Source organism: Athene noctua, chromosome 1, assembly GCF_965140245.1.
Source record: "Athene noctua chromosome 1, bAthNoc1.hap1.1, whole genome shotgun sequence".
Lineage (NCBI taxonomy): Eukaryota > Metazoa > Chordata > Aves > Strigiformes > Strigidae > Athene > Athene noctua.
In genome coordinates, this window is record NC_134037.1 from 195,957,567 (window position 1) to 196,017,134 (window position 59,568).

General features: G+C 38.8%; 1 protein-coding gene across 2 annotated transcripts; it reads left to right on the forward strand.

Annotated features, from left to right (window-relative positions):
• The first annotated feature begins 4,256 nt into the window (after nt 1-4,256).
• On the forward strand, nt 4,257-38,208 carry MRPS9 (mitochondrial ribosomal protein S9). 2 transcript variants are annotated; one of them, XM_074930449.1, is made up of 11 exons: nt 4,257-4,358; nt 11,020-11,199; nt 19,404-19,466; nt 19,564-19,594; nt 21,843-21,922; nt 28,170-28,252; nt 30,800-30,875; nt 33,529-33,697; nt 35,463-35,571; nt 36,435-36,604; nt 38,004-38,208. In XM_074930449.1, exons 1-11 carry the CDS (start codon nt 4,281-4,283, stop codon nt 38,093-38,095), a joined length of 1,131 nt encoding a protein of 376 aa, XP_074786550.1. In that variant the 5' UTR covers nt 4,257-4,280; the 3' UTR covers nt 38,096-38,208. The 2 variants fall into 2 exon arrangements, with proteins under 2 accessions (XP_074786550.1, XP_074786558.1); XM_074930457.1 differs by lacking the exons at nt 19,564-19,594; nt 21,843-21,922.
• Nucleotides 38,209-59,568: the final 21,360 nt, after the last annotated feature.

Sequence of the window (59,568 nt, forward strand, 5' to 3'; positions counted from 1 at the left end):
TTTTATATTTGATAAATACTGTTGGAATTATGATTCTTGAAATCTCTCTCACAGCAGACTTGATTGACAGCCCCCTAAGTGCTGTGCCTTTCATAGCGTAACATAATTGACAACCCTTAGGTATTAGCGTATGTAGTCGACGAAGTGGAGTGTGCTTGCTCCATATCTGAAGAAAAGTAGGTGCAATGAAATAGGTGTTATTATTAGTTTTTTAAAATAAAATTTATGTGTTTTCATTTAAGAAAGCATGACTTCGGGATATATCAGCCTCAAGCCTTTCAATAGTGATGAAAAAGATCAATGCAAAACAATTTCTATGTCAAAAACCACACACATACCATAAAATATCTAGAAATTACTTAACTGGAACAGAGTTAAAATACTGCTGAATTCTCTGCATTTTTAACATGCATTTTGTTTTTTCAAACACATGCTGATCAGCTTCTGAAACACAAAGTTTTCTGTCAAGCCACCCTTCTCTAGCACTCTCCCTAGCCAAAAACTCAAGTTTTTTGTTGAACACTGGACCTGGGTGTTCCTAAACTTCCCTGGGTCTAAACAGAATCTGTAAAGTGCCCCTAGTCAGGCTCTGAGCAATGTTCTCAACATGTGGATGCTCTGTGTAGAATCCTCAGACTCTGCCACCTAACCACCCAGTCTCTAGATAAGCACTGGTGATTGCTGTCCCTTTTGGCACAGGTGCTCCAGATCTTCAGCCAAAATACTTAAAGTCTAAGGAAGAAAAGCACAGGAGAAAGAGAACAGAAAATAGTTTATAGTAAGAATAACTTTAGTTCAGAGTTCAAAACCAAATCTTTTATTTTTGTTTGGGGAAAACCCTAAAAACGTAGGCATCTCTTCAGAAGTGGTTTTCGATTATGGCGTCCCGAGAAGTTTTAACTCTCTTACAACTCTTTGCTTTGCCTTCTGATTCATAGAGTCCCACCTTCTCTTCTGCAGGTTAGCTTGTTCTGTTCCATGGCAGCAGATCCTGCTACATCCTCCATAAAGTTCTGCCCTCTTCTCCTGCATAAGTTTCTTGTATGTTTAAGTCTAAAATACCACCTTCAGGTCATCAGAGGTCAGGAGACTTTATCAAAAAAGCATCTCTGTATATTTGCCCTGTCTTTCTACTCTTCTGTAAGCATCTATGATTGGCCACTGGTAGAGTGAAGCCATCAGGCTCAACGGACCTTTGGTCTGACCCAGTACTGCCATCCTTACCAGCTGTTCATCTGCATCTATGAGGCAGTGAGCAGGAGACCAATACATCTGAATCACTGACCCCTGAAATACCTGTTCCTCAAGCAACCTGGTTTTCATGCTATCCACACCAGTAACCTAAACTCATGCTATCTCCAAATCCCATCTCTGATGACAAAAGGACATCCCAAATCTCACTTCTGGACCATCTGTATGTAGACTGGTAATATAAGCAATCAGCAAGTTTGAACTGGAGCTCAGCCTTAGGTTCGTGCTCAAGAATTTGCATGTACTACAGATGTGCCCCTCAGGCTATCCCCTGACCCATGCAGGCACAGCCTGGTTTCCTTATTTTGCATTCAGTGATTTTTCATTTCGGAAACCTCAAGCCCCACACAGAAGCACCTTTTTCTTAATGTCAGGCCATCCCTCAAAGACAGCACTCCAAAGCTTTTATCCTCATTACCTAAGTCTCAAAACAAAAGCAGGTAATGTGCTGCAGGCAACAGCCCCCAGTTCTGTGATTGCATAGAGCATGATTAGCAAGTTACACAACTGCATGGGTAATGAGGTTCACAATTTGAACAAGGCCCCAGAGCTGAACATGGCCCAGCTGAGCTTGAAAAGGACATTCCTGACACAGAAGAGACTAAAGATCCGCAGAGGGCTTAGTGAAGCATCAGGGTAGTTTGCATGGATTAGGTAAGCATCTACAGTCTGTCAACTAAATGCAGAGATAGAAAAGAGAAGCCCTTTGGAGTTAATCTTGGGATAAGTAGATTAAACACGGTTTTCTTGCATTTCCCTCCACCTCTGTCTTAATAAACTTTTGACAGAGGGGATGGGGATGCAGGGAGCTGAGCATGTAAAGAACTTCCGCTCATTTTTATCTTACCTTGGCTTGTGCTAAAAACTGATTTTGAACTGGCAAATTCTGACTCCTGCCATTTGAGCATTAGTGGCAATCCTTCCACTAGAAGGAATTTTTCTGGGATATGTTAGCCATGCCCACCATGGAAGTATATTTTCTTCAAAGCATCCCAAGTAATAACTACATGCACTCACATTGAGGTATAGAAACGGCTCACCAAGACATCTCTGTAGAAGTGTCTTCCAGGGACAAGCAAGCCCAGGTAAACTCCTTGGCAGGAGCAGGATGGCTGACAAACACACATGAAATTTGTGCAAAAATCTTCCACCTTGAACAGGCAATCATTAATTTCTAAGGGCTGACTACTCGAAGATCCAAGAGAGACACAACATGGTCCTTGTCATTAAATGCCAGGCTCCACATACACGCAGGTCTCCATTCAGCAATCTGTGAGAACAATTTTGTAACCTCAAACTGAAACCATGGATTGTATGAAATCTCATGTCATTGGAAAACGTGCTCCAGATGGCAAAAGCATTTAAGATTTTTTCACAGTGGGCATAGGAGTCAATACATGTAGGGAGTCAAGGGAGTTGGACTTACATCGACCAGTTTCCAAGTATAAGTGGACGATAGGTGGCCCGGCTCCTTGAGTTTAATTGACAATTAATTATACGTGGGGAATGAAAATGCTTCACTCCAGCAGCACTTTGTTTCTGTAGAGCTGACAGGGGTGAGAGGTAACAATTGCTCAGCACAGTGAGGAATGAGGAGCTCCTCCGCTGTTGAACAAAGCCAAGCCATGGGGTGACAGATGGCAAATGAGATTCACCATGGGCCTAGAAGAGGCCGTACCACCTCCAGCTTTCTCCACCCCTTCAGCTCTGCTGGCTGCTCCGGGTGGTGGGTCAGTGGGATTGTGACCCTAACCCAACCCCCTTTTTCTCCTTTGGAGAAACAGCTGGTAACCAAATGCCATCGCTACGCATCCCATGAATGAAAGTGCGGGTGCAGTTTTCTGTCCTTGGCTAGGTGTGGACAGCAGAGAGACGCTCCACAGCTCTCCTTCAGTGCAGCACTCACTGCATTTGCTTGCATGTATCCATGTCAATAAAACTACTGATGTTTTCATTTTCACAGTTGATAACTGCAAAAATAAATGCATGTTTCCAGGTGGCTTGTACTTGACCTCCCCCCATGGGTGACTTCCCTTGCCCACAGCCAGTTTTCTTAGACCCTCTTTTATATCCCAGGGAGAAAATCATACTTTCATCTGCATGGGGGGGAAGCAAGAGCCACCTGTGAAAAAGTGAAAAGAAACCTGGAAAAGCAGATTCATTTTCATAATTTCCTCTCAGATAATAACTGTTCCTAAAAAGAAGGTCCCAATAAGTCTAAAGTAGGGCTTTTTAAAATTAATTTTTTACTTAATTTCTACTTTTCCTGTGGTAGAAGACAGTACTGCTAAAATCCAGTCACCTCTAAGGGTATGTACTATATAACTTATGAAAACAATGAACACCCACAAGCACTCAAGGTTCAGCGTCCAGATATATGTCACCTTGAGAGGTGACAGTATTGTGACAGTATTGATACCAACCTCCCCAGCAAGAGACAATTGCCTCATCTTTAGCAAATGGCATTTTTTTTTTTTTTTCGCATGGAAAAAACCTCAGTACTAGGGTGAAATATGCTTTATTGCACCATACACGCTGCCATTGCCAACACTACCTGCTTAAACAGGAGTCTTGATTTTAGCCTTTTCCTTCAGAGGTGGGGTCGGCCGGAGCAGAGTCCCCCTCAGGTGACGGGCAGACACCCAGGGCCTACTGCTGACGTCATCGCCAGGAAGACCGCAATGCAAGTTATGAACCATCAACTTGAAGATCAGTCCGAACTTCAATAATGCTGATGTGTTTCACCTTTCAAACACACTCTGACAACCCACCCGCGGCCCGCTCACCCTCCCGAAACACGGCCCCACCGCCGCCACACGGCCGCGGCCCCACCAGGGCGCCGGCCTGCGGGGCCGGGCCGAGCCGGACCGGGCCGGGCCGTGCAAGGCGCCACGGGAGACAACGCGCAGGCGCGGCCCCGCCCCCCAGCTCCGTCCTCCAATCGGTGTCGCCGGAGCCCGTGGCGTAGCGCTGCCGCGCGGCGCCGTGCCCTCCCCTGGCGGCCGGGGCGGGGCGGGGCGCCGCGGGCAATGGCGGCGGCCGTGGGGCGCGTGCTGCGGCTGGGCGGCCGCTGGAGCGCGGCGGCGCCGGGCGGGCCGCGTGCCCAGGTGAGAGCCGCGCCCTTTCCCCGCCGCCCCGCCTGCTTCGGCTCGGCTTCGGGCTCAGCTTCCCCCGGGCTCTGCTGGGGAGCCGGGGGGAACTCCGTGCCGTGGCAGGAGGCGAGCAGGAAGGTGGCGGCGGGGCGGGGAAGCGGGCGGTGGCGGAGCGGGGTGTCCCCGGCGGGGCGAGCCCGCGGTCGTTCCGTAGGCCCCGGTTGGGCCGGGGTGTGGTGCTGCCCCCGCCCCTGGGAGGCCCGGCCGGCGGGGCTGCGGCCTACCGGGCGCCGGCGGTGCGCGGGGCTGGCGCCGGGAGGAGGCAGCGTTGGGGCGGGGAGGGCGAGGGCCGGCGCCGCGTTCAGGTCAGCCCTTCCGTGAGCTGAATTTCTTTTTCTTAAGAAAAAGCGTAGTTAAGACCTGATTTCTTACGTATATCGCTAGAATTAGCAGAGCCACGTATGGACTAAAGCCAATACAAGAGTGAAGTACTTTCGCAGTTCTTTAGGTTGATCATCATGAATTGTGTCTGGTCATATCAAGGTCAGTAGATAATGAAGTCTCCCGATTCCTGCGGTGGTGAGGGAAATGCGCTCCGCAACTGTGGTAACTTCAGATTAAACAGAAGTACCCGCTTGTTTTGAGATATACCGGTGTCAGCTGATTGCCGTTTAATTAAAAAGCTTAGCTACTGTCAGTATTGAGGACAGCCACTGTGTTTGTGCAGTGGTATTTGATACACCTGTATATATAATCAGTGACCAGCAAGCGGATGAAAAGGCATGCTGGTAACACCTTCAAGTTACAAAGTAATTTAGGATAATAAGGGTTGAAGAAGAACTGTTGTGTGGCTGAACTAAACCAAACCATGGCATAACAGAAGATGGATGCAGTAAGGCAGTGAAAGGTAATACTGGAAGGAGCAATTTCAAATGTTTATATTGGTTACTTCTAGGCTAACTTTAACCATTAGGAATACAGACTGATGCCTGTGCAGGTAGTTCCTTGCCCAGCAGTCAGACCTACATGCACTTAAGTTGTACAAGGAATGAGAAAGAGAACAAGGCTGAAAATGCTCTTAACACTTGATTTCATCTCAGTTGGAATAGTTTGTGTTGCTTTTGTTATCCTATATGAAAGGTGTAGTTATGATTGTAATTTAGCTTTACTGGTCAGGCATCTGCTTGAGATTGAGCTGAAAATAAGTTGTATTGTAAATGAGGAAACGACCTCAAAGGAGGAGTCACTGTAGAAGGTACAGCTGCGAGGGGCCTCGAGATCATTTATCTGCCCCTCTTGACCCCAGAGATGGGATCAGTACCTAAGCCTGTAGCTATATAGAAATCATGCTGTAACTCTCTGTGAACCAAAGGGTATGAAGGGAACTAATGGGAGACAGGACCCAGGAAACAAGAGACTCTTCTTTCCATTAGTAGTTAACCTGTGGAACTGTTGATGAGGATGTTCGGGATATTAAGAATGTATGTGAATACAAAAAGCAACTCGGAAGAAAATTTCAACTGAGGACTGTTAAGATATCAGCATGTCTTTGGATCGCTTTGATTCCCCTGGATCTGGGGAAGTGTCCTGGGAAAACTATCATGATCTGTTTGTCCTCTCCTTATGCCTCTGATACCAGCTGCTGTTGAGAACAGGGTAATGTGTTGATGTACCCTTGTTCTGACCTGGTATAACCATTTCTTATACCAAGTCCTTACTGTTAGGGAACTTTTTTATGATGCCTATCCTAAAAAGCCCTTGCTGGAGTTTAGTTTATTACTTACTGTCTTAGTGGGGGAAAACATTTAATTTCTTGGGGTTTTTTGTATTTGAAAGCGTCTTGCATTGAGAAAGGAAATGGGAAACTTTGTAATTGTAGTTCCTTTAGCTTTGACTGAACAATAGGTTTAGTTTTCTTCTAATAAGAAAACCACAGAGATTTAGCACAACTTATAAAGAAGAAAAGAAAAGATCTGGCATAGTTACTTTCAGTCACTTTTGATGTGGTTGAATAGCTGTTCTCAGCAGAAGAGTTCAGGGTACCGTACATGCTATTTAATTTGATTGGGTTGGGTACCTTCTCTAAATCACTGGATGGTATATGTGTTGATATCAGAAAGAGATGATAGCACTTTGGTTACAGTCTTTCAGAACTACATGCCTGGAATGGAGTAGCTTTTTCTGCAGTTGTTAACTGAGCTAGAGTTGAAGAGCCTGTTACTATTTGATTAACTTGTGCCTCAAAACAATGGGATCTGAATTCTGTTCCCTGGTACGCACATCTGACACTTGGTCTTCTATCTATACTTTTAGAGCTACCTTTTATTTCCATAGTATACAGTATAAGCATAATTTAATACGTAGATTTGATCAAATATGCACAGAAGATAGATTTCTTGGGGGGGGGGGGAGATGCAATTTTACAGTAACCTGTCAAGAGACTTTGTTCTGAGAAAAAGTTTCTTCTGATGAAATACTTTGTGAAATCGGGTGTAAGAAGGAATATGAAATAAATCACTTATGCATGTTTGCTGACACCTTGTGATACTTTCTGATGTGTTTTACAAAATCTTAAAACATAAACCTGATAGTGGTTCACCTAATTAGCTTGTAGGTTGACTGAAATCTGAGGTTATGTAAATATGTTTAAGTAAATCAGTTAAAACACATTTTTGTGAAACAGCTCACTAGAAAGCCCAAACTCACCTATTGAGCAAAAATTAAATCTTTAGAAACTCGGGATGGGTCCAAGCATTTACATTCTGTATGATTGCTACATAATACATTTTTTTTCTTGTGCGATAAGTGACCAGAAGACCGCTGTTGATATCTTGTATATCTGTTGGGTTCAGTAGCACTAGCTGTGCCAGTGATCGGAGCAGTGGACATAGGGCAGCTTTAGTGCTGCATGCTAATATGGTTGTACATCTGGCTCTGCATCTCCTAGTGCTAGAAACTCTACCCCAAAGAAAACTTTTTAGTCCAAATTTGTCTGTGAACTGCATGGTCTTGCAAAAGGAGGTGGTTGAAGTCTGCCAGCTTAGGGCATGGAAGCAACATGAAAATGGTGCAGCTGTGTGCATGCCATGTCATTTGGTGTTGTCTTATATCTATCACTGTAGCTGTCATGCTGTAAAATGGATGTTTTCTTTTGAATTCAAGCCTTCTGTCTCCAATTCCCCTTTCCTCCCATTCAAAAAATACAGGAAATTTGATTTGTCCATTAGTGATACATGTTGGTTTTATATCCATATAACTCCAGTGAAGCAAAAGGATGAGTAAACAGACAGGTCCTAGTTATTTCTCTTGGAAAAAATAGGCTGGAGAAATTGAAGTTGTCTGAAAAAGGTGTTGAGTTTTTTTTTTTCTGAGACAAATTTTACGTAAGCTGTTTTTCTATAAATTTACTGTCTTCCTGGAAAATCAGGATTTGCCAAACTGTTTTAATGCTAGGTTGCTCGGGAAGGAGTTGGGAGGGGAGGGTTAATACCAAGTAGTTGCATCCAGAAGTAAAGGCTTTCCCTTCTCCCATGTCCTCGTGGAAGAGTGTGTTATTTCAGAAGTACTGTTGATAACCATTGCTATTTAAAAAATGGTGAGGCTGCTGTCTGTGGTAATGCTCTATGAAATGTGTATAGAATTGAATGCAAACCTGTGGTTTCATCTAGAAAGGAGAGGGGCATGCTTTCTTGTTTGACTGAAACGCCAGAAGCATTTAGCTGTGCTTTGCAGTTCTTGCCTGTACCACCCATGAAATAGTACTCATCCCAGAAGAGGTACCCAATACAATAGATATTAATTTGCATAAGAGGCTGTTTTCTAATTATGAACAGTTTGTGTGTCCAGGGACTTTTGATTAGTGACGAATTGAAACCAGGGAAGAATATGAATAGCTTGAGGGAAGGAGGACAAAAAATGAGAAAATTACAATAGAAATTGACAGGAATAAGATGAAAGCAATCCTTTTTAAAGTATTCTGTTTAAAGCGTAGCAGGAAGAAAGCAATTCTGGGCCAAGTAATAAGGAATCATATGTTCATTAACAGGAATTACAAATAATTAGTTACTATTAAGACAAGCAAGGCAGAAGATGAATTCTTTCCTGAGGAGTGACTAGGAAAGAATAATAGGAAATTTGCAGAGATACTTCTGCTTTCCTTACTGTTTTCTAAGGAAATCACCAGAGCCTTGCCTGTGGAAAATGTGTACATTTAAAATTTTGATTATTTTTCTTTTAATTCTGTATATGTCAATGTAACCTCACAGAAAACATGAATATATATATATAAAAAGGATCAGACCAGGACTGGCGTTGAGTATGATATGTACAATCTGTGGAGAAAACAAATCAACAACAGGTTCTTCAGCACCAAATTGTGCCTTGGAGCTGTTTAAAATCTTCTCTGACGGAAGTATTGGTTACTTTTCTGAGGTACATACCTTGAAAGGCATATCTTTATCTATGTCAAATTGTAAAAGTGTAGAGGGTCAGTTCTTTCCATCTTGTGTGACCTTGTTATTCAAAGATTACCTTCTATATCAAACCTTATTGAATTCACAGGACTTACCCTGCAGCACAGGCATGTGCTGTACGTAGGTTCAAGGCAGGGTATTGTAGTCTTTATTCCAAGTTGAAATTTTAACTGGGGTTGTATACTGAAGTCTGTGACAGTCACAGATGGGTAAATTGATCATGAATAGCTTTACATATATGCAGTGAATTGGAGGTGTTGGACCAGTCCATCCTGGTCTGCCAGACATCCAGAATATGTCTGGTCTGGGCTCTGTGAAAGTACAGGAGAAGCTGTGTTTCATTTCCTGTTCGTGTAGGACTTGGCCATTAATCAGAACACCCAAAGCTTCTAGTCACAGGAGAAGTTTGTGTAAGCTAACCTATGTTACTAACAGAAGGTGGAAGTTCAACCTACTTTTGTGTTTGTCTTGCAAATAGATCCACTTATTCTTGTTCTCATGAGATGTGTGTTTGTATCATTGTGGTTATAATTTGAGTTTGAAGATTAGAGTTGTATTTGCATTAGTTATGGGAAAATATAGCAAGAGTTTTGTGCTATTCATACTAGCTTAACTCAGGATGGTAAAATCCATTGAAATGATCGGCATGTCTAAATTCTGATCTGGAGAAGACAAATCTTGTCACTTGGAGGACATTTAATCATTTCAAATACTAGCTTTATTCTGTTCCTCGTAATAACAACTCTTAACTAGTTCACTTTGTGTGTGTTTGGGTTTTAATTTTGGCTAAAGGTAGACTGAGGCTACAGCTCCAGGAGCAGCAGAGGCAATTTAATAATTTGCTCAAAGAAATGAAGAGAGGACTCCCCCTCTACTGCCTTGCTTCCAGTTGTGTGGTTCAGCCACTGTCTTGTGTCAATTTTGACTCATCTTGGAGCCTTCTCTGAATCACTTGGTCTTAGCAGCTCAGCTGAGAACTGCTCACTGGCTAGGAAGAAGCAGAAATTTCTGGTCTGCCACATTTAGGGAGCTGACCTGGCTTGCAGAAGAATCCAAGTGCCCGAGCTGGTGTGGGGCAGGTAGAGGGAGTGAGGAAAGAATGCTAGCAGGGATGGACTGTGAGATGGGCTAGCTCTGCCTTGTGGAACTGCACTGTCTGCTTACAAAGCCAAGCCGAGGCACATTAAAGGGGCTGGAGATAAGTGTTTCTGGGTACTATCTGGTGAACAAAAATGTATATTTTTCTGATTCAAAGTGATTCTTTTTCTGTCTTTGCTTTTCTGTCCCACACACCCTTTTTTCTTGCGATTCCCTCCCTCCACCCACAGAAGACCACACAAATAATCAGTTTTCATTCAGTTTGTGGAATAATTAAGCTGCAGAGGACTTTAATACTAATGTTGGAGAGACAAAATAGTGCATAATATTGGCACTAGGCCAGAACTGGGACATTACTGCTCAGTCAGTGAAGCTCCTGTTCAGCTGGCAGAGAGCTTGATTGAAATTAGTTCTCTTGACTACTGATTGTCTTGATAGAAGAAAAAACAAGCTTGTATCCCACAAAGATCAAAAGATAACTGTTCCCTGAGTTTTGACTTCTAAGCTGGAACAGTGCTCAGTAGTATTTGCTGGTGAGAGCTACTCTACTAGCTTTCTAATTGTTCTACCTGAGATGGTGAAATAGTTTATGGTCCATGCTGGCACTGGGAACAAGGAAGGAACACTCCCATCACCTTTCCAGAACCTCTAGCAGTATCTGTGCAACCACATGCTTCTGAAAGCCACTAGAGAGCTGCCCTGCAGATTCTTTTCATACTTACGGGATGCGTTTAGGTGAAGGAAAAACCTGCTTATTTGCTGATAGATTTTAATTTTAAGACTGTGTCTGTTGATCAGTGCTGTGTTTTGCTTTTGCTGGATGTTCCTGACATGATACTATGTTTCTTCATCCGAAAAACCTTCTGAATGATTTGTAATCTGTGAAAATGATCAACTTTTAGAATGTGTTTATCTGTTTAAGGGCATTAAACGATTGGGAGAAAATGGTTTAATGAGTAATGCTGCCTTTTCTAACGTAATACAATAATGTGTTGAATCTTGTTATAGGTATGAATATCTTGTTTAGACTGTTAATTTTATTTAGAGTTCACTGTGCCAAAAATATAAAATAAATCTCTCACTTTTTTCTTTTCTGTTTTTGTTAGACGTTAAGGCTAATCTATACCACTACAGCAGTGCAGAGGAAAAATGTAGGAGCCTCAGGACCTGAAAAATACACGGAGGAATTTATTAAAAAACAGATTGAAGAGTTCAACCTAGGAAAGAGACATTTAGCCAACATGATGGGAGAAGATCCAGAAACTTTTACCCAAGAGGATATTGATGTAAGTACAGTTGCTCTGTTGGAGAAGTAATTTACTGTAGAGTTTCAGATATTGAAAGCACTTTACTTCAGCATGAGCCCCTCAGCTCTCTGTGAATTTTAATCAAACTGTCAGAATAAGAAAGAATGCTACTATACATTGCAAACATTGCAGCTGTGACTGTGAATAGAGATTCTACCCCTGCTACCATGTGAGGTCAGACATCACAGTATAGAGCTGTATACCATATCTTGCTAAAGCACAGTAGGTTCTTTTTAAAAGTACTAATGGATAATCCCCTTGATCAGAGGTTATAAGAGGCACTGTAAAGGTTTATGTAGTACTTTGAAGTGTTTGCCCACAATTTGACCTGCTGTGTGTATTTAGGTCAGGATTTCTTGTGTGATACTGTGGTTGTTGGTAATGCAAATTAAAATTTATAGGATGTTTTACAACTAACACTCAGTTTTAGTTTAGGGATTTTAATACAGATGTGAATTTAAGCTCATATCAATAGCTCCAAACATACTATTTTATTGCCATTCCCTCTGACAACTGACAGATGGGTGGTCTTCTCTTTCTTTGTGTCATTTAGGCTCATGTATAGATATGCTCCCTTTCACTCAGGAAAATGTTTTGTTGCATGGATTTTTTTTTTAATGTCCCACCTGGTCTTCACTTCTGTCATTTCTGTCTTTTTTTTATCACACATCAGAGGTAGGGGGAGAAATGTCATTTGGTGACATTTACTCTTAGGTGAAGCTGTGTGAAGTCTCATGGTTGAATCTTTCTCTGCGCAGTAACAACACTATTACTATATCCATGGCAGCACAGTATATCAGCAGGGCCCTCGGGGTAGACATAGTAATGTGATATGTGCCAAAAGAGGTGTGCATGGCTTAGTGTTTTCAGGGCAAGGAGACTGTTTGTTGCCCCTCTCAGTGGCAAAATTCTGTCAGCATAGCTGTGTCTACATAAGAGATCTTGACAGTGTGCTTATGCCAGGAAAGAGCTACATCTGTAGGTGGTGATACAGGCTGATTTCAAACACATTTGACAGGCTTCAAAACTAAGTTCTGAAAACTTCTCTGAAAATAGACACCAAAGTAGAGACGCACAGTTAATGGCCTGCTGGGAACGCTGAAATGAGACTTGAGTTTTATCAGGTCTCAGAAAAATCCATAAAGGAAGCTTGACTTTATAAAAAATCTCTAGGAAATCAAGCTTTATGAGTACAAAGCTATGCACTGATACTGTGACTACTTTAATTTAGAATCACAGATACCACTTTGCTCTATCTACAGACAAGTGCTAATGCAGGGACCCTTCCCATCTCAGTATAGAGTTGACAGGACCTCATCCACAGTAAAAGTATTCATTGAGGCATTTGGGTCAGCAGTAATAGCAGCCTTTTTCTTTACATTGACTTTTCTATTTCTGCACAGACTACAGAATTTCCCTTTCCTGTGTTTTTCAGATGTTCTTTCTTATGCTTAATGACCTCTGTCTTTTTGAGTTACTTCCTTGTGAAGTATTCATGCACAGACCTGCCACCAGAATACCTCCCGTGTTAGTACAGTACAGTGATGATGCTAATAGTTCAGTTTGCCTGAAAGGTTAATGGTAGGAGAATGCATTAATCTGCAGCCTGGCTTCCTTCCTTGATAGGGTCTTGGCGGAAGGCTTACAGACAGCAAGACTGCAAGCAATGGAAGATGACCATATCTAAGTAGTGGCTTCTTTCTGAATCCACAGCACTACGATCGTTTGCACTAAGTTAACTGAGTTCCATCATTAATAAAAGCAGATTCATTTTGGAAATTAGCTTTCACAAATGTAGTGCAGGTGACAAGTATGGGACTGCTTTGCAGACTGTTTCTGAAAAGAGGGGAAGTGCAGCCAAAAGAGTAGTGTTTTGTTTGGTGATAGCAAGTATCTGGTACATGTTTGACTTCTTCATATTCCATCAGGTGTTGGAAAATACTTAAGAGTGTGTAATAGTGTCTGCTATGCATAATTAAATTTCTGTTATAAAAATATAAAAGCTGCTTAAGCACCGGCAGGAGAATTATGAAGTTTTACATTTTGAGCAGTAATAATTCTTTCTTATGAATGCTTATATACCTCCATGTCTTTTACTATTAATCAGTCTGTCCAGTGTATCTCAAAAGTAGACATCATAGGATTCTGTTCTTCACCAGAGTTTTAGGTATAGTTTAATAAAAGCTAAACCTTGTGAAGTTTTAAACAGGAAAATAAGTTGACTTACTTGCTAATCCTTCTGGATGTTGTGGAATCAGAATTGCCTCTTACTGGTGCTTTTATTTAGGAATGAAAAGTTAAGCTGTGCATTACAACTGTATTTCTGGAGGAGAAAAAAATACAGCAAATTGATATATAACTCTGCAGAAGTCTACCAATTGCTTTTTAATTGGTATTATAGACCTCACTCTGAAGCTAGAAGGTTTTATTCTCCTATGTGTGAATATGTGCTATGAAGTTTTTCTAATTGATTTGCTTTGCCCATTCCATTTGATGTATCATTTTTCACAATATTTCATAATTTGTGCTCATTTCTAATGAACAGAGTCGTTAGGACAGGCATGTCTAAGTACAACTGACAGCTAACATTAGGTGCCAGATGCAGTTTATAAAGCTATGTAGAACTGCAGAGAACAGTTTAAATAAATTAGCACCTGTACATTAGTCTCACTTGCTGGTAATTTATAAGCGAATCAGTAGAGATGACATTTAGGTAAGTCATTGATCAAGTTAACAGCTGCATACCCGCTGCCCAGCTGGGATACCTAATTAATAGAGATTGCAGTCCTGACCTAGTGCTTTTCCCCGGTTGAGTCTGTAATCCTTTTATTTTGTGATTTAACTTTAACTTGTGGTTGTAGTAAACAGCCTACCTTCATTTTCTGCTGTCAGTTCTGTGATATTCTACTTTAAAGCCCAGAAATCTAAGTAAAATTAATACAAGAAAAGCATCTTAATCTTCATGACCTATTTATGTGCCAGTATTTTTATTATTCATTTTTATGCAGTCACTAAATGCTCTCCCAGATATGAGCTCACCACAAAGCAATACTCTTTCTCCTTAAGAGTTAGTAAAACTCAAAAGCCAGAGATCCGAGGTGATTTTCTCTTGCTGTCTGCCTGCCTTATGACCTAATAGATTGATGTCAAGCAGACGGAATGATTTGAATCTAAACTATGTTTATCTTCACTAGCATATATATTGTTGCACTAATACCAATAAGGTTGTTAACTATGAAAATGTTAAATGTAGAAAAACTTCATTCCTTAAAGGGTATAGTTGCTTTCAATGAATTAAGATTTAATGAAAAGTAGGCTGTATTTACTTGCTTTTAAAAGTGGCTCAGCACATCGGATTTCTAAATAACATTCAATTTTTAGCAATGCAAAATGTTAGAAATGAGTGAATATTGGCATATGTGAAATGTCAGAAATGTTACTCAGAACAAAATGCATTTCTGAACTTTGTTTGCAAGAAGAGAATGTTGTCCAGCATTGTCCTTACAAGAAATACAACAAATGGATTTTGTATTGTTTTTAAATAGTTGATGCTAGAATGTTTTTTCCAACTTTTTTTTTCTCCAGTGGAGCCAAACTCCTGTATTAGTTTTTTTTTCTGCATCAAAGTCCATCTGAACTGATGACTACTGTATTTTTTTATATTTTTAAAAAAATTTGTTTTGAAAATGATTAATCAGTATAACAAAAGTATATTAAAAGAAAAAGGGGGTTAGTGGTTTTTTTCTTCACGTGATGGGGTAAAAATGATGTGTCACTGTGAACTTGAAATTTCTTTCTGCCCAAGCTAGAATTCAGCTTTAGATAAACAGTGGCAAATGATTGGGGTGGTTTCAATAAATTTTAGTAGTTAGTTGTTAGAGGAGCATTTTGTTTTAGAAGATAAACTTACGTGTGTCACTTTTTTTTGGTGTTAACCTTTTCTGTCTTGTTAAATAGATTTTTATTTAACATTTTTCCATCCCATTTTTGTTTCGTTCCTGGTGCTACCCCAAATATTCTGGATTTTGGATGTTGAAAACTTTTAAAGAATGCTGCTAGTGTGGTTCGAAGGAAAAACAGCTGTTCCAGCAAACATTTCTGCTGAAGTACGGTGGCTAAATAATGTGATTCAAGAGGCAGGGTTTAGGAAGGGAAGTGGTTCTCGTGTGATCAAGTTGAGGAGTAGAAGAAGCTGAAACAGCTATTGCTCAGGCATTTCATTAAAGCATTATGGCATAAAGTGTCACTTCTCATCTCAGTGTTTTGATGGCTAAAGTTTCTTGTATATTTAAAAAGGAATGATCTGGATTCTTGAGCCCTGTGCCAAAAAATGTGCTCCTGCAAGGGAACCCCAGCATGGAGGTGTTTTTTTTGTTTTTTCTTCTTTCTTTGTTTTCTGCAAAATACCTTTCCTTAGATTATTTCCTTAGATAACTCTCTTCGGGTATGATTCAAGCAATGAAAATTATTGGAATGTTTTGTGTTTGAGCTGTAGATCTAAAAAAAAGTGTGGGAAGACACTTGGGCAGGATCAATTTGCTCTGCCAAACCTCTCCTCCTTATGGTGGCTTATTTAAGGACTGAACTGTCTCAGTGTCTGTCCCCTATCCCAATATGACTCAGTCTATTCTATTTGAAGTATTGAATTCTTAATTTGTCAAGACAAAAAAAAAGGTAACCCTTACAATAACCCAGCTGAACTTGTTTGAGTTAGGCTCTGATGTCTAAGAAAGTGAGTGATCAAAAAACTTCTTGGCTTGCAGATAGATAGGAAGGGAAGGAGGATCAGAAGTCAGCATGTGCAACATGCACAATGAAGAGGTCTGATGATGGTGTGGCAGGTATACTGAATTAGCACAGTATGCCTTGTGCAGTGCTGGACAGATTATCTAATGAATTGGTTTGCATGTTTGAAGGACTGCCAGATAGGATTTTTTTAATAGGGATGGAAGCTTGTTCTCATTATTCCAGCTGGCTTGAATTCAAATTTATAGCTGCAAGTGAAAGACATTGTAGTCCTGTAGGCAGTATATTGAATCATCTGATCCCTCAACAAGTGATACTAGAACAGGATTCCTTTTAGTTTGTTACAGGAATGCTGAGTTTACCAATGACTATTTTTTTTCCTGTGTGGATCAACAGTAGACTTTAAAAACAAACACCTTCAAATTCCAAAAGGAAATGTCTAAAATTTTTTTTTAGCAACTCATAGCAGAAGCAGGCTGTACCCATTCCACTTTTTTCCAGTAGTTTATGTAATTATTTTTGGAAATACCATTGTGTTACTAGGTACCAGGGTTTTTTAATCATGTTTCTGCTGAAAATAATTATGGATGTTTCTTTTTTGAAGAGTTGTGTTTTATTTCCAAAGACAATGGCAACAGTGTCATTTCACAAATAGAATTTTGAAATAGCAGCTGAGAACCTGTGGAAGCTAGAGTGGGATGAATGAAACTTGTATAGCTAAAATGATGGCCTGAAGAAAGTAGTTCTTGGTGATACTCAGAACATTTTATTTCTCATCTAGAGTTCAAGTCAAATTAAGCACTAGAAGAAGGATATGGACCATGATGGTTAAGATGAAAACCACTTCTGGAATGGAAAACTGCAGTTAAATCTAAAAAGTTTCTTGGGAACTTTACTCCTAGCATTTAAACCTTGTTTATAAAGTTTTAAGAGGGTTGTTCACTGCTTTTTGTATGTTCAGGAAAATGCAGAACATGCAGTTAATTCTGTACAGCATTTTGACTTGAAACTTGGAGATTCCTGAAAGGAAGCCTGTGTTCCAAATCTGAAGACATTGTCAAAAAATTTCAGGAAAATATTTCATGGTTATTTATGTGCTCCAGCTGCATTTTGGAGACACTGACTCTGATGTCATTGTAAGGTTGATCCACCATCTTAATTGCTAGTACATGAGTGTTGAATTACAGTTTTTCTGAAATACTACTTTTCTACAAAGCTGAAACATTTGCATAGACAAAATAAGTTTCTATAAATGAAGTTTCCAAGAGGCAGACTGACTTGCCATATAGTTGCTAAAAGTACAGTCTGAGGACACAGCTATTTAAAATTAAGAAGAAACTTCTGAATAAAGTTGAACTGAGTCTGTTGCATCCCAGGATAGTTCCTAATGGGATGTGAAGACAAATACCCCATCCTTGATTACATTTCCATAAAAAGGGAGGAGGCTGGAAGACTCTTATTTCTTTCCATTTTGGAGCAACAAAAAAGTGAATTTATAAAGTGAACTGTTATTCTTTGGCTAGTTGTTGCGTGGAGAGCTGAAAGTAGATATAAGGATTTCTTAATGGAGGGTTTGTTTATGTTTTAGCCTGAAAGACATGAGTATACACTCAAGTGATATAAACTAAACTGTCTAGAAGTAGAAGGTCTCAGATGGCAGCTGCTCTCTTAATTATAAATGTTAAATTGTTATATTTGGCATTTATTAAGTTGTCATAGTTACAGTAACTGTTTTGACTGAGATTCCAGAAATGCTTGTATAAAGGCTGTGTCTTAAGTACACACACAGTCAGTCTTGGTATCCTGTAATAAATTCTTTTAATATCTTATATAAGGTGTTTGTTTAACATCATTTGGCTCACAGCAGATTTCTATTGTCATCATAATTAATCCCCATTTGTTCATAAATAGGTGTTCACCTACTGTGTGTATGCATAAAATGCCCATTGACTAACAAATGGGAATACAGTAGTCACTAAGAGAAACAAAATTACCATTTCATAAAATCAAGTTAAGCCTTTTGTTTGCTTCAGAATTCTCAAAATTTCTGTTCAGAATGCCAGTAGGGGATTAATGGAAGTAATAGGTTAGGTCTTTTTACACTCTATGCATATTAAATCGGTTGAAACACTGACAAACCGCTCCATATCCGTAGAAAAAAATATCAGCAAATAATGGCCCTAAGGTAGCCTAACCAACAAAGAGTCATTCTTCCTAAGAGAAGATTTTAAACTCCGATTTTATTGTAATTCTACTTTTCCATACTGTCTAATGGAAATATAAATGAGACCACTGCTGGTGGGGTTTATTCAGTTAGTCCATGTTACTGTACAAGCACAAAATTTCCATCTTAAGCTCTACTACCCACTGCCTGAAGATGGCTACACTTGCCAGACCCCTACATCTGGGGCTAGGTTTTTCTGGTTTGTTTTTAAAAACAAATCGAAATACACAGCTCTAATAAATGTGTCTTTTTGTTTTATTAAATTATATTTTAGCTACATTGTAGAGGGAGAGTAAGATGCTGTTGAACAGAAATGTATGTCATTGAGTTTAACCTTGTAAGGTGCTTTGCCTTACATTTTGCCAGAATGATTTGAAATGTAGGTATACCTACTTTATTTGTTGGAGGCAAAGAATACTAACTTTATACATCCCGTGAATAGTGGTAGATACTGGTTAAGTAAAAGCAAATTATGTACCTTGTACTTAGTAAAAACAGTGGTAAAGGATGAATGTTTAATGAATGTTACATGCTTTTCTAAATTGCTTTAGTAAACCCTTAGGTATCTAAGGACAAGAAAGATGGCATTTAAGAGTCTTTCTTCTCTGAGCAATTAGTTCAAGTTCAGCAAAGATTGTAGTGATTCACAGTTGTTTCCAAATGCAGTGATCAATGAAATGCTTATTTAGGCTATGTAAAGTATCTTCTGCTGCCACAACAAACATTGCTTCTAGACTTGAGGAAGCTATGTCTGTAGAAACTGGGATTCTAAATGTGTAGAACTTTGTCCAGTTGCTTTAAATAAAATTGCCATGCTTGGTCTGTCAGTAGGCACTGTTAACAAGCGCTGATATTTTCAGAAAGTTAAACGTTGTGATTTCCTCTAGAAGCCACAGCACTTGAAATTTTAGGGAGAATCACTGTGTATAAAGATGGTCTTTGCACTTGAGTAGTTCTAGTAAATAATGATAAATGCATATGATAACAACTAAACTTTACAGAAGAAAGTTCACTCATTCTGGTCTAGTAAGAGTATAGCTTTCAGAATGAGGTTTTCTTTTTCCTGAGGATTCCTGTGGCACTCTTTCTTACTGATCTGGTTGCTACAGTACAAAAGTTACGCTCTTTTTCTCAACAGAAAGTACCCAAGAAATGTTTTGATGATGCTTTTGAGGAAAAAAATTACATATATGATCTCTCTTTTTGCTTGCAGAGAGCTATTGCATATCTCTTTCCTTCTGGCTTATTTGACCGACAAGCCAGGCCCATGATGAAGGTAGGATTTTTTGTTGTTGCATTTCTGAGTAACTGTAGCATGATATTTTAAGTAACTTTTTCGTTTTGTTGATACTTGTTTATTTATTTATTTACAGCATCCTACTGCAATTTTTCCAGAGCAGAGGAGTAAGTGTTCATAGATTTTTTTTTTTAAATTGTTTCTAAGTATTAGAATTTTTGCATATGTAGAATTCTTTATTTTCACAGATTTACTTTTTTCCCCCATGTTCCTAATAACCACTAAGACATAAGTGGAAAACCTGATCTTATATCCTAGTTTTTAGGATAAAAAATACTACTGAATTCTGGAATACTAATGGTCTTTTCAGTCATCTTGTTAACTGACTATAGATAAATGTTTTTAACTGTTTAAAAATAAACAATAGGTAGGATGACATGCAGAATTTTTGAAGTCATGGGAAAAACCTTCTGTTGAATTCAGTAGCTTTTTGGTCAGAGCTGTCATATCACAGCCATAAAGTAATCATTAATACTATTTTTAAACCAAAAGTTTTCCTGATAACTTCATTGCTCTAAAAGCTTAGAAATTACAGCTTTGAAATTGCCAGTTAAGAGAATAAGGAGAGTGGAAACTCTCCCAATCATGTCTCAGTTTTGACCAGAAAGTCCTAATTCTGTGTTTACATCCTGTCTTTGGTCTTGCTCCTGAGACACTATATGAAGTGGCAGTTGTCAAGTGATATGCCAGTATGTTGGTCAGCGAGAACTTCACTGAAGTTGCTGAAATAATTTTACATAGAATATTTAAAAGATATGACACAACCTGTTGTCCACTTCTGGCTCACACTTCGTATCAGCTAGTAGCATCGATGTGAAATTCCACATGCACTGAGCTCTTAGGTTCTGGATGGACACTTCTGATTATCAGTGAAATCATATAATTTTCTGGTCTCTTTTCCTGTTTTGGAATTAATTGATACTTGATGTTCTGGGGGATTCTTATGTCTTTTTGAAAGCTGTCTAAATTATCTGAAATTTTGGAATTTCATCTTTTAATTGGTATCACGTGTTATTTTCTAATGGCAGTTTTGTAAAGTAGAAAGTAGAAAGGATAAGAGTTAAAATTATGTAATTTTAAAATCCAAGTGGTGTGTTATGGCAGAACTAAGCTACTATTCTATATGCTTTCAGGACCAAAGAATTCTTTAAAATGCTAGCTGTGTCCTGAGGAGTGTAAGAACTAATTAGTATAAATGTGTATCTTTGTATTTACATCTAAAAATAACACTTTCAATAAGTATCTATTTTAAGGCAGCTTTGTCTTGTCTATGCATTATGCCTTTGATAACTTTGAAGTACAGAAATGTAAATTTATACTTCAGAATGTTCCCTGAACAGTAATTTCACCAAAATATGCTTTCACAGCTGCATAAATGGAAATTCACACATTCCAGTAGTAGTATGTGTGGGTAAAAGCCCCCGGTATATTCCTTCTGTTCTAGTAAGTTTTGCATCTTTACATTCAACTTCTGCTGTATTATGATGTCTTATAACATATCATGCTTATCAGACAGGTTCTTGGAGTCTTATCTTTGTAGCTTATAGATAGCTTTGAACATCACTGGATAAAATGGGTGGGAAATTTCTCTACAGTTCAATTTAAAAAGCTCTCAGGTTTTTATATTTGTCACTTTATTTGGAAAAGATCTTTGTCATGTTATATTTGTTTGGGTTTTTTCTGAATTTGAAATATATTTGTCCTTAAGTAACGTTATTTTAATAAATAAACTGGATGTGCTGAGTTGTATGGAACATGTGTTTTCCTGCTGAACTAATTATCTAAACTATAGCATAGGGTTTTGTATTTAAATATCCCAAACCTATTGACATGAACAAGTCCTAAAATTGCCCAGGCTCTGAATACATTTGTTACCTGCAAAAGACAATTTTCTTAATTTAGTTTAGCCATATTATACTAATACCAGATTTACTCTGGGTTTAAAGGACTGTTTTCCAGAACTGCTAATCTTTAATCATTCACGATAATTATGTAGATTTCAGTTGTCTCTTAATTTGTGCTTATTCTAAAATGGATACTTCTATCTGTAATACCAACTATACAGACTTTGAAATTTTATTTAAGATGTCCATGAGGGATTCTCTCATGTTAAACAATATTTAGAGATACTATATTAAATATTTGGTTATAATTGCAGATGAAAATTGTTTTTTAACAAGGTAGTCTAAATCATTAGATTTCCAGACAGGTTGAACACCTGTAAAATGTCTTTGTTGTTTGATATTTATAAAGGTAATCAGTATTAGGAAAGAGGTTTATAACTGCAATGAAATACCAGGGATTTTTTTTTAGTGAGTGTGTATTGCTTTCTTGTCTAATCTTGCTTTCCTTTAGAAATCCAGTGGGGAGAAGATGGCCGACCATTTCACTTTCTTTTTTATACTGGCAAGCAGTCATATTATTCATTAATGCATGTAAGTATGTTATAATCTGTAATAAGTAATGTTAGCTCCCAGTCAAGTACACGTAGTTCTAGAGATGTGTATCAGAAGCTCCTGAGTTTACTCATGTTTTCACAGTAGAACATAATATCACCACTGAAGCTAAGTGCGGTGTATATTTTGGTCAAAATATCCATTATTAGGGGCATTTTTATATTTAAGAGAACAGACTACATAATAGTTCTTGCTTTAATTTTTGGTGTATTTTACAATTTTGGCTATGGACGAGGCTTGATTAGTTTGAACACTTTCTTGTAGGCTGTATCTGGTTAGTAGTGGAGAATGCATATACAACAAAAACGGGTTCTCCTAAAAAATTCACTGTAGAATAAAAAAATAGGGCTTTTTTTTCCCTTGAAGGGCAAAGCTATAGGAAATGTTATTTGTGCTGACATTTAGTGTGAAGAAAATTTGCATTTAAACTACTTAATTGATTTTTCTAAGACTGTTCCATTCATGCAAACTTAAGGCTTTTTCTGATTAGTATGGTTCCAGGAGTAAAGGATCTGCATCTGTTTACCTTTATGAAAAAAGCTGTATCTAATAGACCATCACTAGACCCTGAGTCTTAACACGGATTGTGAATACACGTTTCGTATCTACGACCATCAATGGCACAAGCATTATCTGCCTCTTCAGAAGAGTTTATAGAAAGATGTGCATGTTTCTTATGGATACTCATAGAAGACAAAAGCATTAATAATGTATGCAGAAATATTTAATTGGACAATCGTGTCAGATTCTGTTTCCTCATTAGATAGTCTTAAAAAGTTAGTTCTATTGTTAGTCTGCTGTCAAAAAAAAAATTTACGCTATCAAATTCTGTGCACAGCTTTACTGAGTGTACTGTTTTTATTAGAATTATCTCATATTTATTTGTGTTCTGCGTACCCAAAGGACAAAGTCCCCACTTGTCAGGTACATTTATTTCTTTGGGAGAATAAAAAACAGCCCCCCCTCTTTTTTTTGTTGTTGACCTTGGGCAAATGAGCTTCTTGCCCTGGCAGAAATGAAATGAATGATAAATGTAGAGTGTGTCTTTGCTGAGTAATGGAGCTGCAGCATAGGCTTTCCACAGAGGTTTTCTCCTGCACAGCCTGAGGCAGCCCGAGGACCCCTGCTGTTCATTTAAATAGGTATGTCAAATCTGCCTCGAAACGCCGCTGGTTTGATCTGTGGTAATATTTGTGAAGGTTCCATATGGACTTGAGCCCCCTGCAGTGCTAAGAAATAATGTACAACGCTTCATGGTGCAGACGCAAATTTTCTCTGAAAAGGGATGCAATGCTGCGTTTTAGCTGTCGGAGAGGATGATGGAGCTGACGCGCTAGGCCTGTCAACTTGTTACACGGATGGGTTGCACGCAGCGAGGCTGTGGAAAATCTGTGCCTTTTAACTTTTCTACTTAATCACGGTTGTAGCATTGCCTTTAGACTGTATGCTACATTAATTCTCTTCCTGCCTTCTGCCTTTCATCCCAAGTTTCACGGAAAAAAGTAAAGCATGCAGGTCTTGTAGAGGAGCCTTATCAAACAGCTGTCATCTGACAAGCCATTTGCATTTGTTTTGGCTGAAACAGAGCAACCCAAGGGCAAGATGTTTTGTTGCATTCCATCATAATGAAGAAATTACAAATTTTACAAGGAGCACAAGTTTATTTTTAGCTCGTTCTAGCAGTTAGAAAGGGTATGCAAGCTTGCCTTGGAAATCTCTAAAAGAATAGTGTGCATCTTGTTTCTAACAGTGTGGCAACCACCTTCAAACAAATCGTTTTGACAAATACATTTTTCATTAGTATAGGATACTTGAGTGTTCTTCAACTGTTCATGAATATTTTCATTAAATAAGCTTCCGTAAACCTAAATCCATTATGTGAGGTTTCACAGGGTTTTTTTTATTCAGGCAAAAGAAAGCTGAAATCTGCATGAAATTCCCAACATTGTTTTAACCTCTTATTAGACTAATGTATATTTAAGAAAATTTATTTTTTAAGTCTCAAAGCTAATTAATTTGGCTAGGGAAAAAGAAAGGGTTGTATGTTAGTACAGTCTCGTGTAAGTAATCCATCCCATTTGAGGATGTCCTTTAAATTGCTACATTAAGTCTAATATATCGGATAAACATAAGTATTTAGCCTAAACTTGTATGCCGTTAATTACTACATAGATTTATGTGGAACTTGAATTTTATTAATTGCTAGTAATGTAACTGGTCACAGCAACATTTTAGTTAATGTTAATAGATAATATTATCCTTACTAAAAATAAACTGTGTATATTTGCATGTATTGCAACTGCCAATATATATGTTATTACTTGAATATTAAATGAACTTTTATAAATGATATTTGTTTTATACTCCATTGTTGTCTTTTGTTCTGCCTGTTGAATAAAGTTTAGCTGTAGGGAGAAGGACAGTTTATTTTTCTTCTGATACACAAAAGAACATCTATTGCATGAAACACTATTTCGCAAGTGTTTGATAGTGTATCTGATCAGAATTTAACTTAAAAGATTTTCAGAGTAATATATTTAGTAATGTGCAGCTGCTCTTCGTACCATTCCGTCTAGCAAAATAGTAATTTTAAAAAATTGTTCTTGTACTTTTTTAGAAATATCAGAGGTTATAGTTCAGAGGTAATGGTCTAACAATAAAGCATTTTAACTCTTACAAAAACAAACCCTAAAAATCCCCAAAGTATATGCTGAAGTCAAGACCACATAAGCAAAGAAAAATGCAAACTGTGATGTAAAATGTGGGCTCTGCAGCCTATTTTAACCAAAATATTAAAATATTTTTTTCCCATCAAAATCTCTCCTCCTAGGGTACCATTTGCTAATTCTTTCCCTAAATTTTTTATGCAGGGTAGAATAAGAATATTACTTTTTCATTTTAAAAGAGAATCTTTGTAGAGATCTGAAATTTGATCTCTCTATTAGAAATGGAAGCGTTTCAGTACATAACCAATCTTGTGAAATCAGCTATTTTGATTGTGTAATAGCTGAGTTTACAAGGCACACAGATGTGTACATTCATGAATTGGACTATTGAATCCTGAAGTGATTAGTAAAATCTTCACCTGCCAGCTTTGAAAAAGCAAGTGTGTCTTCAGAAGCTTTCTCTAGCTGTTGGGGAGTGAAGATTTGTCAGATAAATTATTGGGCATTACATGTGATTCCTGATTTTGCAAAGGCTCATCCACATACTTCACACGTGAGTGGTTCTTTTAGTCTGTTGACTTCAGCTCTATACAGAGATTAAATACGTGTATTTTTTTAATACTTCAGACCAAAATTTTATTTCATAAGAGATACAAGTCCACTGTCATTGCCAGTAATATGCAGGAAATTAGTGTTTCTTTTACGCTTGGAAGTATTCTAAAATATTACTTTTTAAGGTAATTTGACTTCATGTGTGGTGTAAAGGGTTCTTTGTATGAATGGACATAATTGCTGTCGTTTAACCAAAACAGTTCGAAGCGATCATTTTAATTCTTAGAAGTGCACATTCCTATAACTTAGGCTGTGGAGTGCCAGTGTTCTGTGGGAATACCTAGGGAGGTTCTGCAGGAAAATCTTGCTGTTCCAGATGTTGTAAAGCTTTCTCTGTTGTTGTAACAATGAGTTTCTGAGGCTTAAAAGCTAGTGGGTGAGAACCCATATCTCATTTTATTTGTCTGTGTTTACAAGTAGTTTCTGAATATGATGACAAAGTCCTTAAGTCTTTCTTTAACTTGTGTCATCTTACCTGAAAATACTTGAGTTGCTGTTAAGGAGCAATTCTGACTCCAGTCAGTCTGTCCTAAGTTAAAAACTGTGATTCCTTCCCCCTGCCCTTTTTAAAAAAGCTGTGATATAGTTGTATTTTTGTTGAGCTCCTGGTTCGTGTATTTTTTGCTGACCACTCCGATACATAAATGTATATGCCAGAGTCTAATGAAGATGATGGGTATTTCTGAGGCAGCAGAGTGGAGACTGCTTTTGCCAGGTAGGGAGGTGACGCACTCTGCCCTATGAAGGCAAGAGGTAAGCCAAGAGCCTAGCAGTGAAGTGAAAAGCCTCCTAATACATTTATAATACCTAGTAAAGTAACCCAGTATCTCTTCTGATCATCTAACACCAGAATACTTCCTTCACGCCTGGTTTGACTTTTTCCAAATGCAGAAACTCGTGGAGCTCACGAGCATCGTGAAGCATGTTCAAGCTGAGCTCACCCCAGATAGCTGAGGGTCAGCCACAGCCCTCCTTCCCCTTCCCTCCCTCTGTGGTCCAGAGCAGAAGCTTCCATACTGATTCTTTCTCATATGCAAGTACAGATGCCTAAAAATCGCTTGGTGTCAGGCACACCTCATGCCCTCTAACCCAAACCATGTTTGTGCTTTTAACGTATAGTCAATAATTTTTGCAGCCTAATAGTTCTGAATGGAGCTGTGAAGGTTAGTGTGATGTGACATGAATCTTGCCCAAAGCAGTGCTACTGTATCTTGTTATCTTAGAGATCTACAGATACATTTGTAAGGTTTGGAAATAGTCGAAAATATGATTTATTGTGCTTTTTTTATATAGTGTTTCCTGTGTTTGAAGAATTTTTTTAAGTTGGACAATTTTCCAAGTTCCTATCTGATACACTTATATCTATGAAAAATAAAGGATTTCTGAGAGGCATACTGCTATAATATATGACTTCTTATGCTGCCTCAAAGAAAAGTGGACCATTTTGTTTTTCAGGATTTTACAGTGTGGGGTTATTCCAAAAATACTTTGTTCCACTGTGCTGTTAAAAATGTCACCAGTGACCTGCATCAAAGACTTCAGTGAATTGTCCCTCTTTTAATGCTTTGAGTGCAGCTCAGGTAGCAATCTGTCTTTAGTTCATACACTTCAGGTACAAGTATTTTAATTCTATATGTGTAGGTGTATTTTTATATTAGTGGATAAATCAGCTTAACAGTAGGTGTTTAAGCAAGGGAGTTTCGTCTTTGGTTTTTCTTCTGAAATGTAAACTGTTGCAGAGATTTCACTGCATTGTGTTACAAATCCCAGTATTAAGAACTAGTGTTTCATTGGTTAATTTCTGACAATACAGAGCTGTCTCACATTTCTTGTTTTACTGTTTTTTGTAATTCAAGGAAAAAAAACCCAACCAACCATTGTTCCTTGTGCCCACTAATTTTTACATTGTAGTTTCTCTCTAGTATGTACTAAAACTCATTATATTAGTAAAGTATATGACAGTGATTATAAGCTTTCCATTTTCACTCATTAATGGGGGTAAATTATTTGGCATAGAAGTACTTTGCTGTAATACAATAATCCTGTTTTGTTTCAATATAATTTATAATTATTTCGGCAAATACCCCTATTTAATTTGTGATTTGAATCACTGTCATAATTCAGAGTATTAGATTTTATATGTGAGAACCAAATAGTCTCTGAAAGTTTCTGAACTAAAAAAACCCTGAAAATACTTTATTAAAAGCATGTTTCTTCTGTAATATTTTTAGTGTGACTTTTTGGAATATGTTTTCCTTTTGTTGTTCTGAAGTGGTAAATCACTGTCATGGCATTGTTTGAAAATAATATCATAGCTAAGAATTTTGAGAAAAAGTTTTTTAAAAATGCTGAAAATTTAGAGTAAATATATCTAATGTTTGAAAGAACAGCATTTCTGATTTTGGTAAACGTATAATCTTGTGTGTCCCTACAGACATGCCCAGATAAGAGGGAGGTCTGTCTGATACAGCCCACCAATGAAGCTGACACTCTAAATGCACAAAAATCTAACTAAATGAAATTATTAACAATCTTAAACCTTGTCAGTGTTTTAAGGAAGTCAAACTAAAATGTGGATGCACTGATGAAATTTGTGCAGTATGTTTTAGAGTTACATCCATTATACAAATATACTTGCCTTTCTGTGTATGGGTGAGAATTTTTTTTTACAAGCATATGTAAGAAGGCAACAAACACTGAAAAAAGGAGTAGAATTCAAAATTAATTACTTTGAACTGTATATGAAAATACTATATAGACTGTATAAATGTTTGTTGGTTTAGATTTAACTTGCTATAGTTTGGGGTTTTTTTAATTGTCAGAGCTCTGTTTTCTGACCTCTGCATTTTAAGTGTTTGGAGAGTAAAACCACATATGTGTTTTAAATAACAAAATTTAAATACTGAATGGAAAAATGCATTTAAATACTTTTCCCATATACATTTTAGGAAACATATGAAAAATTGCTGAATGCTCAGAAATATCAAGACCAACTGACAGCTCAAGACCTTCCTCCTCAGAAGGAAGAAAGGTAAGCTTCTAGTTAGAATTAGTATTGATAGTATTTTTCTTAAAAATACTTCAATGTGTTGTTTTGGCATTACTTGTAGTTCCTCAGCCTACCTGCCTTTTATTCCACAACATGTTTTCAGACCTTTTCCCTGTTCCTTATCTAATATTTATACGGTGATTTCAGGTTGAAAAGTCTTACCTGTAATATGTTTGCGTGGAGTGCTCGCTTCTTTCTGCTAAAATAGGGAACCCCCACCTGTTTCTCTTGATCTTTAATCTCTCCCTGCTCTTTTCAATATTCTCTCCTGTTATAAAAGTTCTAAGTGTGATTTTAAAATAAGTAGAGAATATCCAGGATTCTATGTTTCTGTATATGAAGTTTTCTAATTGTTTCTTTATTAAAGGTTTTGAAAAAGGAGGTAAACTCTATAAGGAAACAAGGCCTTTTAAAATACAAAATAAGTTGCTTATCTGTTGGAAAAATCCTAAGGCCTAAAGCTGAGCTCTTTGATAGTTCATTACAGTTATTTGTTTGAATATCACTGTTATTAGTGGTTGAATTTAGCTCTTTTTCCTCTTTAACTTCTCTGGTATGCACAGCAAACTTCAGCTAGTTAGCAGCCACTGGACAGGAAAGATACATGTCAACCAGAAGAAGCTATGGGAGATGCTAGAGTTAGTTTCTTAGTGCATACTGTCAGGATTGTCTTTGAGATGGATGTATGCTTTAGGAACTGTTGGCTTCTCTTAGGCTGTTTTCTTGATTTTCTATTTTGAGTTTTTTTGTAAGGATTTTATGAGATATTAAAATAATAAGCAGATCTTTAAAAGAAATGGATACAGCTAGGAGGTTTTGATTTTGGCATTTACTGCTTTTCTATATAGTTACTTTTTCACTGTCCAAGTTGTTGTTATCTTTGTTCTTGCTGTGTATTTTCTAGCCAGATTTATGTGCTGTTCCAGTTGCACAATCATGCTGGTTTGTCATTTCTTAATTTTGGCCATTTGTTATTTATGTTAGGAAGAGAAAGGATTAATTTGTTGAGATTATTTCCATTTCTTAAATAACACAAGTTCATGTTTCTTCATGATATAAATAGTGTCCTATGACCCACAGAATGTTTTATCATAGATTCGTGTTAGCTTCTGAGCAGACAAGAGAACAAATGAATTTAGTTTCTATGTGTATGCTGCTGAAAAATAACCTGACTTCTTACAGACCTCAGCCAGTGGATTTACTGATGTGAAAAATGACCTAAAGCTAGTCAGAGTTGAAAGGTTTTTTTCCCTGTTAGGTCTGTAAAAGCTCAAAGAATTTAAAGGATTTTTGAGACTTATTTTCCACCCTGGATATGGTACTTCCTCTGAGATTAGCCTGGGTAATTTATCTCTGAAGTGTAGGTAGAGGGTGGGTGGGAATGGCTGATTTTTTTTTTTTTTCTTTTTAATCCCAGAAAATAATACATTGTGGACGCATTCTGTAATGTTACCTGTAGGGTTAGGACCTGATCTTGAACTGGTTTAAGTTTATAGCTTTTCACGTGTAAAAAAATTTCATTGACTTCACTGGAAGTAGCAATATGTAAATGTAAGTATATACTCAGGATGTCAGGATTGGAAGCTTTTTAAAATTACTGTTAAAACCAGCATTCTTTCTAAATAAATGTTTCTTATGCCCTGACTCAGAAAAGCATTAAAATAAATACTTAAGAAGAAGTACTACTTAAAATCACCTTCTGAAGGAGTGCTTTTCTGAATCACAGCTTCCTTAATGCTGCTGAAAACATTAAGATTGTTTCTAAAAAACCTGAAGAGGTAAGAAACTAGTTACAGTTCTGGCTTAAATTTACCTGATAATGTTGGCATGTATATTTATGGTAGCAATCTGTTTAGTTGGTCACTTCATATCATACATATTTCACAGAAATTTATTTCAAGTGTTATTTTTTCTGTGTGTTAGCATCTCTGTATGAGTCTGTCTTAGAAAATTCTACATTTGCTATAATCAGTTCAGTTTCTGTGCTAAGCAAGTCAAGATTACACAGTATATAGAATAGTGTGTCATTGCTGCATTAGTGCTTTCACTATGCTTACTGCTAGTGGGGTTTTTTGTATTGATCAGAAAAGTAAAGACCAGAGGCAAAATTCTGTTACTTTAGAGTTTGATTTTAGTGTTCTGCTTTTGATTTTGTTCTTTGCTGCTTGTAAACCAAATTCTTCTTAGCAGCAGGCTTTTAAAACTAAGTCTTAAGGTGTGAGGAAGATCACTTACTATTACAGTATTACTCTAGCTCAATCCTGGACTTCAATAATATGAATAATGCATAACTGATACACATAATTTTCATGTGGTTAATTCAGTACATGAAGTTACCATCCCTTTCAAAAGACAGATCTTTAAAAATCAACATAGTCCTTCTCATGTTTACTATAAGAATATGATCTGTATTCATTTGTAATGGAAAATGTATTTCTGAACAAAGACTGACTGTATGTGTGGTCCTTTGTGATGTAACTCTAATTGCATGGTTAATTAAAGGGAGAATATATGTGATATTTTAAACAGAAACCTGGCTGGCAGCAGATGGCTGACTAAGATTGAATTGGAAGAAATGTTGTTAGAAAAACTGTCAGATGATGATGTAAGTAATTAATCTTTCTAATCTTAAGGAGGCTTGTGTCTTAAAAATATGGACTCTGGGTGCATTTTTGGATACTGAAGAGGTACTATGTAGAAGCAGGTGCTCTTCAAAAGAATTTTTGTCCTTCTCATAAAGTCTATATATGCTCACAGTACTGTCACATTCATGTCTTGAACAGTGATTTGTGTTGCTGTTTTTACCTATCATGGTACAGAACTATTAAGGGTTTTCCACTGTTACTAACATAGTTTAGTTTTTCTCCTGGTAATGTTGTGAGGCCTAGACCACTTGTTTCTTGTTATCTAATTATGTACTCACAAATGGAGTAGATAATACATAATAATAATATATATAAAAAATAATATATCACTTTATAATAGAAATAAAGTAATTTGTTCAAGTTATGGATGAAAAACAGACAGGGCTAGAACCTCTGTTGCTTATTGTAGAGAAAAGGTAAATGTTCAAGATGGGAAACACGATAGATTTATGTAATAGTGAACCTGCACAGAGTTTGTCATTAATCCTAAGAAGGACATGATAATGATAGAAAAATCACAGAGAAGGCTGATCAGAAATAAGGAGTCCTTTTTCTTAGTGATTGGCTACAGAATCAAATATCAGAAACAAGATACAAAGCTACATAGATCTGTGGTCTGATGCAGATAGCTCTTGTTATATTCTCCTTTATATGAATATGGTGGGAGAGAGGAGGGGTTTGCAGTTTTCCCAGTATCTACAAACTGTATCACTCTCTAGATTTGGAGTCCTTTCCACATTATCTCTGGGAATAAGGCTATTCGTCCTGATAGTCATACACTTTTTTCTCACTCAGCTTTTTCCTTCAGTCCCCTAAATAGAATTAGATTTTTGTATAGCAGATTCAGTCTGTGTCCAGCTTTAGTTTTCTTTTGGAAGTTTAAGCTTGAATATGGTAGTACCAGAGAGTATAACACTATTTGTCTGTGCATCTTAAGTCTTTTCTCAGCTAGAAACAGTGTTCTTCAATCTCTTCTGTCCTGCAGACATCATCAATGCAAAAATAGCATAGCAGCAGCAAACATGCCCTTTGCTCACTTGTCAATCCAGAACAGTAACATATGATGGCTTCCTTGTCTGTGGGCAATGTGAAAAGGTCTTGAGTAGATTGTGGTCTGTAAGCATAAGTCAGATATCACTGTTGCAAATTCTCCATCGTGGAATAACCAGGAGACTTCCTCTATCTTGCTCACAGTAGAAGCAGTTATGACTTCAGTGTTTTCAGTAGCTCCTGCATTTGGAATGGCTGTTTTTCCTCTGTGTGTTCTTCACTGCTTGATTTTTGTACACTCTACCTCTGTAAAAGTAGACTGCAGTATACTAAAAAAAACATACCACACACCAAAACCTTTTACAATACTGGCCTCTCGCATGTAAAACCACAAAGCCTCAGCCTATAGGAACAAACATTGTTAAATGTGTTTGAAATGTCTTCGTATAAGATACCAGTCTTACCAGCTCAGGTTCTTATATTTTGTCATTGCAACAAAATTTTCTGCAGTGTTTGTATTATTAAACAAAATCAGAACTATCGATATTTTTTTTTCCTTTGCACTCTGCAAAGCTTTCTTTAGCCTCTATCATTTTAAAATGTTTGTATTTTTTATATTTCTGCTCTACAAAGGCTTTAGCACAGGTCTGTGTCACATCGTTAGATAGAAGAAGCTTTATAAGTGATATCGGAGTTCCAGGGGCTATTGCTAGGTTACAGGAAAAGTATTGCTTTTGTTCAGAAGACCCTGGTAACAGAGAAGAAAAAATACTTTTAATAACAGTCTGTAAGTAAAGAAAACTTAAAAAATGAGGTTGTGATATCTATATGAAAAATACATTTTAGGTTATAGCATACCTTTATATCCAGTGACCAGCTGTCTAGTGCTCCTGACAGTAAGACTTCAGGACATCCCAGCTTTTAGCACAAATGGGTTAACACAGTGGTGTTTACTCTTTAATCACATGTTGAAGAACTTTGGAGGAGGGTGTTAGGGGGAGGGAGAACCACATAGTAGCAGAGGATAATTTATTTCAAGAGGTTGCCCTTTAAGTCAAGTGTCTCTTGAATTTTTAAATAGCTTGATTGTTCAGTTTTGAAGGAAATCATAAACATTAAAGTAACTCAGCTTGAATAGCCAGAGATACATAGATAGGTATTTCCTGTATATATTATGGAATATAATCATTTAAGAGGATCAGTTTAGTGAAATAAAATTATTTCCAAGTCAGTGAACATGCTGACTTACTGAAAGAAGTGAAAATCATTTCCTTTTGGCGTTTTAATAAAACAATAAAAGAATGAAGACACGCCTCCTCCATGTTTTCTTTTTAAAAGTGAGATGAACTTCAATTCTAATACAATAATGCTGTATTACAAAGGGATTGATTATGCTTTGAATTAAAGTTTCATTGTTGCCTGAAGAAAGAACTAGGTATCTTTAGTCACACAGAAAATGATGCATCTTCATGCTGTTCTTAAATCAGCATGTAGGTGCAAAAGTGTCAACTTGTCAGAAATCATCAATAAAAGTGAAGTAGGACAGATCAATTACATAAAAATAGAAAGTTTTAGCAAATGCAATTACACTTGCATCCTTTAATGAAGTCTTGTTGTCTACAGTATTCAAGATTTATTCGGCTCTTAGAAAAATTGATGACGTTGCCATGTGGTGACATCGAGGAGAAGTATATACAAAAGTTTTCCAAAGAAGTTCCTGTGCAGTCAGAAAAGGCAGTTATTGAGCCCTTGAAGTATGATGAACAAGGAGTGGCCTTCAGCACCAGTGAAGGTACTAATTTCAAGTTAGTTGCACAATTTTTTCCTCTTCACACTGCTTTCTTTAGTATATATGACACTGCTGAATGCATCACTACTTCATTTTATATGCTTATTTGTATATTGCATATATAATTGTTACTTGTGTTATGGCATACTAAGTTATGACATGGCCTGGTAACAAAGTGGAAGCTTTTAGCACAGAGTCTAGCCATTGTTAGTTTTTATCTGTATTTCTATAAAGTAGTACCTCTGTCAAGCGGACCCTGTTGTGCTACATGTTGTAGGTTACAAAAGGACTTTCATCGCTGACAGGGGTTGACTGTTGAACATAAAGGGCATGGGGACTGGGGGAGCACAAACAGATACAGAAAATTCCATGAGTGTAACAGTGTTGTTGCTTAGTATAAAAGTGGCACACATAGACCACTACGTAACCTTTATCATGGCTTTTGTAGGCAGTCCAGCAAAGGAGAATTTTGAAGATGCAAAGAATAAATAGCAAGGCATTTGGATTTTTACAAAGAGCCTAGGAAAATGCAAAGAGGGAATTACTAAATTTTTTTAAACAAGTGGATGAACCACAGCTAGTATTATGGGATAGAGATGGGAATGTCATTGGTACTGAGACAGAGAGGATATTAGAGAAAAGCCATGAAGGTCTCTGTCTTTAGAACGCAGGCTGCTTGTTTTTTCAGTGATGGGACATGTAGTAGAAGAATGATATGAATGATTGCCTGGAAAAAATAATGTAGCAACAACACGTATAGGAAAGCCTGAACTTTCTAGACAAAGCATATGTGCGCACACACACTCCATATCTATGCTGTACATTTAAGAGGAATCTTTGTCAGATGATGTGTGTTCTTAAGTAGCAGGCAGCAGATGATAAGAACAAAGGTTGCAGAGAATTTGAGGGGCAGAATGGCTAGAGAGCTCTCTTCTAGCTGGGTTGCCTTCAAGATGATGTGGCAACAAGGAGCTGTAAGAGTGCCAAACTGGGATTTAATCCACACTGGTTTTCAATAGTGTCTTAAGAACAGTAGTTATTGAAGATTGATAAACATACAACCCGTGTTATTTAAGAAAAGCCATCAGATTTTCACAGGTCAAGAACTGTCTTGTTTGTGACCCATCACCCCCCTAAATTAAGAAAAACGGCTAATTTGTTTCATAGTTTTTATCAGAATGACTGCTTCCTTTGTGCTACAGAAGATTGGTTTTAGGCTTTAGCACAGAGAGTTTGTCATGGTTTAACTTGAAGCTAATACACTTAGAGAACTGCAAGTAGTAATTTCTGAGGAAACTATGCTAAATGATGCATAGGCCTTGTTTATAGCAGTTTAATTAGTGTTAACCTTTTCCATGGAATAGTCTTAAACTTCTGTACCTTTGTATGATTTTATAAAGTATTTTGATATTACTAGAAATTGTACTTATGGTAAACATAGGCGTTCAGCAAACTTAATTTTCGTATACTGTGATATCACCAGGTCAAGAAAGTGTCCTGACGTACTGTTGTTGGGGGTAGAGTGTTACCTTGTCATCCTCCCCCTGACCGTGACACTGATTAAAATATATTGAAAGGTAGTTATTCGTTGTTTGTATTTATTTCCTTGTCTTACTTTTTTTGTTGTTGTTACCTCAGCCTCCAAAAAGAAACAGCTGATACTGTATGAAAGTGTTGAGATTTGCTTAACTTCTTGGGCACATGAAGTTCTGTAGAATATAGAATATACCAATAACAGATTGATTTCAATTCCTTTAATTTATTTAAGGTACAAGAAAAACCTCAAGAGCTACTGTGGTAGTTTATGACAATGGGACTGGAAAAATTACAGTGAATGGAATAGATGTTTTACATTACTTCCCAGTGCTTCAGGACAGGTGAGAGCACTGTGAAATGCTTTATTCTTCCTGTACTTAAATTACTCCAGCAACAGTCATGCCATGGAATTACATTTTGGTGCTGTGTTCCACAGTTGATCCTACGTTCTTATTTCTGTATAGCTATAAGTTTTAGGAAAATTGGTCTTTTCTTCCTAGTTTTCAGGAGTCAGTAGTATAAGAACTGGTAAGTAAACCTTGCTCTGTTTCTCATCTTTCCCTTTCTGAAGAATCAAGAGCACAGGCTATTTGGATAGTTCAAATTTTGGTCCTCTTAGAAAGGGCTTGCAGTTTATTTTAAAAATAAATAATAAACAGTATCTTTAAGTGTTTTTTGAGAGATTTGCAAATTGTTTGCATGTGTTATTAATCTGACATACAGTAACATAGTGGAAGCAAACAAGGTGAGACACGTCATGTAAAGTTTCAGATTTTAGAGGATGTGCACAGTCTGATATAGAGAAGATTTCTCATAAGGCCAACATAAGGTTTCCATCCTTTATGTGGTTTTTATTTTATTATGTGGTTTCTGAGCTCAAGAATAGAGTGAGAGATTGCTCAGTTTGCATATCCAGAGCTGACAGATCTTGGCATCTGTACGTAATTAGTGAAACAAAAGTATTTGTAAAACTGATCTTAAAATACTTACCGCTGGTAGTTTGAATATGCTCCTAGCTGCTTATCTCCCATTGATACAGTCAATATCAGTAGGAAATTAAGCTTCTCAATGTCTTTCTGGATCTCTGCCTGAAAGTTAACTATGTTTTTGTATATACTATGGTAAGAAGTGTACACAGCATGTAACTTTATATACATGTATATATTTAATTTTTATTGTTTGGTGGTTTGTTTTTTTTTTTTAGAGAACAGTTGTTGTTCCCTTTCCAGTTCCTTGACAGAGTTGGAAAACATGATATGGTTTGCACAGTCTCTGGTGGAGGAAGATCTTCACAGGCTGGAGCAATACGTTTAGCCTCTGCAAAAGCCTTAAGGAGTTTTGTGACAGAAAAGGAGACGGAATTCATGAGGCAAGGTAGGAATAGAAAATATTTCAAATCTTGAAAATATTTCAATGTTTCTTAATGTGTTTCTGGTAATTAACAGAAATAATATAAGGATCATTTAAGGATCAGATAGTGTAAGTTTCAGTAAATAATCCCAGTGAAACCTCGTATACTGTATGAAGGGGATCTGCATTTATTTATAAATTGCTTTCACTTGTTTCCTAGCATCCTTTGTGTATGTTTTGGATGACTTCTTGAGCATTTTTCCATCTGTTCATAACCTCTTAGGTCTATTAACCAGCTTATATTGCCTCAACATGGAATCACAAAACATGAATGTGTATTCATTAACAAATAAATCTGGATCAGGCATTAGTGAGCTGTAAGGTACTAAGATTTTACTTTGTTTTACTTGGTTAGTTGCATCTTGTTCATGTTTAAAGAAGTTTTATTTTTGAACATAAACACTAGAGGGTTAGCTTTGAAGGGATGGTAATGAGCATAAACATATTGCATGCAACTAGCCAGGCTGGAGGAGCTTCTTTCTTTCTTGCTTTATTTAGAGTTTACAAGTTACCTAGAATAAGATCAAACTTATTTGGATAATTGCTGTATTTGATGCTTCTCAATGATCAGTTGCCATACTGTTTCAGCAAATGCAGACTTATGAACAGTGAGCTTTTAACTGCTCTTTCTGCACAAGGAGGAAGAATAACCTCATGTATTACTGGCAGAACAGCTATGATTTTTTCACGTTATTGCCATCCATGGAAGTAAAGTTGTCTTCATGCTAGTATCTTTGCAACAAGTTTCTTTGCTAGCTTTTTGGTACTGACAAGTATGACTTGCTAGGAATACCCTTGTAAACTGACACTTTAGTGAGCTGGATATCTGTAATGAGATCAGCATAATTCTGACCGTGTTTTGGACATTGCCAAATATACTTTGGAAACAGTAAGTGTACTCAAAAGCAGCGGTCTCCAAAGTGTGTGCGGGGGGTGCTCTGGTGTTGTGTGAGATGATGCATTGGGGTACAGGTAAAAATCTTAGAATTTCAGTAGCGTATATAATTCATAAATGAATAAATACATATGTATTGGGGGTGCATGTTCAAAAATATTTCACTGATAGAAGTGCACGATCAAAAAAGTTTGGAGACTGCTGCTTTAAAGTCTTAAGCAATACGGATATAAAACAACATGGGATTTTTTAGTGCTTTGTAAAGGAAAACGTGAAGAAAGTTCAATTACTAAAGTTAAAATGTTAGAGGATCTGATTAAATTCTTTTCAGTGTGTTTTAAACTGAACCCTTATCCTTCTAGGTGTTACAACTCGTATGCAAAGTTATTGACTGTCTTGAATGCCATGCATGTAGTGTGTCTGTAATATTAACTAATAACAGTGAATGGATGCTTTTGTGTTTTGTAGCTGGATTACTAACAGTTGACCCACGTGTGAAGGAACGAAAAAAGCCTGGTCAAGAGGGAGCCAGACGGAAATTCACCTGGAAAAAGCGATAAGTCTTGAGTATTTAAAGAACAACAGAATGCTACCAGAATTTCAAAGCATACTGATTTATGATTTGAAACTCTTGTATAAATATATTTAGTAATAAAGACTTTTTCCATTATAACCACTGTTTTCTCTGTTTAAAAAGCAGCAAAAAACTTTGTATTTATTAAAAATTGTGGAAAATTGCAATGTGATTTGCCAAAATGCTAAATCTAAAATAGTAGCTTGAGTGCCAGCTTTGCATCTTAGCTCCACTGAAGTCGGTAATGATTTATGAAACAGTTGGTGGATTATAACTTCTAAAAATCAGTCTGTTTAGTGACTTGACTATCTAAATTCTGGAATTAGGCAGCTCCTAATTAGGTATTTGGACAGTTTTGACATGCCTCCCTTTCTGCCTCACAGGTGTCTGAAGATAAGTGACAACTTCCCACCTAAACTATGGTGGAGTTGAGAAACTAGTGAGAGTGGTACTGACAATTGAGAGGATGTTGAGAGGAACAGTCACAGAAGATAACCTCTGCCTGTGGAATCAGTTGTCTCCAGGATGCCTCCCTGGGTTAAGTAGGGAGTGATTCAGAGCACCTAAATTTAGGTACTTGCTCTGAATCACCCTCTGGAGGAGTCAGTTTTTCTTCTCTCAAATGCAGAAAGAGCTGGAGGGATTAGGCTGAAGTTAATCTTTTAGAATACTCCACCCCTTAAATCTCAAGGGGCTCGATCAAGGAAGCGTGTTCCGAATATGGCTAATGCACAAAGATAGCATTGGACTCTTTGCCAAATACAGTCATAACTTTTCTTTTTTAAAATCAGAAGCAGGAGGTGATGACAGTGCTGCCCACCTCCTGTCTATAATTGTAGCCTTCCAAAATAGATTAGTGGTTACAGCACTCAACCAAAAGCGCAAGGTTTTGGTTTATTGCCAACTTCCTTCCTGGGACAGAGGTCAGATACATAGAGCTTCCAGTGAAAAGCATATCCTTCATCTTTCCATAGGAACTGGCAAAAATTAGTATAAGGTTCATCTCACCATGAGAAAGCAGAAAAGCAGTTTTCAACTCAGTAATTTTAACAACAGGACACCTTCCAAATTTCTTTCAGTATAGAAGGCTTCAGTACTTGGAATTCTTCCTCCCCAGCCAGATACCTAGCCAGGTGCTAGAGTACCTGCCCTGCTGCTTATTTGCTGTAGATTATACCAAAAATATTACACCTCAGAGGTAACAAAACGTGCTAGCAGGTCACTGCAGGTGATAAACAACAAGTGATCTCTATGGGCCATTATTTTCCTGAGCACCATTCAAGAGGGGGCAGAACATAAATAGACCTCTTGAACTGAGTAAAACAAAGAAGGTCAGAAATGGTATGCATCCTTGACTGATGTGCTTCTGATTTCTTAATCCCCAAAGACACTCTGTTCTTCTTTTTAACTCTTTTTTCACTATAATATTCAGTAAACTTGGGCAAGATTTCTTATTGCTGAGGTGGTTTGTCTTAATCAAAATATATGACAGCTACCTGAACGGAGGTTGTAGTGAGGTGGATGTTGGTCGCTTCTCCCAGGTAGCAAGTGATAGGATGAGAAGAAACAGCCTCAGGTTGTTCTGGGGGAGGTTTAGATTGGATATTCGTAAAAATTTCTTCACTGGAAGGGATTGTCAAGCCCTGGAACAGGCTGCCCAGGGAAGTGGTTGAGTCACCATCCTCAGAGGTATTTAAAAAACTTGTAGAAGTGGTGCTTAGGGACGTGTTTTAGTGGTGGACTTCGCAGTGTTAGGTTTATGGTTGGACTCAATGATCTTAAAGGGTGTTTTTCCAGCCTAAATGATTCTGTGGTTCTGTGGCTTGTTAAGTTGTATTCAACAGCTGAGGCAATTCACCTAACTCTTTGAAAAATGGAGTTACATGAGACATGTTTTACACTAAGGCAAATACAAAATGGCTTAATTAGCATTTTTGCTAATGTAACTCTGAATTTTTTGTGTGTAGTAAAATAACTCTTAGGCTTCAGTAGAAGCTGTGACTTGCAATAGAAGTGTTCAGTAAATACCCGTGCTGGAACAGGTATGTACCTAAAGGCTCTTTCGATATGCTTCAATAACAAAACATACATAAGCACATGAACTTAAATGAAGGTGCTAGTTGAAGAAGATATAGGAGGAGATTAAATAGTAGAATTTTTATCTTAACACAAAATTGTTGTTTGACAATATTTATTTTCCTACCTCATTATTAGGCAGTAAAGCTGTAAGAGTGCAACAGCATTATCAGTACTTGCAACGTACAAAGTTTTTTATCATGTTTTAAAGGATTTCTTAACTTTTTAGCTTCCAAAAAAAGTATGGGGACAGCCTTTGGTGTTTAGACCCAGCAAAAATTTTAGATACAGTAAAGCTTTAGAATTTAGAAAACTTTTTAGGGGAGTCCCTGGAAATACTAATGTTGTGCAACCAGGTCACTTGCTTCCTAACTGCTTGCTCAGGCTTCCAACTATAATTCTGAAACTCAGCCAAACGAGAGAAGTATTTTGAAAAGAAAAAAACCTGAATTGTGCATATTTTTTACATTTTTTTTTTATGAAGTTCCTCTTAGTCAACTGCAATCCATGTCAACATGAGGAGTTAGGAGATGAAGTAATTCTATATTAAGAAGGACTATTTCTGTAGTGTTAAAGCTGATCAAAAGGTGAGACTAGCATTTTTTTTCACTTACTTTTACAGATTCATCAGAACTGAAGTATCTTACGGGAGAACCAAATAAGGAAATTTCATTTGGAGTGTTTAATTTTGGCTTGTGACATCAGCACAGTAGTAGAATCAGATTATTAGTTTGAATAATCTTAATTTCCCATTCCTCTTATTCTCTTGCATTTCCAAAGTTACCGAAAGAAGCAGTCCTGAACACCTGTGTACTCACTGTGTCTGAGCCAGGCTTCTTGGGTCTCAGTTTTGAACTACTTGCAGTGTGGACTAGCTCATATTGCCAACAAGGTTTTCAGAAAAGTGTCCTGAATGTGACAGGTGCTTATACTGTAGAACATGAAAAAGTTTTCTGAATGTGGGCACAAAATAGTAAGCCTTCTATGCTTTCTGGTTAATGCATGTTGTGATTCATCCAGGCTCTTTTCTTTTTTTTTTTTTTTCCCCTCCACACCGATGTTTTGCTTTAAGTTGAGATACCAAAATTGTCTCTGAGACAAATGGAATATATCTATGCCATTGATTTCTGGTAATTCTGGTAATATATTTCTTTAGAGTGGAAACCAGTCAGTCAGAAGGTAAAGCTGTAATGATGGTTTTGGTTTGTATTAATGATGCCATGTTACCACAAGATGGAGCAGTTTGCAATCGAATGAAATGAGCTGTTTTAAAAAGTGGTATATAGATAGTTGGAAAAGAAATGAGGAGTCTTTCTTATAAATAGTGATTTTGTAACAGATTAATATGAGAAGTATTGGGTTTCAAAAGTGTAGATGCAGATTCTTTCCTGCATTTTTTCTCCTGACAAACAAATTTTAGGGAGGAATAATGTCAGTTAATACTAGTTTTCAGCAATCTAATTTCAATGTATAAATAATATCTTCGAATTAATATTAACAGTCTTATGCTAAGAAATGTCGGCTGATGTGTGAAGCTTGGAAATGTTACAATAATGTTGTGCCAGTCATCACAAAGTTAAAATCACAGAACGGTTTGTGTTGGAAGAGACCTTAAAGACCATCTAGTTCCCACCCCCCTGCCCTGGGCAGGGACACCTTCCACTAGACCAGGCTGCTCAAAGTCCCGTCCAACCTGGCCTGGAACACTGCCAGGGAGGGGGCAGCCACAGCTGCTCTGGGAAACCTGTGCCAGTGCCTCACCACCCTCACAGTAAAGAATTTCTGCCTTAAGTTCAACCTAAACCTACCCTTAGCAATCTCACACTAATCATACATAACTAATAAATATAATTATTTAGATAAAATGCCAGAAATCGGCTTTGGCTAAAGGGAAGAGGATTGGGTATCGAAACTGCATTTTATCTGTACCGTTTCATAAAATCCTTGTGCATATAGACATTAATTTTCACAGTATGATATTTTATACAGATGAGAATTCATGGACTAGAATTGGAAGCAAATGTGTTTTTTAATCTAGTGAGTATTGGTTGTAGTGGCTTACTAACTGTCCTTCAAAACCTGTGATCGCAAAGCACTGCCTGTGTACAAGTCCACATAAAGCACTATGGGAGAAAAACAAAACAAAGGGGCAGTAATGGTTTTAGACCTCCTATTGCTTAGCATCCACTCTCAACCACTGTCAACAATCACCTTCACTGTTAGTGTTCAGTATTAAATAACTGAATGTTGAAGTCCTTCCAGTGGGCAATTCTGATCCCACCTGGCACATCAGCAGTAGTGGGTGCTCCTCAGCTCAGCTGGGAACTTGCTCCTTTTGAAGGAAAAAAGCCTTGGGTGCTCCACAGAGGAGGTCTGTATTTCAACACGCTCTATCTTTAAGACGTTCAAGATGTGCACTGACCATTTCTTCATCATTTCAGTAAATGTCCTATTCAGATGCTGACAATACTGACACAAGAAATAATGTAAGGAAAGTGGTGTGTGCTTGTCACAGGTCCTGAGCAGACTAGTACGCCATGGAAGCAATTTCAGACTAACGTGACTACCAGGAGATACAAGATGGTACAGTAATGCTTTCTTTTTAAAGTGCCATTTTGCCTCCAAAATCGAACAAAGCAAATTCTCGATTGGTCCCTGATACTTTCCTGCTTGCCTGGTTACACTTCCCCTTAGTAACTGCTGTTTCTCATAAGACACAATGATGCCACCAGTGGTACCAGGGTAGAAATGATTCAGAAGATTCCAGCATATCCTTATTTCAAGTCCCAGAGCAGCCCTGCAGGATTTAGGTTGGTGGTGCCTCTAATACTTTGATTTTACATACCTTATACCTTGAGTGCTGGATTCCATATAGGCAGTGGGAGCTATAATGTTTTTTAGGTGGTGGTGATCTCAACAGGATTTTTTTTTTTTTGTTTAAACTTGTGTTCATATGATGTAACAGGTTTTAGAGGAAGATACTCTACAAAGAATGGTCTAGATAATTCATTATCAATAATATTATACACTGCATAACAGAGAAAGAAGAGGTCATTGCTTTGTAAAGGACCTGGTGCCTTTATCTTATGTACTGCTTGGGCTGAGCACCGCATTGTTGTCTCTACAAGCGTGAGGTTAGCCAGCGAAATCCTCACTGAGGGCTCTTATGCAGGAACACCAGTGCCCGAGAAGGCTGTGACATGCATATTGTGAGACAAAACATCTGCTTCATTCAACTTCATTGCAAAAAGGAGAGCACAAGCACATGGTTACACAGTATCTTCCCTGCTCAGCTTGCATAGGAAATCATAGGGCAGCTGGGTTGTCAGGGTCTTCCAGCTTTCTGCTGCATGCCACCTTTCACGCTCAACCCGAGTTGGACACCCGCATCTCTGTAAGCAACTTTGGGGATAGCTAAGGGAACCCCACCGGCAGCTGCTGCGCTGGTGCGTAGCAGTGGAGGTTTGCTGCGGCCGGCATGTTTGTGCTCTGTGGTTACTGTGTGGGGGAAGTGAGACTCGGACAGATCTTGCCGAGTCTGAAGTTCTGGTGGGGATGGGCCTCAGGATTGCTAAAGCAAGGGCTGCCCCTGCTCATAGAGATGTAACGGACATCTAGGATCTGTTATTTGGTAAAAGCTCACCTGTGGATTACATCAGCTGCAAGGTGAAGAGGAATTTGGTTTTCTCCTCACTCAGCTGCAGTTAAATTACTAGGTTTAAAAACTGGTTCTTTAGTGAGACCTCGACATGAGCACTGACATCTCTTGGATGTTTCTGAGCCAAGCTGAAGGGGTCCCTCCTGTATCTTTCACCTGGAACAGCTCTCTGGTAGTAGCTATTGCTTCTGTGGGGAAAACGGATGAGATACAGGTTTAACAGTCAGCTTTCTTCATAGAGAAAATTAAAAAGTCACTTTGAGACCTATTCTAAATATCCACCCACCCCCACACCCCCCCCCTTACCTCTGAACTCTGTTTAATTTCAGAGGTTAAGCAAACAGGCAGATTATTTTCTCCTCTAAGTGCATGCTTCCAAAGCTGGAGGACTTATTTGTACTCAAGTTGTTAGGAACACTTAATGATTTTATTTGACTAAGGCAAAATGAGAAAGGAAAAGGATATTTAGAAATTTTCATTAGAAAAACATTTGCTTCTTTGTTTCTATAACAGCAAGATTACTACGTATTCTCTGCCTTAACTCATCAGGGATAGTTGATTGCATCAGGTATGCTGATGGAGCTGATATTGATGGGCTGAGTGTGCAAAGCATACACATTACCCTCTCGAAGACTCATAAGATGCCTCAGAGCAGGAACATGCAAAACAGCTGCCCCATAAGGATATCCCAAGGTACAAAACAAAAACTAGGCAGGAAGCAGAGCAGCTCAGAGCAGCAGTAGAGAGTCAAGGGCAACTGAACTTGCTAGAGCAGCAAGCTAACCCTGCTGGCTGCTGAAGTCTGGGGAGGTCCTGGGAGAGGAGCTGGCTCAGGCAGTTAATTGCTGCTCAGTGGCACTGACTGATGCAGTGATGGGCACTTCGACCCCCTGGGATGTCACCCTTCATTCAGGAGGCATGGGGTCTCAGATCTCCCCCACCGGCAGACCTGCCAGGCAGGCAGCTGGGCTGCCCCCAGGTAGGCAGGACAGAGGTGGGGAAGGGCTTTACTGAGGGAAGGAGGAACCGCTGGCTGGACTCTCACGCTTTGCACAGGTAGAGGACATGCCCTCTTCCCTACAGCAGTGTGGCCGATTCAAATTCTGTCATCTGCCAATAAAAAAGGGGCACTAGCTGTTTCATAATTCACTGTGAGTTTGTTTTTACCTTAAGGAGCTTACCATTTACAAATACAACGCTTTACTTCAGCATGAAGTTTATCAGATGTTTAACATCAAAAGTCAAGACTTCATCCACTGCCTGAATTTGGCATAAATCTGATTGGTTTCTTTTGTAGGAAGCCAATTTGGGAATCAATTATATGTTTTAATGGGCGTGAAAACAGCTCCTCTTTGGTCATTGTAGTAGATTACAGCTTGTAGTCTGACATCACTTAACTGTGTAGCAAATTGTCTGAAAATGAAAACTCCTATTAGGACACTTAAAAAATTTCTGTTTCAAAATGACTACTTAACAACCATTAAAGCATCTTTATAGAAATGTCACTACCCTCGTTACATCTGTACCTTTGGTTAGTTTCTTTCCCCCTTTCCAATTTTCTCCCATCATCTTGCAGCTTGCCTATTATTTGGATGTATAATTAGAAATCCATTATTATGTTTTATGGAGATGTAAAGAGTAGGAAGAAAGCTGCGTAACTACTTTTTACATGCAGCATGCAAATTATCCACCTTGTGTATTTTGGCTCTGAATATTCCGCAGATGTAGTTTCATTTCCCTTGGATCTCTGTTTACCCATTTTTATTGCTAGTCATCAAGTATAGCAGCAGAAAAATCAAAATAGGAGGGGGGCGGGACCTTCCCATAGAAGCAGCTTAGCATGCCCCCATCGCAGAGTAGTATCGACATTAATGTGCTTCACCTACACAGTTCCGTGCATGGCCATTATTTATAATAGATGGTCATGGAAATGGTAATCAGCATCGCATGAAAAAATGGTCACTGCCAAAGCTGAATAGTTGGGAAAGCGTTCTGAAGGGTATGATTTAAAGTGTTCTATCCAGTTACTATGTGTACTGAGAAAAGATGCAGGATGGGGTTTCACCTGTACCTCACAGCTCAGAACAAGCAAATGCCTCTTTCCTCAGCCTGACTCTTCAGCTGACGTTTGTTCTGGTCTTGCCTAATGATAAAATCCCACTGTGTGATAGACTCAGGACCTGATCCAAAGTCCATGGAAATCTTATAGATTTCATGGCGCTTTACATCAGGCCCTTAGGTTTTTAATGATTTAAGGTCTGACCTTTACCCTCTCTGAAATCCTACCAGTGCATATGGCATCATGCGGTTTGTAGGTTGCACTCCTGCCATGGCTGCTTCAGATTTGCCAGTCCACCAGAGAATGAACAGGGTGGAGGTTCGTCCCTTCTCTCTCTCCCTCCCACCAGACAGAAATGTCCCAGTCAAGGGGCAGTTTGTGGCCAGAAAGGTCTGGTGAGGCTCCTAAAGCTGGCAAAGTCTCTGGAGCTGTGACTACCCCTTTCAGCACAGCATTAAATGCTGAGCTCTTGAGAAAGCTGCAAGCTTTGCCATTTCTCTTGCAGGATCTTGTTGGATCCGTACCGGTGTTTTCCCAGGTGACAGGATGCCTCTAAGTGGGGAAGCAAACATTACTTTAAACCAATGTTAGATGTTGGTCTGATATAAGTGTATTGAAATGGCTCTTGGAGAGATTATAAAAGAACATTTTCTTTTTTGGAGGTGGGTGCCAGGCTCTGAGGAGGAGCTGGCTCACAAGAAAGAAGAAGCCTTCTTAAGGGGGGGTCTGGCAGAGCTGTGATATGGGAATTACGGTGTTTTTCTGTGGTTTAGTGGCTCAGTGTAAATTTCTGAATATTAAATTTTAAAAAGAAAAAAGAGCAAAGTGCACCTAGTAGGTATGCATTTTAAAAAATGGTTGGGTGTTTTTTTTTTTCCTGAATACTGTTTTATATAATTCCTTTAGCCACTGACTGGACAAAACCAGATAAAACATCTTTACAATATACAGATTTTTCCCAATTCTGAATTGCTGCTGATTTTACTTAGCTTTTAATGCATATAACTGACAAATTAATTCATTGCCCAAGATTATCAGTCTCTTTTAGTCATGGTAAAAGTAGGAAACAGATTCTGGTCAACCAGATTTTACCACTTAATAATAAAGTAGTGTGACCTGCATATTTATATACATACACATATGCATCCAGGTATTGTACACATATATGTTTTAGAACTAGGGAAGATAGTTTATTCTTTCTGTTAAAAAGAATAATTTATTTCTTAACCTAATTTGATAACTATGCTATAATTATGACTTAGGGAAGTCATACAGCTATAATGGCTGGAGCAATTCAGAATAATTTTGAAATTAAGGAGAAGTTCTGATGGTGCTGGGCAAGGACATGGTAAATGGTTCAGCTCTTGCTCTTTTCCAGAGCTCATATGTGACTAGAGAAATTGTTTACCGCCTGACCATGAGCTGCAGGAATTGGGTAACACTTGAACAGTGAGAGTGGCACTGGATGTCTATTTAGCATTTGGTCTTTCTGACAGCATCCAAGCTTTCAGTAGAGAATCCAGAGAAGAGAGTGCTAATTCTTGGCACCCTGACCTTGCCCGCCCACCTTTATGGCTGCTCGCAGGCAGCCTGCAGCTCATGCTGCTGCCCATGTGCCGTGTCCTGAGCCAAGTCCTCAGGTCCGATAGCACCAGAGATGCTGCTCTCAGAGAAGAACGGTGCTGCCTCCTTTTCTGCTCTGAGTTGGCCACCAGCCCTTCAAAGGCTTAGTTCAACAGGCTTTTTTGAACATAATATGGCTACAAAACTTTTAGCTGGTTGTCAAAACTAGCACATGTTTTTTTGTAATTGTAGCTGGAAGAGAATTATGTTTCTAGGCTGAGAGGCTGGGCTGGGCCACAGAAAGGAGAAAAGGTAGGGCAGGAGAGCTGGTCAGGCCTTTTGCTTCTGCTGCCAGTAGCAATGCTGGAGAGGTGCAATGAACAACTGCTGCTTAGGGGTGGCAGCAGTCCTTCCTCAAAAAACCCCCCAATATTTTTTCTCTGTCTTCACCTCCTTCCTGATGGCAGCAGCAGCAGCCATGCTGGCCTCGTGTGCATGAAAGCGGCGGTAGCGCTACAGCCAGTTTGTTGCACGGAGAAGTTTCCTCCCACAGGTGATGGGGTCACGGTGCCTAAGCCTGAGTTGTCCTGCTCACCAGGCGGGAGAGGGAAGCTTTGTCCCAGCTGGAGGTCTGCCACAGTTATTCCCAGGCATGACCAAAGAGCAACTAGGCATCATTTGTGCAAACCTACATACATTTTCATTTTGGACAAGGAGGATAGCTGTAACATTTTAGCTTTACTTGAAGGAAAGTGTGGGATTTGAAGACATTGGAGTTGTTGCTTGTGTATCACCATGGCGTAACAGCTTTATCCGAACCTGTGGCTGGGGATTTAGATCAGAGCAGTGATGCAGTTTGGCCAGGTGTGGACCAGAAAGTCTCCAGCTCAATCCTGTCCCATTTATGGGTTGTGTCTTGAAGGTCCAACAGCTGTAGAAACTTTTTTAATCACTAGTTTAAGAAGATATATCTCTGGATACATCCAGGGAGTAGATCTGTTGAGGAAGCAGGTGCCAGTTTTCCATAGTTACTTTTAAGAGCCAAATTGTGCTTTAGTGCTGATTTTTAGTTTTAAGGCAATATTGAGAATTTAAAAACCCTTCTTTTTTTTTTTTTTATTTATTTTTTATTTGATCCAGCTGGAGCTTGTACTTCCTCTTTAACTTTTTCTTTTATTATTTAAAATCCTTAATTATCCGAGACAAAATTGGTAAGGAAATCTGCAGAATCTAGGGATTCCACAGAGCTCTCTCTATAAACACTCAGGCTATTCACTGTTGCCAAATAGACATGTGCCAACTCTGAAACACCCACCCACTCCCTCCTTCTGCTGCAGCAAACTAATAAGCGCATTGATTACATTCATTTAAAGAAAAACACTGCTCTTTTAATCTTTACATTCCGCATGCTTTAGATTTCTGATTACGAGAGATATCCTGTTTATCACACATCATGTGGTGAAAAAGCTACTTGACACACCTCAACGCATTAGATATTTTAAAAGAATATTTTATAGGGTACCAGCAAGTGGTAGTAGGAGATAATTACCATTTCCTGCAATCTGTTGTTGTACTATTCGCAAGATGAACGAGAGATCTCTTAAATGTGATTTTTGTAAAGGTCCCTTAAATGCCTTCAATCCCCCCAAACAAAAATATTCACATGCAGTTTCTCTCTTCTTTCCCTCTCCTCTCCCCTCTCTACCCCCCACAAATCTGGAAAAGCTTTGTTATAATGGTACAAGACAACCACATGATGCCTATTTCACTGCTCTATAGAAATCAGTCATTAAGAATTACAATTATACAGTTATATATAGGTGCATATGTATTTATATATAAATGCAAATACGAAATAATATGTATGTGTTGAATATGCATTGATAAAATACATAGTGCATATTTAAGCCAAACTTGGAAACCCACCTTCTTAAAGAGTTGAACAACTTTTTTTGATTTGAAGACTGGCAAGAATGTCCCAAGTTCGGTGAGAAATCCTTTCCATATGTCCTGTGCAGGTATATGTATGTTATGTACATAGTCACTTGCTGTCCTCCAGAGGACCATTGTGGAAATCACCCACCAAACCCCACAGCCACGGAGCAGGCCACCAGTGGTCTCCAGGGTCTGCCCCTGGCCAGGTCCCGCAGAGGTGCTGGTTTAGAGAAGGGAGGCAGGCAGGTCCCTGGCAGTGCACGTGGTGCTGGATCCCACCTCTGAACAGCTCAGAAATGAGCAACAAACTCGTACCAAAGCTGTGGAAAACCTTGCTCAAAAGCCTCCTCTAGGCCCATTTGAGTTTACTGCAGTGAATTTTGGATCCTGGCATTTAGCACACCTGAACTGCAGTGATGTACTGGCCGTGGCAATGCCTGTACCCCTAAAGGTGACCAGCAACGCCAGTCCCAATTTCTAAAGCTGCTGAGGCTTCTAAGCATGTGGAGAGTCTTCTACACCCTCTTGAAAACCACCTCAAATCTAGTATCTTGGACCAGGTTCTTGAGGTATTTACTATTTAGTGAGTTCAGGCATCCAAGCATGACCCCTGTTTGGGACAGAACTTTTCACTTCTTGCTTAGGGCCACTCTCCCACCCACACGCAGTGGGAGCAGTGCCTCACTCTCTCAGCAATCGGGTCTTGGACTGAGACCATGCTGAGGAAAGAAGAGCCACAGGAGCTAAAATTTGCTGGTAATGAATACACAGCCTGTCTTCTTTACTTCTGAGGAGAAAGGCTGGCCTTGCTCTCTTAGCCCAGCTCTCCTGGTTTCATTGCAGTGCGCCATTCCCCCACTGCAATGGTGATGCAATTACAGCATCAACACTTAAAGCATCACAGAATCATCTAGGTTGGAAAGGACCTTGAATATCATCTAGTCCAACCGTTGTTGATAATAATTGCCATAATCTAATGCCAGTCTTCAGTTTTTAACAGGAAATTTCAGAAGGTAGCTGGGAAGTGCTGGGCAGAGACTCCCTGTGGAAATTCAGCTCAGTGCCCAAACTGATTCTCAGGAACAAGACGTAGTGTAGTCCACATGCCAAGTACAGTGAGATGGGGAAACTGTACAGAGCTGTGGATTAAGTATTATACATGAATATGAATTAACAACAGAAATTATGTTCTGCCAGTCAGTGAGAAAAGTAACTATGCAGCTGCCAGTGGGCCTTAAAAACTTTTGGAGCACATAAGAGAGACTTGGAGGAAGGGTGCTGCAGAGTAAGGCAGAGTATGAGGAGAAGCACACTGGGGTTACAGTCTGCTTCTTGTTCTTGCATTAAACTGGTAGATTTAGGGGAGGTGGGGCTGGGAGGGTGCTGATTTGTTAGATAAGAAAAACACCCAGAACCTAAGTAATGAACCAGAATCCTGATTCATTCCCCTGCCTTAAGATAACATACTTCTGAAGAGGGTCATTTGTAGGACACCAGCTACATTTGCTAACCAGCAATGTCCCACAGCAGTGTTGATAACAGTCGTGATGGTGCCGCGATTAGTATCTAAGTCTCAATATTTCAACACTCCTGGAGCTCCCTGACTGGACCATAACCTTTAGACTGACGGTGCCTCCTGAGAGCTTTCCCAGGGATTAAATCATTGGTAACTACGCAGAGGGAAGCTGTCTGTAGGCTCCGTGGCATCTGTCTCTGCAGCACTCCTGCACACAAGAACTGCCCTGTGTTGGCTCTGACTGTAGAGCTTTGCTTTCCCTTGCAGAAGGGAGAGGATATCTGCAGGTAGCAGAGCAGTCTGTTGGGATCTGTGTTGGCTTTGCTACTGAACTTCAATATTTGGGATTCTGAACTTGATGCCATGTGCTATAGTCATAGAGTGCAGAGACTTGTGAATCTGTAAAACCAGTCACCGTAACCCAAATAACTTGCAGGCATAGGAACATGCGAGTTCTTAAAACCAGCTCTATTCATTCCTCGCTTATAGGTTGCACTCAAGTGCAACTTTTAGGATTAACATTTATTTGAGGTCAGATGTCCTTTTTCCACATCATGCAACTGTACTGCTATGGCTGAAGTAGAATTGATGTTTCCACAGCTTCTCATTCCTCAGGCTAGTGTCTGTTTATATTTATCATGAACATTTCTTGATTAATTTGATTAGTTACCTTTAACACAACTATTTATCACTGGCAAAAACCATGAATGCTTCTAAAAAATGTACATTTCCCCCCCCCCCTTTGCTCTGTTGGCCTATCAATTACTAATGCAGATTAAATTTTTCAGTTAAACACAGCTAAAGATAGATATTAGAATAAAACTGTTTGGGTTTTTATTCCATATATGTGCAATCTCCATAACTATTCTGGCAGACTTTTAACGGCAGCATTTACTAAGAATTCTTCCTAATATTTTGACTGCTAACCAGTTTTTTTCCCCTAAGAATAGCTTTTCTAATGGAACAATTCAGAAAAAGCACTATCATCATATCATAATGTACTGTGACAAGAAGTATTCAGCTTTATGTTTTGGCATTTAATGTATTCTCAGCTCTTCACTGTGGCTGGCGAGGGTGACTTTAAGCAGCCAGTATTGTAGAGGAGTAGTTGAAAAAAATTTTTGTAGTAAGACATACAGAACAAATAGTAGCAAATCCTCTCTTGCTGTTTTTCAATTATTTTTAACATGAGTATGTTTCTGTCTGGCATCTTCTAGCAGAAGACATCAGCTTAAGACTCGTGTGATTCACATCTGCAAAGTTTCTGTAGCCTTTCCAAGATCTAGTAGAGATAGTCTCTGTCCTTGGAAAGAAAGGAGCAACTAGCTCACACAGAAACCCAAAATGTACAGAAATCATGGCTCACAGTAGAGGGATTTTGGTTGTAAAACTTAGTTTGCTTTCAGAAGATGAATTATGCTGTTTTCTGAATATGAACTACTTCATTATGGGCTTGGATATATGTCACCAATAAGGAACTTGTAGAGCTAAAGAAGCCCCTGAATTTTCAAGAGCTGATGAGAAGCCCTCTATAAGGCTCAGCAGAAATTGCAAAAGCATTTCTCTGAGTCTAAAGGACTTGGAAATTATTGAAAATATACATTTATGTTGTAGAAGGTTGTTCCTCTTGCCACATATTTTCGTTGCTGTTCCTGTTGAGACTTTCTGCTGTAGTGATCCTTACAGGGAAGATTCCCAGAAGGCCTGAAACCTTTCAGATCTTATTGTTTATACGTTTTCTTTTCTTGACAGAGCAATATGAAATAGCTGACCTTGCCCAGAGAAATATTATTAAAGCTAAACGTGATGACACTTGTACTGTGTCTTGGTCAGGATATGTCTAAAGCCCTTTCTGAGTTCTTGTGGAACAAGAAGAAGAATTTCCGGCAATTGAAATTGATGCTAACCAAATAATATTTCATATTTTAACATGAATTTATGGGTATATTAATACACATGTTTCAAACAAAGAAATAGAGTGTTTTACACCTCAGAAGCTCATCTTGAAATTCTTATTTATCATAAAGTAAATGAAATTCAGACTTGGATATTTCAAAGAACCTTTGTTTGAGGATCTACTGATGTGCTCTGGGCTAACAGCTGTTCTTGCTAGGTGACCAGCGAAGGTCTGTCAGGATGTTTTTTCCCTCATATCAAATGATGAAGAATAGATGGGGCCACACTGATATTAGTAACTGCCAACTAATAACTGCACTTCAGTGAAGGTGAATGGGGAGCCAGTAAGGTCTAACAGGCCAGTGGGGAAGAGGATCACACACTAATTTTCTGGATTGAACACAAGAAGACAAAAGCGAATTTTTGACAGCCAATAAATCTAGTCTACTTTTTTTTCCTTTACTCAGGAAGGAACCCATCACACTTTACATATAGATCCCATTCATGCAGCCTTTGTGTTCAGGTGCTTAACTAGTCAAAAATTTTAAAGTCATCGTTCTCTTCACCTTCTTCTCCTCAGCGCCCCTGAGTCAACACTTCAGGGGCTTACGCAAGCACTGCTTCTTTTACAATGCTTGTGCCGTCCAGTGATCTCGTGATTTGTAACTGTTGGTTTAAGGAGTGAGATGCTGCAACTCATTCCTGAAACCATGCAGACAGCACGGGCAGTACCCTACTTTGGGCAAGAGGTTTCCTTGCCTGCCCACTAGATAGGCAGAGGTCTTTTACTTCAGTTCTCCTTTGTACTTGCAGAGGATGGCTAGCACTGAAGGAGTGCAAGTAACCTCATAAACAGGATTATTCTCCTTTCTGGATCACCTTTTCCCATGATGTACTTGCTGTTGTGTGTTTTTCCCCATACACCAGAGCTTTACTAGACTGGAGTGCCATTCACAGCACACTTCCCAAACTGGAGATTGTAGTCAACACAGATGGCTCTTTGTCACTAAGTATACGTGAGTGCTAAATTGAATGTGCGCTCTTGTCTAATATTTAACAAAGCACATTGAGTTAATGACTAATATTTCATTATTGCAGGAAGCTTTTAGTACCAAAAGGTTAAGTGGTTCATTTGAATATTGCCTGAGCATCTTTGCCCTGTCAAGGTTTTTTTTTCCCCTAAAGTTAATTTGCTATTGTTGTGATCATGTCTGAAAAGCAGTTGGGTAAAAGCAAAAGCAGGTTACAGGGGTCTGTTTCCATGACATAATTTTACTGGTATTTAGCAAGTTGGCTTTTACTTAGCTAAGCACCTAATTTGCATGGACCCTTATTCAGAGATGAAAAGCCAGTTTTGAGCATAGGCCATCTTCCACTGGGAATTATTTGCATTGGAGGCAAAGGACTTGGGGGGAAGTGATAGAAAAGCAGGCAAAGTTAATGGAGGTTACCAGAGCTACCAGAAGAGACTTGCTACGCATTCACGCAGGTAGAGGAGTGGGCTTAGGAATTACTGTTAAATATAAAATTTCAGTGGCTGAGTACTAGTAAAGCACCATGGAAACAAGTTTCTGCCACACTGACGTTAATGATATAAACTGCTTGTGACATGTGGTCATAAAAACAGGAAAAAAAAAATTCTAAGACAAAAAAGCCTCCATGTTACTTTGATTATGCTGAACTCTCAGTTCTTTGAATGAGTTTTTTCAGTGAAAAGCAGATTTCTACAAAACTAATTCACCACGTCTTTTCCTGTTTATTTTTTTGAGAAGGGGAACTCACACGCACCCCAAGTCCACACTGTCCTGCTTTGCTGCTTTCCTGCAGAGGAGCAGTTTGTGAAGTTGGCTTCTGAACCTCACAGGGAAAATGTGGCTGTTGCAACTCATCATCCTTTTTTTTCCGTAGTCACTGTAGTGACTTTGCCACCCTATGGCAGAGTGTGATGCTAAATGTTCACCTGACGATCTGTAGCACCAGCATTTTTAACATAACTGCTTCTCAGGTCGGTGTCCTCCAGTTGTCTTTTCAATAGATTTGGATACTTTTTATTCTGAATCTTCAATTCAAAATTTTTTTGCTTTTGAGTAGTGATAACCCCCCCATAACTTCAACTCTCTGGAAAAGAGATCTAGCTTAGTACAACAATGCTAATACTAAGAAAAAAGTGATTGGAGAGGCCTTGCTTCCAAGGTAGTACATGTGGGATCTTTTTTTTTAATTAGTTCATTATTACAGTTTCTATATCAACTCTTTAAACTGGGGAAGCTTCTTTTTGATAAATCATCTAAATGATTTTTTTATAATTAATTTTTCTAAAGCCACCTAAATTAAGATAGCTGTTTAAAGTAAGACTTGCTTGCAATTGAACCTGAAACATTGATAAATTCAGGTACCTCCTGGTTACACGTTATTGTTTAATATGTAAGATAGAAAAAAAGCTTCTTTGCAGAAGAACACTCTGATCTGCCTTAAGCATTGGTAGGGAGAATATCCAGGAGCTAGACTGAGAACAACTGTGTACAATATTGGAGATCTGAATTAACCAAAATCAATTAATTTGACACACTTGCAGACTTCCTAGTGCCAAAAAGTTTAGTTTTTTTAAAGATACTTTTGTGGGCCTTCGAGTAGCCCATTAGGTGTTCTTGTGGTGGAGTGGTGCTTCTGTCTAGGAGTGTGTCTCTGCAGTGTTAGAGTTAAGGGAGAATTGCTAAACTCCTTCTTCCCCCAGAAACAAACCTGATTTTGTTTACTTTGAAGTCTAAAGCTGGAAATGTTCCCTCAATTGGTTCTCAATGGCTCCCTACATGTCTTTTGATCACAATAGCTAGCTAGAAAATCAGCTTCACGTTTTCATGTTGCAGGAGTCCAGAGTATTTCGAGGTAAAAAAATGTTTTATCTTGCATTGCTCAGAGGACTTGAAGGGACTAGTCTCTGCAGGAAAAATACACTGACTGCCCTTATGCCAAAGACCTTCCCCTTCCAAGTCCAAATCTTTACCTCCCTTAGGGTAAAATCTTCATGACCATTATCAAACCACTGTAATATCATACTGCTTTTCTGTGTACGCACTTTGCTAAATCAAGGTTCTTTGTGCATCTCAGCATTGAGATCCTATAAAGGGATCAGCCCTCTCATTATGAATTTAGACCCAAAGTTGGCATGAGGAAGTATTTTTATAAACGTGCTCTAATTTATCCAAAGGTATTATTCTCTAAGACCTAGTGAACAAGATCTTAGGGGATTGACCTGATTTCATTCCTTGTTCAATATCATCATGGGTTTTCTTGCAACATTTTTTCCTGCCTTATTACATCAGATCACTGGTTCTGGTGGTATCTTGTCACCTCCGACATTAAAAAGCAAAATACATGATTTAACAAACCTCTGGAGAACAGGGTCTTTTGCAGTGGGTTAGGTGCCAGGCAAAGCACATGAACACAAACCGAACAGAGCATCATGGCGAGTGCATACCTTGAGCCAAGACACTGCGTGCTATTTAAATGACCAGGGGACGAATGTTCCCTCCCGTCCCCAGGACCACTTCAGGAGAGAACACCAAGGAAGGGGTGACCAAAAGGTACACCTGCAGCAGAGTACACAACTCCTCTGCTTCAGAACAACATAAAATAAAACGGCTCTCACGTTTCAATAGGCTGCCTTGACAGACAGATAACCCTGGAGGTTATTGCTCAGGGATGCAGTGATGCCCTCACCAGGGCAGCAGCTGTTCCGGGATGCAGGCAGCGAGGTGTGAGAGAGAGTCTTTTTTCCTGCCCATCACTCCCTGTGTGGGGCCAGAGAAAGCTGCGCTGAATCCTGAAGCAGCACTGGAGTCTGTTTACTCCATGACTCCAAAAATGTTTGTCCACAGGCACTTTTCCCTACAAGTTGACAGGGAAGGAGTTGATAAATTTGTCTCAATAGTCAACACTTTCACGACTCCACAGGTTCTTGCAATGCTCAGCTCCATGTACCCTGCAGAAAAGAATGTTTCTGTGTTGTGGCTCATCCTCTGAAACAGGTTTCCTCAGAAAATTAATAATTTTTTTTTAACCTTTTATTTTATTTTAAAATCTAAAAGCCAGAAAATTTGAAGGAGACCTCAGAAGACACTAATGTTGCCTTTGTGTGAAAGTAGACACTCTGAGACTTGAAATGTGCTCCATTCTTTGACCTTACACTCACTGAAGTGCTGAGTAGTTATAGTTACATATTTCCATCAGTTTACCTCTCTTGGATCTGAATCAATGTAATGCTCTTCCCAGAACCTTCTGGTTTGAAAGTTCCCTACTTATGTCTTGTTGCAGATACTATCATTCCTAGGGGTATCTGAAGTTTGCTAAATCTCTTTTAATTTTGGCTATTTCCACACCTAGGATGTTGATACACTAAACTTAAAATTTTAAAAACAAAATTAAAAGGATAATGTGCCAGTGCAATTATCTTTTAAAATAAACGAAATTAGCTACTTTTTGGCTGAATAGTTGTGACAGCAGAAGCTGTCTAACAAAGGGTGTGAAAGGTGTGAACATCTAGGACAGCCTCAGCTTGTTTCATCCAGGCTAGAGACTCATGTCACCTATTCCAAGATAGACAAAACCCTTCAGCTTATAAGTAACCATCAAAGAACAGCAGGGAAAGTGTCCTGAATTGAATTATTATCAGGGAAAAAGGGGTCTAAAGTCAATACTGGGAAACATACATTCTATGTGAACCAAAGTAGGCTTCAGTGGCAGCCTGGGATGGATTTTGGCTTCTCTAGTGCTAAAATTGTGTGGCTTCAACTACTCTGCCAGCAAAGTGCTACAGGTCCAGATCCACTCATGTTTTCTTCCTCAGCTTCAATCACTGCAGATTACATGTGGTGGGTACTGTGCATTTTCAAGGTATTAAAACTGTGCTGAAAGGACTGGTGCACCGGCTTGTTTTGCTCTGGTGTGTGTATTGGGTTCATAAGGTTTTAATGCTGTGAACACAGAAGCTGTCCTTGCCTGTGTAGAAGCTCGTAGGAACTGCCAGTGCCTCCACCCCATTCTCTGAAACAAACCCGGCACAAACTGTGTGGCAGCACCTCACAAAGCCAAGTGCCTTGCACATGGTGAAGCCCCATCTCTGAGAGAGTCAGGATGATTCATCGGCTGGCTAAAACTGCACGCCCACAGCACGTCAAGCCTCAGCCACATTCTCAAGATATAAAAGCATTTTGGTCATTAATTGTCTGTACAGACCTAAACCACAAATATCTGAAATAAATGCAACAAGTTGCCTTAAAGTGCTAACCTCAGTATAAAGACAGCATCCTTCTTCTTCATGCACGTCAGGGCCCTGACAATTGTTTTTGCAAGAAGGAAACTGAAAAAGGTTGGTGATGAAGTGACGTTGCTGTGTCAGTGGTTGCAAGACTGGCTCTTTTGCCTGCAATTTTCACCTTTGCAGTCATGCTTGATTTTCCACAGGCATCTGTCTAGCCTTAACCTGCTGAGTTTTGTCTCTTACCGTATGCTTCTCCCCTTTAAGCACAGCATTTCCTATAGGAACTGTATCTAGTGCCTATTTCCAATTACCCTGTTTCAGTGGTCTTTTCTGGTAGCAGGCGATGGACCAGGCTGCTGCAGGCCAAGGTGCTGCCCAGCACCCGTGGGGCCGGGCTGGCTGTGCTGGCTGCTGCTGCTGGCTATCACCATCGCTGCTCTGCAGCCAGACAAGCATCCTGCTTGCTCAGTTGCTTCAGCAGATGTGCGTGATTAACAGATTATTTACCTTTTGCTGCCTGATTATTATTTTTTCTGCCTCTAACCTTTTCACTTTTACAAATTTGTTTTGACTTTGAAATTCTGGGGATTCCATGTATAACCTTTATGTTTATTGGTGAAGTAGCTATTATTAGACTGTCTCCCCCCCACCCTTTCTAATTCTGGTGTTTAATTATATTTTTCCTTCTGCCTTTTGGTACAGGTGCAATAATTAAATGGCATTAAGTCTGTTTCACGATCATTAAGTAGGCTTGTTATTGTCCTTTTAATATATATTTGAAGTTGTAAAAAAGTCACCTTTCTAATGAATCGGCCTGGTAAAACTCTGACATATCACTGAGATAGTGCTGCTATGGCTGTACAAAGAAATGTCGAGTTACGTACAGCCCCTGGCCCTTTCCAGCAACCAGCACAGAGAGGTCAGGGCGAAACCAGAACCAATGCATCTGAGAGTGCAGTGTGAGACTTGGAGATGGGATGAGCCAGGGGGAGGAGGGGAGGCAAGGAGGAGAGCAGCAGGAGGGATTTCATTTGGCTCTTAGGGGCAACATTTTCAAAGACTCTGGGGCATGTGTGGGTGTCTCCAGCCAGAAAGGCAGTCCTAAAATCTGAGTGGGCACTGGAGGATAGTTGCATAATACTATTTTTCCTCTGTCTTTCCTTTTTTTTTTCACCTTAGCTTTTGTTCCCTTCCTCATTCTGTCAGCCCCCTCCGCCCTTATCTCTGGATTTTTTATGGTGTTTCTGTAATTTATCTGCCAAGGCACGTTGTGCTGATTCCTTCCTTAGTCTTCCTTTGGAGCATTCCTCCCTCTCCCTGCCTTTCTGATTGCTTGTGCACACTGACCAGGCACCGACACTCCTGGGTCTCTTGCTCTGTTGTAGCTGTTCTCTTGCACTCTCTGTAAAAGCCAGTCTGAATTGTGTTGAACCTTGAATAATACATATAACTACTTAAAACACTGAAATTATTCAGGTATGTTTGTTTTTCAACTC

Coding starts and splice junctions, on each gene's coding strand:
- MRPS9 (XM_074930449.1), top strand. CDS start 4,281: ATGGCGGCGGCCGTGGGGCGCGTGCTGCGGCTGGGCGGCCGCTGGAGC. Junction 28,253..30,799: donor CCTCCTCAGAAGGAAGAAAG/GTAAGCTTCTAG, acceptor TATTTTAAACAG/AAACCTGGCTGGCAGCAGAT. Junction 36,605..38,003: donor GACGGAATTCATGAGGCAAG/GTAGGAATAGAA, acceptor TGTGTTTTGTAG/CTGGATTACTAACAGTTGAC.